Source organism: Lactuca virosa, chromosome 3 (genome assembly GCF_052849685.1).
Source record: "Lactuca virosa cultivar CGN04683 chromosome 3, Lactuca_virosa_CGN04683_v6, whole genome shotgun sequence".
NCBI lineage: Eukaryota > Viridiplantae > Streptophyta > Magnoliopsida > Asterales > Asteraceae > Lactuca > Lactuca virosa.
Window position 1 is genome coordinate 87,761,507 of NC_136428.1, and position 72,089 is coordinate 87,833,595.

Below are 72,089 nucleotides of genomic sequence, written 5' to 3' on the forward strand. Positions count from 1 at the left end.
ATCCAAGGTCATAAGTTCCTTTAAATAGGCTCCAACCCCAGAACTTAGGGTTTTCTCCGCCCAGTACCTACTCGGCGAGTCCATTCTTGGACTCGTCGAGTCCGCTCATTAAATCCCCGTGATCACTCGACGTGACTCGGCGAGTCAGACCTTCGACTTGTCGAGCCCCTCCAAAATCTTCAAAATTGAAACACGAACTATCATACCCGAAATTCCGGATGTTACACAAACTCGTTCGGCTAACGAACCTCCACCATATAAGGGAATGGTAGGTGAGAGTGGACACCTATTCAACAGTCATTTTATAGGTCATTTCCTTATACCCCTCTTAGAGTATGGTTTCGTGAATGAGACCTACTATTGATTTGACTGACTTTTTTCTTATACATGTAGTATTAAACATTTAATATTACATAGTATAAGGTGTATTTTAAAACTTTTTCAAAATACTAGGTCTAAAATTAATTTTTGAAATTAACAATTAATTAGTTAATTTTAACCAAATAATGATTTCCCAATTATCCGTTAATTAACCAATTAATTAATTTAAATCATTAAGGAGTTAAATAGTTATTTTCAATTAAACAATTAATAAAATAATTCAAATTTAAAATATTAGGGATTAAATAATTATCTTCAATTAAACAATTAATAAAATAATTCAAATTTAATCCTACTCCCAAGAACCCTTCTAAATTTCAAAAATAAGGGTTTAGGGTTGCTAGGTTTTTAATTATCCAAATTTTGAGGCATTTAAAATTGTAATTAAGGAAAGTAGAAACCCTAAGGGATACCTATCAATTTACGAAAATAAGGAGTGGACGCTAGGGTTTCAAGAACCCTAGCCTTTTGCGAAAATTCAAGCCATTAGGTTTTAATTTCAATAAACCCTAATTTTGATCCATTCGCTATTATGCTCAATCAAATAGAAAACTAAGGCTCTGATACCACGATTGGGTTTGTTAGGTTATAAAATTACATATGAGCGTAAAAACACTTAAACCCTTAAGTTCAAATGTAACCTAAAAAGGATCTATGTTTTCTCTATTGAAGGCAATAGACTATGAATATCTGGAAATCCTAAGGAAAGCTATGAAAATTGAAATTCACACAAAGATTAGGGTTACATACATTTTGGTTATTATAATAAATAATCACACCAAATCCTCTTGAAGTTCCTTGGAAAAAGCAAGCACCAAAAACTTGAATGCTTCTAATAGCTTGTACCAAAAAAGCATTGTAACTAGAAGACTTGAGGAAAGAGGAGAGTGAGAGTAAATTTCGGCTATTAGCTTGTGCAAGGGAGTAGATGGAAAATAGGTACCCTAGGGGTCCTATTTATAGCTGATAAGGAACCCTTGAAACCCTAATTTAAACAATATAATAATACATTTCAAATTAGTAATTATCCAAGTCATTTCTTATCTAACAGGGTTAATCTAAAAACCCTAAAATGCCTAGCCAAAACCGGTCATGCCTAGTAGGTTCTAGAAATTGTATTTTGTTCAACTATTTCAAATTAATATATTAATCATATAATATATTAATAAATTATTTATTTCAATTTATTAATTACATAATAAATTAACAAATAAGTCTCTCTCTCTCCAAAGGTCATTCTCTTTGGTTACTGGTTATGAGGGCAACCTAAAAGGATTTTACTTTTAACTGAAGAATATATCAATTTAGCTATTGGAATAAATAATATACTAATGTGAAATTCAATCGTCACGATATTTCATTTATACATCAATTTTTTGTTGTTATGTTTTGCTTTTTACACTTAAATGGGAGAGGTTTGTTGGTAATTTGTATTACTAATATGTATTTAAGTGTAATGGATTATATTGATGACCAAATATAAAATTCATAACCATTAAACACGTACGGAAGGTGCGGAGTGTATACTTGTTTGACTTTGTTCAAGATACAAAGTAGATTGTCATTTAGGGGCGAACCCCTGAACGAACGGGGGTCCGGGGGCCGCGCCCCTTGGAGCGGGGTCTAAGAGGCAGAGCCCCTGATCAAGCTGTCTTGTGACAATTTTCAGACAAGAGATGTACTTAACCAAATTTTGGTCAATTTTCTGGTACTTACGAAATTCATAACAATCTTCTAATATGTTCTAGTTTTTCATTTTGAGTCTTATCCGACTCTTGATTTCGGGAGTACCACCGAAACATTTCAATTTGAACGTGTTTCATGATTCTCAAAATTCCAAAGTGCTATTACATCCCGCAAATCTAACAAAAATATCGGTGGCAAAGGACTTGTTGCTGACATGAAAATGGCGAAGGATGTGTAGATGGTTTGATTCATCTGAAGCCCATTCTGCAGTTTACGCAGTAATAGGAATTAGGAACACAACCGATTTTACCTATAGACCACTAGTGACTAGACGACTCAAGCACTTCGTTTTAACAAGATAAGAAAAAGAGTTAACTTCGTAAAATGGTAATCAATAATTAATTTGTTTTTAATTCATTGCAATAGTATAATAAAACATAAAATAAAGTTTATTAGTTTCTTAGACTTGAGTTTGGAGTTTTTGTTGGACAGTAAAAGATATTTGAATTATTAACTATGTGTTAAACCCGTGTATTACATGAGTTGATTAAAAAATATTAAATATTAAAGTGTAATATTAAATATTTTTTAAAATAAAATTTAGAAATAATAAGGAAGGAAGAAACATATTTATTGCAATTTACTGTCACATTTATTACAATAAATATTTTACATATATAAGTATAAGTATTATGTGACTTTTTAATTTTAAAATTTGAAAAAATCAATAAAATGACATGTGGATATTATTTATTTTAAAAATATTACAAAATGACAAGTGTCAAAACTTATAAATGATCGATAAGTGTCAAAAAAAAAAAAAAAAAAAAAAAAAAAAAAAAAAAAAAAAAAAAACATTCAGGATTATTGTTTGGTTTTGTTATATAACGTTCTCTCCAACCTTGATACGATACTAAAGATAATTAAGATGCATGTGATAAATTAAATATTGGGGTATAATCAACTGCTCATTGCCTAGGTATCACTTTTGTAGTAAATGATAAAACATAGCAAATCCGTTAAATAAACACCATTTTTAGAAAAGTTTAACGGCGGGTTTGTGCCCGTTTGTTTTTCATCTTGATGTAAAAACACTTTGATATTATTTTGACTAAAATTTATTGTTTAAAAAAAAAAAAGTAATGACAGAAATTTACTATGCTATCTGTTCAAGGATAGCCCAATTGTTGATTACGTCTCTTATTTGAAAATTAATCCAATTATGAATGGTTTGACAAAACCTACCCATTTCACTCCTATTTAACATCCAAATTTACATGAAAGATAAATTATCGGTAAACAACCCAATATAATTCTCTCATTCTCACCTCCATTGATTCAATCGAAGTTTGTTTGAGCTAGTAGTGGTCAAATATTGACGACAATGCCATCAATTTTATCTCCATATAATTGGCCAAATGTAGAGACAGAGAGTGCTATGGTCTATATATATATGAGTTTATATTCTTTCTTGATAAGTTTATTAGGTTAGAGGGAGTGGTGTCGCGCTTCTTCATGAAACCGCAGTGACACGTAGGCGCCACCTTACCTATTACCACAAAAGTGTGGTCTGATACCACACCCAAGGAGTGGTGCCACACTCCTTTAAATTATTTTTATTTTTAAATAAATAAAATTTTTAGTTTTAAATAAAAACAAAATATTTCATTAATTAAAAATAAAAACCATTACATTACTTAAAAAAAATTCTAGGAAATTAGAAAATAAAAAACTATAAAGCTTAAACTTACAACTTAAAAAAAAAAAAAAAAACACACATCAAATAATTAAAAACATGGAAAACAACTACAAATTAACCACGATTAGCGTAACGTTTTTTCACGTCTTCCTTCATTTGCAAAACGACTTGAAGCGCATCCCCGGTCAAATTCGACGTGTCCATCGATAACACTCTCAGGTCGTTGTGCCTTTGTTTCCGACTCTCTCTATCCGAAGCAAGTTGCAAAAATTTATCTATTCTATCTTTTATGCCTTGCATATTCTCCCCCATTTCTTTCAAGTCATCCGATTCCGACGCTTTGCCATTGCCTTTGTTTTTTGTTTTGTCCCTTCCCATTGGTCGGGAGGGTGGTGGCACTTGAACGGGTTCATCTTCGTTGAGGTCGAAACCAACACGAGCATCCGATGAAGTATGTTCGGATTCGGAAGTTCTTGACCGTTTTGATCCGCTATCGATGTGCTCGTCGCTTGTTTTCAGTTTTTGCCATTTTTTGTTGCTTTTGAGTAGATTCCAAACTTCAAAAAAACTTGAAAGTCTTCTTTTGCTCTTTTTGATAAATGTTAAAAGCTTTCTCCAAAACCACTTCGTCACTTTCGCCGCTTTTCCATTGCCGTTTCATGTTGTTGTATAAATAGTTAAACAACATCACGTCGTTGTTCATCTTTCCCCATTTTGAGTACACCTGATGTTTAGTACGATATGGTTCAAGGTTCATTCCTTTGTGGAATCGAGCTCTAACGCGCATCTAAAAACGATCATGTTTTTGGTTCCCTCCCGTCTTCGCGTCCCCTGAAACCTAAATCCATGATTGTGTGCTAATACTAATTCTTCTTGAGGTGACCACGCTTTAGCTTCCGCCTTCTCTTTTCTTTTATTTCTTGGTTGAGAGAGTTGAGTTTGTGGAACAAATTATGGTTTAGATTCGGAAATGGGTGTTTGTGGTTGTGATTGTATTTGTGGAACAAACTCTGGTTGGGAACCAAAATTAAAAGGATCAAAATCTTGGTCAAATTGTGGCTGTGTTTGTGGAAATGGTTGTGTAGGACGTGGTTGTTGGATAAGTTGTGGAAAATAGGGAATCATACCCCCGTAGTGGTATAAATGAGGTGAATAAACCGGTTGATCGAGTGAAGGTCTTGGAGTTGTGAGTTTTCTAGTGAGTGTTTTTTCGTTGGTTGGATTTTTGGAGGATGACATTTTTTGTGGGTTTGAAAAGAAAGATGGTAAAAAACATAAAATATTGATGAGTTTTTTTGGTTAAGTTGATAAAGTATTTATAGTATTGGTAAAAAAAATATTTTTTTGAAAAATGACAGTTTAAAAACGGTAAACCACGGACCAATAGAAATGAAGAAGGAAACGCTCCCTGGAAGGCCGTGTTGGATATTTTGGGACCACTAATAAATGTATATAAATAATGTTATCATTAATTTTATATTATTATGGAAATTATATAAAATTGTTGATGGACCGATTTTATTAATAAATAAAGATATACACTTACCATGTTTATCTTGTGGGTTGAGTTCCCGGTTTGACTCAAGATCTCCTAAATCCCTAATATCTCTCACATTCGGTTATATCTCCATCTATATAAATACGTGATGAGAAGCAGACTTACAATATACAAAAATACATACAAGAAAATCGGTTTAGGGTTTGCTGTGGGATTTAGAGAGTGTTCTTGAGATCAACCGGAAAACTCTTCCTAGTCTCTAGATCAGAAAATCTCAATGGAACAAGGTATGTAATCATTCTTTCATGTTTAAGTTTTCTTTTAATCAGATTCGAGATTAAAGATCCAAGATTATGTTTCCGCATTTATGTTTTTGGGTATTAAAATAACCAACAATTGGTATCAGAGCCAACTCGAATCTTTTATCAGAAACTTGGATTGGTTTTAGTTCTTTTGATTTTCGAACTAAAACATACCTTTAAGATATATGTTATTTTACTCTTCTCGATCCTGCCGACATTTTCTTTCTTAAAATCAGACGGCATGATATGGTGATTTGTATGTATTTCTTTATGTGTATATATCACGAACATTAGTGATTTAGCAATCATGGGATATAGCTTGACGTATTTTATGTTTTGGTTTTGGCAATATTAGCATGAAAACTTTTCTTTTACTGTGTGTTCTCATAATATGATATATTATTATCATAATAAAATATAATAACACATGGTTTGGAAACAAATAAACTATAGTTTACTTAAGATTATTCATGTGTTGTATTTGTAATTATGATATTGACAAAAGTTACGAAATCAGTAATTTTAGTACCACTAAATTTATGTGTGGAAAAGACTTTTATCATATTCGTTTTATCTCTTAAACAAATCTCTTGCTGTTTTGTAAAGATTGATTTTTTTTTCTTTTTATTATTATATGTGTTAAAAGCCTGGAAGAGATTTGAGAATTGATATATATATATATATATATATATATATATATATATATATATATATATATATATATATATATATATATATATATATATAAGTAGCTATATCTCATGCACTTAAACCCCATTTTTGGCGTTTTATGAGGCTTATTGGAGTAATTTCTCTACATGGTATTTTTTTTTCTTAAAAATAACATTTGAAGAGATAAAATAATTTATCTAAAGAGTTTTGGGGTGTTTAAAGAAATGGCTGGACCTGATCAATTTCTATCAGGTGATAGATTACTTTGGTAATAATATGTGAAAATTAATATACATTAAAATATATGGTTTCATAAAAGGAAACCATATATTTTTATGGAATACTTGAACCTTTTGGCTTATGAACATCATTTTTTTGTTAGTGATTGCAATAATATTGTTACCAAAGTAACCTCTATTATTTTAATCAATTTTGGTTATACGATGTTGCTTATGTGAATTGTGTTCCATTTAAAGGTATACCTTATACACAATGTCACACTTTGACAAATATTTCAGGTTATCAATAAACTAAAATTATGACATGTTTATTTATTTTCAGAGTAAATTGATTGACACAATATATCGCCAAAGTGATCTCTTTTGTGAAAATTAATTTACAAAGAACTTAAATTTTATGGTTTGTGTTTATTAATGCGGATATTAATCGACCCAAAGGTAAATTAATATTTGGCCGGATAAACACGTGTTTGATGATAAATATGCGACAATTTTTAGGTTACATGTCATTAATAAGTCAATCCAAAGAGGGGCTTATTAATTGACATGATATATTGTCAATTCTTATTATAAAAATTTATAGTTTATGTGTTTATTAATGCGGGTATTAGCCTACCCAAAGGTAGACTGATATTTGGCCGAATAAACATATATGTGGTGATAAACATGTGACGATTTTTTGGGTCCATGTGATTAATAAGTCAATCCAAATAGGCGCTTGTTAATTGACATGATTTATTGTCAATGTGTATCTCTAAAACAAGGATATCTCTTGCAAGTTAGTATTACTGTCCAAAGACTTGATATTAATGTTGTGTCGATAACTTGTAAAGATGTCATAAATTGAATTTATTGATTACGGTTTATGGATTAATGAACATAAAAATAGATTTGCTCATGTTTGAATTATAGTATTATATCTGCTAACATTGAATACATTTATGATTCATGTAATCAATGAGATTAACTTTAAGGAATGGAATGAGGGCATCATGTTAGTTCTCAATCGCATGGATATTGACCTTGCATTTTGGATAGAGCAACATTCTTTGAGGGTGTTGAGTTTGGGGGAGAAACAAGGTTAAAACATTGTCCTTAAGAAGGAATCAATCTTGATTCCTATTATTGCTTTTGATAGTATGCAGATTATGAATTAGTGATTGACAATGTTATTCAATCTCCTATTCTGAATACACAAACTCAACAACCTCAACTTTGGATATCCTATGCGTGGTACCACATTTTTCATCAATTTATTATCTCTTTTGGTTTTGAGGAAAATACAGTAGATGGTTTTGTGTACCACAGATTAAGTGGGAGTAAATTTATCTTTTTGGTTTTGGGCAAATATCTACGCAACCCAAGTTTGGATCATAAGAAAGCAACCAAATGGATTTCGAGATATCTATATATAAAAAAAAGGCTATATGCTCAACTATAGGAAATCAGATATTTTGGAGATCATTTTTTATTAAGAATCTGATTTATTAGATGCCAAAATGGTTTCCGATCCATATCGGGATACTTTTACATTTTAGCATGATGAGCCATTTCATGGAATAGACTTCGGTAGCTTCTTCCATAATGGCAACATAATTTGTAGCGTGGAATATGGTTGCAGAAATTTATCACGAGGCTACACATTATTGGTATTGAAAGACCACTAAAGTTGTGATAATAAGTCAACAATGTTATATTCCAACAACAGAAGTTCGATTAAGTCAAATCATATTGACATCAAGTTTTCTTCTGTTAACACAATAGTGCAAAATGGATATATATATATATATATATATATATATATATATATATATATATATAGCACATATGAACAAACTCCATGAAAGCGGATCCGCTCATAAAGGGATTACCTCCCTAGGTCTTTCATGAGCATACTACACACGTTGGTGTGATATTTAGTTTTAGTGGGAGTTTTATGGTGCTATATGTTTTGTTTAAGAACAAGTATGTTTTCTGTACAAAATTAAGAATTTGGTTAACTCCATTATTAGTAGCACTTATTTGAAGTTTGATCTCACTTCAATCTAAAGAGGAACTCGTTTGAAATCTATTTAGATTTTAAAACCACACATCATGTTTAATCTATGTCGTTAGTTATATATGTATATGTGACCATTGATGAGTTTAGTTGCGTAAATTGTAACGAAGACCGCTTTGATCATATACTTGTATGATTAGTAGACAAGATTGCTTAAGGGTACCAATACTATGGTAACATTCATTAAAGCGCTTATACAGTTATATATACATTCATGCATTCGTGGTCCAGTGGGAGATTGTTGGATATTTTGGGACCACTAATAAATGTATATAAATAATGTTATCATTAATTTTATATTATTATGGAAATTATATAAAATTGTTGATGGACCGATTTTATTAATAAATAAAGATATACACTTACCATGTTTATCTTGTGGGTTGAGTTCCCGGTTTGACTCAAGATCTCCTAAATCCCTAATATCTCTCACATTCGGTTATATCTCCATCTATATAAATACGTGATGAGAAGCAGATTTACAATATACGAAAATACATACAAGAAAATCGGTTTAGGGTTTGCTGTGGGATTTAGAGAGTGTTCTTGAGATCAACCGGAAAACTCTTCCTAGTCTCTAGATCAGAAAATCTCAATGGAACAAGGTATGTAATCATTCTTTCATGTTTAAGTTTTCTTTTAATCAGATTCGAGATTAAAGATCCAAGATTATGTTTCCGCGTTTATGTTTTTGGGTATTAAAATAACCAATAGGCCGTAGTGCGGCCTAGACCGCACCTGGACCGCACCTAGGGGGCGGTGTGCTTGATGATGTGGTGGATGGAGTGCGGCCAAGACCGCACCCACTCCGTCCGGTCTTAGGACAAATGCAACGATTGTCTTAGTCATAAGTCTTTGATACATGGCTTGAAACCTTTGAAAACTGATGTCAATTATAAATGTAAAGACTATTTTTTTTAAATAGTTCAAATATAATGATACATATAAAACTAAATCAAAATGTCAAATTAAAAAGAAATTTGACCAACAACTATCTTTGTTAGTTAAAAGGAATATTAATTATATGTAACTAACAATAACAGTAAAATGATGAGAAATGAACAAATTTATTATACGTAACTAGCAATAACTAGTAGTTATTCCCATATTCATTCAAAAGATGATGTACAATTACTTACAAACCCTCATATTCATCTCTTCTTTACAATTCTCCAACACTTTTACACATTTTCAAAGTTCATAACCAGGGAATCTAGCTTCATCAGGATTCATCATATCTAAGAAAAGATACGCCATGCCTCCAACTCCTTCAAACAACGAAAACGGATGATCACCTTTATGCATCTTCTTTTTCCTCATAAGCTTCACTCCTCTACCAAGTAAAAAACACGCAAGCAACTTGGCCCTATTCAACATCTCCTCATTTTTTGTCAACCTATAAAGTGCCAAAAACACATAAACATTCCCACTAATCCCATGACAAAGTCCAACTCTTTTCAATAACCCACGTTTCCACAGCCTCAATAGCTGCATCCACAAACTCCTTATCTCCAAAAACCTAACCAATTTACATCTTTCAAGTTACTAAAAATTACTTCTAGATTAATTTCTTAATAGGTTATGTGAGAAATCACTGAGCATATTCAATTACCTCAGCAGCTTTGACAAGGGTGAGAGCCATTCCAGATGCTCCTTGACACCATTGGACAAAAATATCCTCCCGATTATCTTCTTTAGAAGGATAATTCCCACTAGGGAATCTAGTATTAATCAAGTACTTAAGGCTCTTCTTCACATCCTCTTGTACATCAGGAGTCAAATCAAAATCACTACTACAGAAAGCATTTGTTGATGCGGTTAAAATAATTAATTAGTGCGGTTATAGAACCGCACCAAAAAATATCGCATTAGAAAATACCCTTATTTGATGATGCGGTTACAAAACCGCACCAATAAATAACCAAAATCGCACCAAAAAACAATATTGGAATAATACAAATCGCACCAAAAAACAATAAAAACCGCTCCAAATAAAGAAGCAATACCAAAAAAAAAGCCTCCCACATTCGCACCAAAAATAAGATTTTGTTCGGGTGCATAAACTTCCGATCAATGGTGCTCGTTGCAGGTCCATTTGGATGGTGGGAGGGCAAATCCATCCTCCTTGAAGCTATCAGAACAGGTCCATTTGCAGGTCCATCTAGAAGAGATCAAACACCCACCGAAATCACCATTATTTCCGACACCTGTTCGCTGTCGAGAACACAACAATCACCAAGGCACCATTTTTCCACCATTAACCACCGTACAACATCTTTAAATCGACCACTTTAACAACCGAGCTCACAAACAATAAACCACCACCAGTTCACACCATCACTATCTGCCTTACCTTAGCCGGAAATCACCCCTTACCATCTTCACTTCCTGAAAACAACTCCTACATCTTCACGAGTCTGCTGCACCTTCGGTTCACTATCTCGCTGTTAGGAACCGGACCGGGTACACGCAGCGAAAACACACTATCACACACACACAAACTCACGAGAAAATAAAGCAATAAAGAACACAAGGATTTTACGTGGTTCGGATTCGGTGCAAATCCTACATCCACGGGCTGCAACTAGAGAATTTTATTAAAACTCACAAGATTACAATTGGCTTGACACTCTACACTTGATGTTCTCTCAAGTTTTTGCACACCAAATATGCAAAACATACATGCATATATATAGGTGAATGTTTGCCATGTGAAAACAGAAAGAGTTGTAACCAATTTAAAGTCTACCAACTTCAAGTTTGAACATGTTGAATGCACCACTTATTTTCCAACTTTCAGTTTGAATTTGATTCTTTTATTTCACATGCATAGCCACATGTTTTCAACCTTTCATATTTTACCTAACAATCTCCCACTTGAAAGTTTGAACAACATGGTCCGTCTCTGTCATCCAACTCCAGTAATCTTAAAACAACCAAGTCTTCTAAGCCTCCAGTTCCTAAGAACAAGCTAAACTTAGTCCTATTTCTCTAATTGCAGCCGCCCCTCATCTTCAAGTACTAGAAGGGCCAGTTGAAGCTCCCACTAGCTCCAACTCAGTCGTGGCTAATCCCACCACCGACTCATCCTCTGTCTCAACCGGTTTGGACACTCCACCAGATCCATAGATACACCGAGGACCACTAACACTCTCCAAACTTTGCAAACTTCCAACAAGAGAGAATTTTCCAGTTTTAGTCTTCAAAACCCAACGGCTCTTTGTAACTGTACCCGGAACACACCCCGTGCTCCCACTGTCACAGAATCCCCTGAATGGTTTAGAATTTCCGACTCGTTCAGCTAACATCCCCTTGGCTCCAGAATTCATGTTTGCAAAATGAACTCTCTTAGTCGTAGATTTAGCGAACCAGATTTTGTCTTGTTTAACAGGGACGGTCATACTTCCCTCAGCAGGTACCTCAACCATATACAATGACCCACACTTCATACCACGAGCAATCACCAGATCACCATTGACCACACTCCATTTACCACTACCAAACCTTACTTCCAGTCCTTGTTTATCCAGCTGACCAACAGAAATCAATTTCTTCTTCAGCTCCGGAATCACCTTGACATCCTTCAGGCTCCATGTAGTTCCCAATGAAGTAACCAAATCAATATCTCCCATGCCCGTTACCTGAAGCATCTCGTCATTTGCTAACCGTACCTTTCCAAAATCTCCTTTTTTTAGATTCACCATCGTTTCCCCGTTGTCCATGGCGTGAAACGAAGCCCCTGAATCCATGACCCAAGAGTCCACAGAACTTTCCATATTGAGTATCAGTGCATCATCCTCAGACACACTCTCAGCACCAGCAATGTTTAATTCTTTCTTTGGACATTGACTCTTAACATGTCTCACCTCCTGGCAGTTCCAGCACTTCACATTCTTCTTAGTTCTAGATGAACTTTTTCCCCGACTCCCACTGCTTCCACTATTCCTGCTATTCCCTCTACCTCTTCCGACATTTAATAAATCAGAAGAGGAAGATCCACCTTGATTCTTGCGTCTGATATCCTCGCCTAGAACCAAATCTCTAACCCCTTCAAAAGTCATACCACTGGTCCCCACGGAACTCGTAACAGCAGTAACTGTTCCGGACCAGCTATCAGGTAGAGAAGCTAGTAGCAGTGATGCTTGAGTCTCGTTATCAAATTTAATTCCCACAGATGATAATCTGGACAGAATTGAATTTAGATTATTAATGTGAACCGTAACTGAGCCTTCCTCATTCATCCTTGTAGTGAACAACTCCTTCATCAAGAATACCTTGTTAGCCGCCGATGGTTTCTCATACATATTTGACAGAGCCTCCATCATACCACGCGCCGTGGTTTCATTCATGATGTTGAAAGCAACTCTCTTCGTCAATGACAATGTAATAACCGCCTTGGCTTTCTTGTCCTTTGAGTTCCACGCATCTTCAAAAGCTTTTTCCATTTTCTCCGGTTTGTCTCCGAGTACCATGTCCAAGTCTTTCTGACATAGCAATGCTTCTAATTGCATTTTCCACCAGCTAAAATCAGAACCATTGAACTTCTCGATTACCACCTTGTCTTCAGCCATTATGACAAACAAGATACAAATCAGGTACACTCGTGCGTGATAAAAAAAAACGATCGTACCCTCCAAACCTCGCTAATCTGGCTCTGATACCAGTTGTTAGGAACCGGACCGGGTACACGCAGCGGAAACACACTATCACACACACACACAAACTCACGAGAAAATAAAGCAATAAAGAACACAAGGATTTTACGTGGTTCGGATTCGGTGCAAATCCTACATCCACGGGCTGCAACTAGAGAATTTTATTAAAACTCACAAGATTACAATTGGCTTGACACTCTACACTTGATGTTCTCTCAAGTTTTTGCACACCAAATATGCAAAACATACATGCATATATATAGGTGAATGTTTGCCATGTGAAAACAGAAAGAGTTGTAACCAATTTAAAGTCTACCAACTTCAAGTTTGAACATGTTGAATGCACCACTTATTTTCAACTTTCAGTTTGAATTTGATTCTTTTATTTCACATGCATAGCCACATGTTTTCAACCTTTCATATTTTACCTAACACTCGCCACCTCCGACCACCTACCATCTTCACCACTAACCACCGAGAACACCGCCCGTAGAGCACCTACCTTTTGCCGAGAACCATCCATGCGTCATCGTCTCCTACATACTTCCAATTCACCACCATTATTCCACCTTACACAACCCGATGCCACCAAACATAAATCAGAAAAAGAAAAGGAAGAAGAAAAGAAATTGGTTTATATATATACCTACCATCTCCACCACTAACCACCGAGAACACCGACCACAACCCCTGCCTTTGCCGAGAACCATCCAAGCACCACCATCTCCTACATATTTCTGATCCGCCACCCTTGTTCCTTCTTAAACAACTTGACACCACCGATCGAACGTGAAGCAGAAAAGGAAAAGAAGGAAGAAGAACAGAACTGTTTCGTATGTGTTTTGTTTTATTTGCAAAGGGGGAAAAACACTCACACAATAAGTAGGGTACTGGTGCTTTTATGATGGGATCCCCATTCTTTAATGATGCGTTTATCAGATTGGAGAGTAGGAGGGAAATGAAAATTTTGGTTTGTAAGAAAATCAAAAGTTTGAGGGAAATGAAAAATTAGAATGAAATTTTAGAGGGAAAGATTAAACAAATGGTGCGGTTACCCTATATTTTTTGAGGCGGTTTTTATCTATTAAATGTGTTTAATAGTGCGGATTCAAGCTAACGCATCAAATAATGCATTTTTAATGTCTTTTAATGCGGATATAAGAAAACCGCTCCAACAAATGATTTAAATGATGCGGTTTCTTAGTTTATCAATGCGAAAGTGTTTTAATGGTGCGGTTTTAGGCTCTCACCGCACCAAAAAAGAAAAAGCCATCGCACTATTAAATACGTTCTGTACTAGTGAATGCATCAAAACATGCAAAATCCCAGCTAAACCATCAGCTGCACCCAAATGTTTAGTGCCAAAATATGTATACATCAAAGGGCATCTTGTTCCAGCACCCAATCTTCTTCCATTTTCAATCATCTTATTCACTAATCTATTCTGTTTTAACATAATAAAATGGTTCTTTAATTAGTGTATTGTATGTGTAAATTAAACTCAAAAGAGAAATTAATCCATATGAATTATGAAATGAATCTTACAGTGTAGGATGAAGGAATCACTCCATCACCTAAGTGCTTATTCAAGAACAGACATGCCCATAAGTGTCCAGCTCTCCCGTGTAACATTCCATCTCGCCTATAATCCTTTACTTCAATCTGTTCCATTGTTATATAAATTAATTACGTACCATTATGCATAAGAAAGAAAATCTGTATATGTTACTATATTACCTTTTTGAATCGGGCCAAATAGCGTTCAATCATCTGTGTATTTCCTTGGTACTTTGACACAACAGCACCAAGAGCACAAACTCCAGCAGTTCCACGTAAAAAGGTTATACTCCTATCATTAATATTGATTTGGAGAGCATGTTAAAATATGAATTTATATATCAAGATAATGAGACTGGAGTAATATAGAGGGTACCTATAGATTCCAGAAGCAGAGTCACAAGCTTTGATAATGTCAGCAGAGGTGTTGAGATCATCCCTGTTGCGATTCACTAGAAAATTTTTCAAGAGCAAGAAAGCAGTCCCCGGAGTACCATCATAAAGAGTAGAGTTGACGAATATTCTTCTTTCTCGGGTTCGCCATGTGCCCCTCACAACCTGTTAAACATTTCCACAAACAAATGGTAGGCATGCACACAAATGCACAAAACCAAGAAATTAACATGCAGTTCCCACTAAAGATTCAGTATCTATAACCATGAGAGAGAGAGAGAGAGAGAGAGAGAGAGAGAGAGAGAGAGAGAGAGATTGTACAGATTCTTTCTGATATAGGGCGGATTGTCTGAATTTGCTACGGAGAGGGGAGGCACGAAATTTAAGAAGGTTCAAGATAAAATCTTGAGACTCTTTTGCAATAACCTCGCTTCGTTCACTATCTCCATCTACTGTTGACGTTTCTTCTTCGAAGTCTCGCATGAAATTCTCAAAGTACCGGTCTGTCATTTCTCCGACGATGGCTTACTGCGGCACACACTGAGAGAGAGAGAGAGAGAGAGAGAGAGAGAGAGAAGGGGGTATGAAGAAGAAGATATCTATGGCGAAGAACTTGTTGCTGACATGAAAATGGCGAATATTACGATAGGAGAATTGAAAATGGATTCCCTGAAATCAAAGAAATGGTTACATTATATACACCGGAGAAGAGAAAGTTGCTCACTAACGGATTTACAAACGTAACAAACTTAACTAACTGAAACTTAATTAACTAACTGAACGTAAATTGCATAAAACCGCTTCCGGTGTAATTTACAATTATGCCCTCTAATACTGTGGCATCTGGCATGTGTAGATGACGTGATTCATTTGAAGACCATTGCCTACAAGAAAAAGACCTTGTGCGGACGACCTCTATGCCGACGTCGACAAAAGTCGTCGCTACAAATTAAGCTATGCAGACAACTTGTCGTCGGTATATAGTTGACCAGATTTTTTTGACCTTGGTATCTATACCGACGACTTGTCGTCGCCATAGCTTTGGGGGGAAACGAAAAGGGTTTACGCGGTTTTCTGAAAACTTATCTCGACTACATTTCGTCGGTATTAGGTTACAAAAATATATTTTCTATTTATTTATAATTCATGTTGCAGAAAAAAGAAAACGATGTCGTTTCTTGAAAGCTATCCAGACGACATGTCGTCGGTATAGACTTTTATGTATAATAAGAAACAGATCTGTCTCTCATGCATTTGCAGCACCGCACAACTCCCGATTCTCTTAAGTCACAGGCGATTCCGGCCACCTTTTTCACCGTTGTACCACCCTTTTCACTGCCGATCTTTGGTAAATAGTTTTCTACGGTTTATTTTGTTTTTTGGTGCGGTTTTCTCTGTCGATTTGGTTAAGATTTTTGTTTATATTTTCAATTATAGGTTGCAAAGGAAGAGGGTGAGAAGTGGAAATCTGTGACAGAAGAAGTGAGCAGCAAATTTCATACATTCTTTTTCTTTCTTTTCTAATTAGCTCTTTTGTTGAAACTTATCTAATGAGTTTTTGTTTTCCAAATCTTGATTATGTTTTTTCAGGAGAAGAAAACCTTTTACTACAAGGGTTGTTGAACTTAAAACAGAATACCAAAAGGTTTTGGAGACCCCAAATGATGTTGAAAATGAAAATTATGTAAGTACTTCATGGGGTTTTTGGTTTTGTGTATTCATGATTTTTAGTGATTATAAATGGATAACATGATCTGTACTTTATGATTTATTGTAAGTACTTCATGGGGTTTTTGGTTTTGTGAATTCATGATTTGTAGTGATTACAAATGGATAGTCTGATTTGTACTTTATGATTTACAGAAGCAGAAACACTTGAAGACAATGAGGATGAGAATGAGAATGAGAATGAATCATCTCCAGAGAAAAAGGAAGTGATTGTTGATGATGACTAGAATAGTACATATATTGATTTTGGCTATTAATTGTTTATGAATCTTGTATGATGATGGTTCATATTAATATTAATGAATAGAATAGAATGTGATTTTGGGTATCTTCATGTTAATCCTTGGTTGTTTTTGGTACTAAATCTTTTTTTGTTTTGACCAAATTAGACATAGATAATGGTGTGATAAACCTTCAATTGCTAATCAGATTTTAATTGATACTACTCTTGTCCCGACGACATGTCGTCGGTACAAGTAAATAATAAAACATTATTTTTTTTTCGAAAATCAATCCCGACGAAGCTTTTGCAGACGACATGTCGTCGGTATAGGAGGTAGCTATGCAGACGACATCTATGCCGACGACTTTTTCCACCTATACCGACGGGGCTATTCCGACGACTCTGTACCGACGACATGTCGTCGGTATAAGATATCCCGACGACTATTACTAGACGTGTTAGTGACAAATCTAGTAATTTTGTTTAAACAACTTCCACAAAGCTCGATCGATTTATTATTTTTCTATATTAGCTTCTTAATAAATTATTAACTGAACAACTTTGTGTAACTGAACTGATTTATCCATATTTGGATAAGAGATTTCAAAGAATTTAAATAAATGTGTTGACATGCCTGGACACAAAAATTAAATGGGTAAAATGAATATCGGATGGTAGAAAATCCTTGTTGGGGTTTTTATTGCTCTAACATTATATAATACCCAAAGTTACACATAGGAGTCCCTATACTATACATAAATAATAAAAATAGTATGTGCAATAAGAATTATAACAGTTAGCTAGGGTCTAATTTTTTCAACTCATTTATTGTCACCACATGATACCTAATCCAACACCAACATGTATTAGGCAATCTAACCGAGAGGTTGTGGGCCGGGTGTAACGCCCGTAGATCCGGGCTAGTCAATTTAGAGACGATAAGCATCAAAAATGACTTTTTGATGGAAGATTATTTAGAAGGATTAATCTTAACCAAGTTGAAGTATATGTCTCAAGGTTTCCGGATATATAAAGAATGCCGAAATCCGAATTATAACGAAGAAGTTATGACCTGTCGAAGTTTCGCGACAAACCGGCACGGTGCCGAATGTCGTAAAAAAGTGAGTTTTTGATAAACTACTTTTTAGCCTTAGTGATCTAAACGAAACTCGCAGTGCTCGTTAAACCGAGAGTATGTATAAAAAGAACGCCCAAATCTGACTTCGTATGAGGAAGTTATGATTTTTCGAAGTTTCGGCTTAGCAGTAGACAGCTAAAAACTCGAATTTTAGATCGAGTGATTTTTAGCCGACACGACCTAAACGAGAATCGAAGGTCTCGTCAATAGTAGCACAACGGTAAAAACACAGACGAAAACGGACGTCGGATGAAGAAGTTATGAATTTTTAACGGATTTCCTGTCCCGGTCTGTTAAAAATAATAATATAAAAATTAAAGTCAAAATTAGCCGACGAAGTCTAAATGAAAGTTGTAGAGCGTAATTTTACCTACGCGTGCATATAAATAACGTAAAAAACGGAGCTCGTATGCGAAAGTTATGGATTTTAGAAGTTTTTGCACAAAAATCGAGAAATTTCGCATAGGTGGCTTCGGCCACGTCACCCTCGCCCAAAATGTGCAACGTGTGCGAAATGGCTGAGTCATCCGAGCAGCTGGCAGCCGCGTGTCGCTTCCGGATTCGACCGAAGTCTCGGCCCTCGCACATCCGACGCGTGTGCACCCCCGTGTCCGAGCAGCTTAGTCACCGGTGATGAGGCTCGTCCGAAGCTCGACGCGTGGCCTCGCATGCGAGACGTGTCCGAGCCTCCTGCTGCCTCGTGTCCTCGGTGCTGACTCCCTTCTCTCGGCCGACTTCGGACCTCGCCTATAAATAGAAGGCTTGCGAGCCTTTCCGGGTAATTTTGAGAAATTGCCCCTTTTCACCCCCTTTTTCAATATTTTAGCCATTTCCATTTCTCCAGAAGCCCCAATATCAATTATAACCCCCAGAATACGCCCCGAAGTGCCCGAAGGCCCTATCTTTTCGGTTTCGAAGCCCGACCCTTCGCAGAGCCTGGTTTCTCAATAAAACTCCTGGTTTTATTAGAAACGATCGTTTTAGGAAACGAATTGCTGCCTGATTTTCATTAAATCAGGTGAGTATGTAGTCACTTTCATCTTACACATAGATATGAAGTATTTTATATAAAATACGTGATATGTGTATATATGTTGTTTGTTTATTTGAGATGGATGTTGAATGAATGTTTTATACATGTTTAAAATGATTTAAAATGTATATATATTTTATCTTCAAATATGTTGGGTAAAACATGGGTAGATAAAGTATGAGGGATAGAAGTACAGTATAGATGTACGTTGGTAGCTATGAATTTAGTACAGTATAGATGTACGTTGGTAGCTATGAATTTAGTACAATATAGATGTACGTTGGTAGCTACAGATTTAGTATGTTGGCAGCTATGGACTTAGTGCATGTTGTATAAACCTTGGCAACGATGTGACTTCGTGCCTATTAGATAAACCTTGGCGACGATGTGACTTCGTGCCTATTAGATAAACCCTGGCGACTATGAGACGTAGTGCCTATTAGATAAACTCTGGCGACTATGAGACGTAGTGCCTATTGTATAAACCCTGGCGACTATGTGACGTAGTGCCTGTTGTATAAACCTTGGCGACGATGTGACTTCGTGCCTATTTGACATAAATTGCTGAGGGAAAGCAATGTTGTCACCCCGGTGTTTGTTTTATTTGACATAAATTGCTGAGGAAAAGCAATGTTGTCACCCTTTTGACATAAATTGCTGAGAGAAAAGCAATGTTGTCACCTTGATGTTTGTTTGACATAAATTGCTGAGGAAAGCAATGTTGTCACCATTTTGGTTGTTTATTTGACATAAATTGCTGAAGGAAAGCAATGTTGTCACCTTATTGGTTGTTTTATGTTAGGTTGTTTTGTTTGACATAAATTGCTGAGGGAAAGCAATGTTGTCACCCTGATGTTTGTCATGTTTGACATAATTTGCTGAGGAAAGAAAAGTTGTCACCTTATCGGTTGTCTTGTTTGACATAAATTGTTGAGGAAAACAATGTTGTCACCCCTAATGAAAATCCTTAGGCTAGGTCCCTTGTGATAGTTGTTTTAGGGACGTAAGGTGAGGATAACGGGAACGGGTAATTAGGGTTGTTTTTGATTGATGAAATTAATAAATTATTTGTTGATTGATAAACTTAAAGAGTTTATTATTTATTGTGGGTTGAAAACCCTATATGCTCACCAGGCTTCCAAGCCTGACCCACTCAGCTTTTTATATTACAGGTAGTGGACCCCGAGCATAGTCGGATGATGACAATGAGTGATTTATTGATTATAGGCCAGTAGTTGTAAATAACTGTGTAAGGCTTATAATGTCTTGTTTATGCTTTTGATCTGTATCGGAACATGACATCCCGAGGTTTTGATATAAAAGGAAATTATATATTTCTTAAAGAAAGGTTTTGACAAACTTTTATCATATTTTGTTTTGGGGACCAATTCTGCAACATCTTTTAAAAAGATTTATCTGATTTTATTTTAAAAAGCATAAACGAAATCGGTCTTTTCTGGCCGTGAAATTGGGGATGTCACAGTTGGTATCAGAGCATTAGTTTAAGCGAACTAGGAATTTGTAGGATTTCTAGACTTAAACTTAGAATGCTAAGCGATGATTGTGAGATGAGTGTCTACCATATTTTAGACACAAGCACTAGTTTATTTTAGAAAGGATGCCTAAAATGCTTTTATGTGCTAAATGTTTTGTGTTATAGCTATAATGATGCTATTATTTGTTCGGATCTATGGTCTGTTGCCGACCGGATCTGGAAACCTTATGTGTGTAGGATTCTAAGCGTATGGTTACGAGATTAGAACTAACATGTAAACGTTTCGAAGTGATAAGGAGATTTATACGTTTATCGTAAATAAAGCTTTCCTATCTTAAGTTCTCGCCTGGCACACCGAACGTCTGCTTGGGTGTACAAAACGTTATGGTGAAGACTCATAGAGAACTGAGTAGATGGAGGAAATAAAAAAAAACTTATGATAGTGAATGATACCTATCAGAAGATATCGTAAGAGTGGTATCTTTTCTTAGAATATGTTTGATAAAATAATGAAATGTTTAGAGGAGTATGATACGTCTGAAGTACACCTTCGATTGGCAGGATGATGGAACGATTGGTGTAATTCCTGAAGTTGTCCCATCATTTGGAATTTCCATCACCAACCAAGTTGAAGTAGAATTGATGACTGAAGATACGCATGGAAGAAGTCCTAGTAGAGTCTAGGAAAATTCTATGATTAATTGGACACATTCGTATGTGTTAAATTGTTTTGTGATTTTAGGACTTGGGGACTGCGAGACAGTACTTGGGACGAGTATGAGTAGGTGTGAATAGTAGTAGAGATCTATACTACTGGAAGCACAGGACTCACGCTTGGATCAGGGAAAGTCACAAGGTTACCAAGAAACTAGTGATTGATTCCGTTTTATTCGGATATGTCATTACCCTTGTTTCGGTAATGACTAGTAAGTTGGTTGTTATTCCGACCCTAGTGGTCATATCAAATTGAGTCCGACTACGATGAGTTTGTTACATGGTTCGGAGGACCAAGTTCGATGTAGCATCTGACTAAAGTCAGAAGGTTGAAATTAATGCGATCGATAGCATCGCGCTCGTTGTTAATGAAGCTTGTAGCTGGAAATGCTATACGCTAAAATGTGATTATATCACATTAAGATACGAACGAAGGTATATTCCATTCTGGAATTTGACTAAAAGAGAATTGAGTCTAGACGTTGCATCATCCGATGAAGGTCATTAAACATGACCCGTCGATCTGTTACAATAGATAAAGGGAGGTACTTATCCTAAGAAGAAGAAGGAGTCCTCAATAAGGATTTATTTTGTAGCTTGTAGGTTACGATTGAAAGTCCAACCTAGTACGAAGAGCAGGTGTAATATTGAGCATTATGGTTATTACTTAGGATGGAAAGATAACGAATGGAATCATTATACAAGTCCTATTTTCGTTGATGATTCCGGGACGTAATCATCCTAAGGGGGAGATAATTGTAACGCCCGTAGATTCGGGCTAGTCAATTTAGAGACGATAAGCATCAAAAATACATTTTTCATGGAAGATTATTTAGAAGGATTAATCTTAACCAAGTTGTAGTATATGTCTCAAGGTTTCCGAATATATAAAGAATGCCGAAATCCGAGTTATAACGAAGAAGTTATGACCTGTCGAAGTTTCGCGACAAACCGGCACGGTGCCGAATGTCGTAAAAAAGTGAGTTTTTGATAAAATACTTTTTAGCCTTAGTGATCTAAACGAAACTCGTAGTGCTCGTTAAACCGAGAGTATGTATAAAAAGAACGCCCAAATCTGACTTCGTATGAGGAAGTTATGATTTTTCGAAGTTTCGGCTTAGCAGTAGACAGCTAAAAACTCGAATTTTAGATCGAGTGATTTTTAGCCGACACGACCTAAACGAGAATCGAAGGTCTCGTCAATAGTAGCACAACGGTAAAAAGACAGACGAAAACGGACATCGGATGAAGATGTTATGAATTTTTAACGGATTTCCTGTCCCGGTCTGTTGAAAATAATAATATAAAAAATAAATTCAAAATTAGTCGACGAAGTCTAAACGAAAGTTGTAGAGCGTAATTTTACCTACGCGTACATATAAAGAACGTAAAAAACGGAGCTCGTATGCGAAAGTTATGGATTTTAGAAGTTTTTGCACAAAAATCGAGAAATTTCGCATAGGTGGCTTCGGCCACGTCACCCTCGCCCAAAATGTGCCAAGTGTCCGAAATGGCTGAGTCATCCGAGCAGCTGGCAGCCGCGTGTCGCTTCCGGATTCGACCGAAGTCTCGGCCCTCGCACATCCGACGCGTGTGCACCCCCATGTCCGAGCAGCTTAGTCACCGGTGATGAGGCTCGTCCGAAGCTCGACGCGTGGCCTCGCATGCGAGACGTGTGCGAGCCTCTTGCTGCCATGTGTCCTCGGTGCTGACTCCCTTCTCTCGGCTGACTTCGAACCTCGCCTATAAATAGAAGGCTTGCGAGCCTTTCCGGGTAATTTTGAGAAATTGCCCCTTTTCACCCCCTTTTTCAATATTTTAGCCATTTCCATTTCTCCAGAAGCCCCGATATCATTTATAACCCCCGGAATACGCCCCGAAGTGCCCGAAGGCCCAAAAAATTTATCTTTTCGGTTTCGAAGCCCGACCCTTCGCAGAGCCCGATTTCTCAATAAAACTCCCGGTTTTATTAGAAACAATCGTTTTAGGAAACGAATTGCTGCCCGATTTTCATTAAATCAGGTGAGTATGTAGTCACTTTCATCTTACACATAGATATTAAGTATTTTATATAAAATACGTGATATGTGTATATATGTTGTTTGTTTATTTGAGATGGATGTTGAATGAATGTTTTATACATGTTTAAAATGATTTAAAATGTGTATATATTTTATCTTCAAATATGTTGGGTAAAACATGGGTAGATAAGGTATGAGGGATAGAAGTACAGTATAGATGTACGTTGGTAGCTATGAATTTAGTACATTATAGATGTACGTTGGTAGCTATGAATTTAGTACAGTATAGATGTACGTTGGTAGCTACAGATTTAGTATGTTGGCAGCTATGGACTTAGTGCCTGTTGTATAAACCTTGGCGACGATGTGACTTCGTGCCTATTAGATAAACCTTGGCGACGATGTGACTTCGTGCCTATTAGATAAACCCTGGCGACTATGAGACGTAGTGCCTATTTGATAAACCCTGGCGACTATGAGACGTAGTGCCTATTGTATAAACCCTGGCGACTATGTGACGTAGTGCCTGTTGTATAAACCTTGGCGACGATGTGACTTCGTGCCTATTTGACATAAATTGCTGAGGGAAAGCAATGTTGTCACCCCGGTGTTTGTTTTATTTGACATAAATTGCTGAGGAAAAGCAATGTTGTCACCCGTTTGACATAAATTGCTGAGAGAAAAGCAATGTTGTCACCTCGATGTTTGTTTGACATAAATTGCTGAGGAAAGCAATGTTGTCACCATTTTGGTTGTTTATTTGACATAAATTGCTGAAGGAAAGCAATGTTGTCACCTTATTGGTTGTTTTATGTTAGGTTGTTTTGTTTGACATAAATTGCTGAGGGAAAGCAATGTTGTCACCCTGATGTTTGTCATGTTTGACATAATTTGCTGAGGAAAGCAAAGTTGTCACCTTATTGGTTGTCTTGTTTGGCATAAATTGTTGAGAAAACAATGTTGTCACCCCTAATGAAAATCCTTAGGCTAGGTCCCTTGTGATAGTTGTTTTAGGGACGTAAGGTGAGGATAACGGGAACGGGTAATTAGGGTTGTTTTTGATTGATGAAATTAATAAATTATTTGTTGATTGATAAACTTAAAGAGTTTATTATTTATTGTGGGTTGAAAACCCTATATGCTCACCAGGCTTCCAAGCCTGACCCACTCAGCTTTTTATATTACAGGTAGTGGACCCCGAGCATAGTCGGATGATGACAATGAGTGATTTTTGGAGTATAGGCCAGTAGTTGTAAATAACTGTGTAAGGCTTATAATGTCTTGTTTATGCTTTTGATCTATATCGGAACATGACATCCCGAGGTTTTGATATAAAAGGAAATTATATATTTCTTAAAGAAAGGTTTTGACAAACTTTTATCATATTTTGTTTTGGGGACCAATTCCGCAACATCTTTTAAAAAGATTTATCTGATTTTATTTTAAAAAGCATAAACAAAATCGGTCTTTTCTGGCCGTGAAATTAGGGATGTGACACCGGGGCATTCTAACCGGAAGGTTGTGGGCCAAGCGTAATCCAACCATGAGGTTGTGAACCCAGTATATATTTGGTTATATGTTTGTGTGGTGGTACTTTGGGGGAAATCACTAAGCTTTGGCTTACAGTTTCATTTTATTCTTTCAGGTACTTCAGATGACTGTGGCAAGGCGAAGACGTGATTGTGCACATCCTTCAGATTTTATGATATTGCATTTTGGGATACTCTGATTTATGATTTATACTTTTGGAACAATGCTTTGTAAATAATTATGGTTCTGACTTGGTCTTAAAAATTAAAATTTTACCTTGGATATTTGGGATGTTTTAACTTCTGTGGGTAGACAATAAAATAACACTTCTCAGCTCTGGGTTCAAGTTTGTCGTAAGTCTCTTGTCTTACGAGCACTTTACAACCACAAACCTTGATATATGCGAGCCAGGAAGCTTTCCTTGTCCACATCTCATGAGGTGTTTTGACAACCTTCTTTGTTGGAACAAGATTCACGATATGGGCTACAGTCTCTAAGGCATACCCCAAAAAATGAATAGGAAGAGAAGCTCGACTAATCATCAAACGAACCATATCTAGTAAGGTTCGATTACGCCTCTCAGCCATACCGTTCAATTGTAGTGTTCTGGGAGGAGTCATTTGTGAAACAATTCCACATTCCTTAAGATAGTCATGGAACTCGATACTAATATATTCAACACCTCTGTTAGATCTGAGCATCTTTATCTTCATGCCCAGTTGATTCTCTACTTCGTGCTTAAACTCTTTGAACTTTTCAAAGTTTTATGGTTTATGTTTGATTAAGTAGATATAGCCATATATGCTATAATCATCTGTAAATTTCACGTAATATCGCTTAGCATCCTTTGTGATATATCTGAATGTTCCACACACATATGTATGGATGAGGTCCAACAATCCCTCACCTCTTTCATATGTTCCAATGAAAGGTGATTTTGTCATCTTGCCAACAGACAAGATCCGCATTCATCATCTGTTCTTAGATCAAATGATTCCAAAATTCCATCCTTTTGGAGTTGGGCAATGCGTTTCTTGTTTATGTGCCCAAGACGACAATGCCACAAGCATGCATTGTCTATATCATTAGATGGATCAATATGAAACACACTATCACCTTGGTTATCAACACAAGTCACAGTTTCATACACACCATTACAAGGTAAAGATTTACACATAAAACACCATTATGATAAGCAGAAATAGATCCAATATCGTTATCAAATGAATATTTAAAACATGTTCTGAACAATGCATGAAATGAAATAATTTTACGTGTCATATCTGACGAATAACCACAATTCAACAAATCAACCCTAACACCACTACCGAGCATAAGTTCATAATTCCTAATCTTGGTAACAGGTGAAGATCGCCTATTCCCCATGATTAGGTTCAACCTTCCATGCTCCACTTCCTCACTTTCTTTTAGCCCCTGTAAATTAGAACAAATGTGGAAACCAAATCCTGTGCCAAGGACCCACGAATAAGAAAGTTGTGTGTTATTAACTTGAATAGTGTAAATAACTGAAGAGGACACCTTGATCTTTCCATATTTCAAGTCCTGCAAGTATTTGGGGGCAACTTCTTCTCCAATGAGCCTTTTCTACACAATGGAAACAAGTGGCTTTTTTGGGATCACTGATCATAGGGACATCAAAGTTACGTTTTTTCTTGGATCCACTACTAGACCTTCCAGTATGGGCCTTCCCTTTCCTGTTGGATTAGGAATGAGTCATCCTATTTTCCCTTTTCCAGATCCAATGGGCAGGACAGGGGAACTCGTTGCAGAAGGAGCATGATTTTTCTTCATCCACGAATCCACAATTTTTAACAAGTTGTGTAGCTGGGTCAATGTCATCTCTGTATTGTTCAGATGATAAGTTTGAACAAAATAATCATAACTAAGAGGCAAAGAGTTAAGGCCCATGTCAGTGGCCAATTCCTTGTCAAAAGACACATTGAGCCTTTCCAGTTGCTCCATGTATTTCTGCATTCTCTGTATGTGCGCACAAACAGATTCTGCTTCTTTAAGCTTGCACGCCATAAGAGACTTGACCGCTTCATAGTGTTCATGTCTCGCTTTTTTGTGAAACGTTTCAAGAAGATCAATGCACATTTCAGAAGGCCAATAGTCCTCATAGAACTTTGCCAACTCAGGTGCCATAGTGGCCACCATGATGCAAACGACCTTAGTGACGTCATCAAAGTGTTTGTTGCAGGAAGAAATTTCTTTAGGAGTAGCAGTAGAATGATCGATTTCAAGGAGAGGATTTTTCAGAATGTATTCCTTATTCTCGTACGGTCGTACCTATGATTAATATTCAGGTTACACATCCAGACCTTGTAGTTAGGAGTAGTTAACTTATTCTTTGACAAAATTGAGATAAGAGTGAAGTTCAATTGGGGAGTGGTAGTTTGAGAGTGGCGAGTTCACCAATTCCAAACATCTATAAAGAGATATAGTTTTTAGTTAGTGATATAAGTCCTTAATATTTTAACCCAAACTGAATATTCAAGGCTAGGATCCAAAATACAATTCACAATAATGAAAAAGGATGTCGTAATCTAATTATGAATTTATCAAGGTAGGTAATTCATATTAATTAATTTCAATCTAATATGAAATTCCTAGATCAATTAAGAGTCATTGAATCTTATTATTGGCATGTTTAATCTCAGATTATGCTCTTTAATTTGTGACTAGGATGTCGAGGATCACAAATAAGATGTGAATAACCATGCAAACCCGCTAGACAACCTCAATGTCATTTATCATCTCGAATTGATGTGCTGGTAAACCACACACGCTCCATCAACAATGATATTTTTCGATTTGTCAATCACTCAACTTTATAGCCCCAAATTAGTGTGTTGATAAACCACGCACACTCCATTAACGACTTATATAGAGTGATGTGCATTTTTATGGATTAGCATACACTTACATTTTTTCTAAAGTAATTAGAGTGAGATTTTTAAAGTGGGTTATGTTACTTTATAACATCATACTTTTAGATGTTATGTCCTATCAAACCCATTCGGCTAACGACCCTCCACCATATAAGGGAACGGTAGGTTAGAGTGGACACCTATTATAACACCCATAAAATTCAAGCCAATTTAAAACTTTTAAATCATTTCCAAAACCATTAATCATTACAAAACTTGTTTTCAAAATGTATAATATCAGATTTTTCCTAGAAACATAAACAAAACACGAGGAGCTGTACGATCACGCCTTCGCCTTGCCGCGATCCCCTGATGTACCTGAAACAATAAACTGAAACTGTAAGCCCGAGAGCTTAGTGAGTTCCCCCAAAATACCGATACACTGCACATAACACACACACACACACACACACACACACATATATATATATATATATATATATATATATATATATATATATATATATATATATATAAACAATAGCATGTATTGGGTCTACAGCTTTACAGACTGGATTACCCCCCCCCCCCCTGGGCCTACAATGTGAGTCTGGATTGCCTTACGGGCCCACAACCCACATCTGGCTTGCCATCGAGCCCGCAGTACGAGTCTCCCTTAGGCCGTAACTGGATTGCTCCCGAGCCCACAGTACGAGTCTCCCTTAGCCAGTAACTGGAATGCTCCTAGGGTTTGTTGGCTACCGCACGGAGCGGTACAACCTCTACCCATCCCACATAACATATAACATACAACATCACCACTGAGCATGCAATAATCATATAACATCACAAGTAGTCCTATAGGTCTACCTAACTGGCATAACTACTAGCATGCATCACTAACTCATACTCAACAACTAACACTGCTAGGATAACATATCCAATGGGCCGGCCTTGGTGCCTTAGACCCCTTAGTATAGTGATGATAACTCACCTCGCAACTGTCGTCTGAACTAGAAAGCTCAACTCCCGGATCACCAACACGAACTCTACCACCTATAGTTACCATAAGACCCTTTTTCATAAATTTCCAAATTACCAAAATACCCTCAGAAGTCAACTGGTCAACTCTTGGTCAAGGTCAAAGTCCACAGTCAAAGTCAACAATCCATGTTGACTCGACTCGTCGAGTGTAGTTCACCGACTCGTCGAGTCCTTCCTGAACTCGAGAAGTCATGAAATCCTTGGTTGGCTCGTCGAGTTCCCTACAACTCGCCGAGTCCATACGTGTCCAAAGGTTCGGGAGAAACCCTAGCCGACTCGCCGAGTCATTCGACTGACTCGCCGAGTCGAAGGCATTCTTCATCTGACTCGCCGAGTTGTTCATGCAACTCGTCGAGTACATGACTATCTTCATATGACTCGCCGAGTCAACCTTGCGACTCGCCGAGTCCCTTCAATCCTTCAACCATATAGATGCTTTTTAAGCCATGCAAAGGTTCCATATTACAGATCCAACCTTCCAAGGCCTGCTTATCACGTAAAGTTGCAAACTTTACGTACATGCAAAGCTCTAAGGCCCTTAAATGAAAAAAACTAAGCTTGCAATGAAGTCTCACACTTGAGGGAATGCTCATACTAGGCAAGGCTGATTACTTTAAGGATCTAGGGGTCAAAGGGAATCCAGATCTGAAGTTACAACTGCAGATCTTAGCTCAAACATAAGAAACCTTTCATAAGACCCATCCAAAAGAGGTTAAAAGAGAGATGAGCAAAAGAAGCAGCTTCATACCTTCCACAGAGTGACAGCTGAAGAATCTCTTAGCTCCCCACGAGTTCCTAGCCTTGATTTCCTTGTTTTCCCCAAGTGTTTCCTTCTCCAAAATCCCTCCTCCAAGCTTGAACACACCAAAAGATCACACACTCGACTTAGGGTTTGAGAGGGACAAGAAGTAGTAAAGGGGAGGCTGGGGGAGGCCAATGATCCTTTAAATAGGGTGCAATACCCCGAAATTTAGGGTTTCATCTGCCAGCTCCTACTCATCGAGTCCCTTCTTGGACTCGGTGAGTAGGTCACTAAAACACGCGAACCAACCCGCTGCTACTCGACGAGTAGGGAAACCAACTCGTCGAGTAGACCTTGAAAACAAGAAAGTTCTTATATTAACTAAATACCTGAGAATCGGGGCGTTACACCTATTCAACAGTTATTTTATAGGCCATTTCCTTATACCCCTCTTAGAGTATGACTTCATGAATGAGACCTACTATTGATTTGATTGCCTTTTGTTATATATATATATATATATATATATATATATATATATATATATATAGTATTAAACATTTAATATTACATAGTATATGATGTATTTTAAAAACTTTTCAAAATACTAGGTCTAAAATTAATTTTCGAAATTAACAATTAATTAGTTAATTTTAACCAAATAATGATTTTCCAATTATCCTTTAATTAACCAATTAAATTAATTTAAATCATAAAGGATTTAAATAATTATTTTCAATTAAACAATTAACAAAATAATTCAAATGTAAATTATTAGGGATTATATAATTATCTTCAATTAAACAATTAATAAAATAATTCAAATTTAATCCTAATCCCAAGAACCCTTCTGATTTTCGAAAATAAGGGTTTAGGGTTGCTAGGTTTTTAATTATCCAAATTTTGAGGCATTTAAATTTGTAATTAAGGAAACTAGAAACCCTAAGATATACTTATCGATATACGAAAATAAGGGGTGGAGGTTAGGGTTTTAAGAACCCTAGCCTTTTACGAAAATTCAGGCCATTGGGGTGTAATTTCAATAAACCCTGATTTTGATCCATTCACTATTATGCACAATCAAATAGAAAACTAGGGCTCTGATACTACCCTTGGGTTTTCTAGGTTATAAAATTACATATGAGCGGAAAAACGCTTAAACTCTTAAGTTCACATGTAACCTAAAAAGGATCTATGTTTTCTCTATTGAAGGCAATAGAGTATGAATATTAAGAAACCCTAAGGAGAGCTATGAAAACTGAAATTCACACAAAGATTAGGGTTACATACCTTTTGATTATTATAATAAATAATCACACCAAATCCTCTTGAAGTTCCTTGGAAAGCAAGCACCAAAAACTTGAATGCATCTAATGGCTTGTACCCAAAAGCCGAGTAACTAAAAGACTTGAGGAAAGAAGAGAGGGAGAGTAAATTTTCGGCTATTGGCTTGTGCAAGGGAGTGGACGGAAAATAGCTATCCTAGGGTCCTATTTATAGCTAATAATGAACCCTTGAAACCCTAATTTGAACAATATAATAATACATTTCAAATTAGTAATTATCCAAGTCTTTTATTATCTAATATGATTAATCTAAAAACCCTAAAATGACTAGCCAAAACCGGTCATGCCTAGTAGGTTCTAGAAACTGTATTTTGTTCAACTATTAAACAATTACAACTTAGCCTCCGCATTTCAATTAATTCTAATTAACCCGAATTTAATTCCATTTAATTTTTGATTAAATCTTAATTAATAATTACTACTTCAAATTAATATATTAATCATATAATATATTAATAAATCATTTATTTCAATTTATTAATCACATAATAAATTAACAAATCAGTCTCTCTCTCCAAAGGTCATTCTCTTCGGTTACTAGTTATGAGGGCAACCTAAAAGGATTTTACTTCTAATTCAAGAATATATCAAATTAGTTATTAGAATAAATAATATACTAATGTGAAATTCAATCGTCATGACATTTCGTTTATACATCAATTTGTTGTTGTTGTGTTTTGCTTTTAGGTTAATCAAGATTACACTTAAATGGGAGGGGTTTGTTGCTAATCTGTATTACCAATATGTATTTAAGTGTAATGGATTAATTTGATGACCAAATATAATATTCATAAACATTAAGCACGTAAGGAAGATACAGAGTGCATACTTGTTTGACTTTGTTCAATATACAAAGTAGATTGTCATTTCGGGGCGAAACCCCTGAATGAACGGGGGTCCGGAGGCAGCGCCCCTGGGAGAGGGGTCCAAGGGGCAGAACCCCTGATCGAGCTGTCTTGTGACAATTTTTCAGACAAGAGATGTACTTAACCAATTTTTGGTCAATTTTCTGGTACTTACGAAATTCATAACAATCTTCTCATCTGTTCTAGTTTCTCATTTTGAGTCTTATCCAAGTGTTGATTTTGGGAGTACCACCGAAACACTTCAATTTGAAAGTGTTTCATGATTCTCAAAATTCCAAAGTGCTATTACATCTCAAAAATCTAACAAAAATATCGGTGGCAAATGGCTTGTTGCTGACATGAAAATGGCAAAGGATGTGTAGATGGTTTGATTCATCTGAAGCCCATTATGCAATTTACGCAGGATTTGGAATTGGGAACGCAACCGGTTTTACCTATGGACCACTAGTGACTAGACGACTCGAGCATTTAGTTTTAACAAGATAAGAAAAAGAGTTAACTTCGTAAAATGGTAATCAATAATTAATTTGTTTTTAATTCATTGCAATAGTATAATAAAACATAAAATAAAGTTTATTAGTTTCTTTTGTTTTTGGAAAACAACAAATATATTAAAACAAGCCCACATCAAGATGATCCGGACAGGAAAGTACAACGTAAGAAAAAAATGAGAAACCAAGAAATTACAAACATGGAAACAGACATAGGTTCCAAATTCTCCAATCAATGTTTTTATATGTTTTTATATGGTTTATTAGTTTCTTAGACTTGAGTTTTGGAGTTTTTGTTGGACAGCAAAAGATATTTGAATTATTAATTATTGTTTCGTTTTGTATATAACGTTATCTTCAACCTTGATACGATACCAAAGATAATAAGATGGATGTGATAAATTAAATATTGGGGTATAATCAAGTGCTCATTGCCTGGGTATCACTTTTCTAGTAAACGATAAAACAGAGCAAATCCGTTAAATAAACACCATTTTTAGAAAAGTTTAACAGCGGGTTTGTGCCCGTTTGGTTTTCATCTTGATGTAAAAACAATTTGATATTATTTTGAGTAAAATTTATTGTTTAAAAAAGAAAGGAAAAAGTAATGACAGAAATCTACTATATGCTATCTGTTCAACGATAGCCCAATTGTTGATTACGTCTCTTATTTGAAAATTAATCCAATTATATGGATATTATATATGAATGGTTTGACAAAACCTACCCATTTCACTCCTATTTAACATCCAAATTTACATGAATGATAAATTATCGGTAAACAACCCAATATGATTCTCACCTCCATTTATTCAATCGAAGTTTGTTTGAGCTAGTGGTGGTCAAATATTGACGACAATGCCATCAATTTTATCTCCATGTAATTGGCCAAATATAGAGACATAGAGTTCTATGGTCTATAATATATGAGTTTGTATTCTTTCTTGATAAGTTTATTAGAACAAATGCAACGATTGTCTTAGTCATAAGTCTATTTTTTTTTAAATAGTTCAAATATTTCAAATATAATGATAAATTACAAATTTGACCAACAACTATCTTTGTTAGTTAAAAGGAATATTAGTTATATGTAACTAACAATAACAGTAAAATGGTGAGAATTGAACAAATTTATTATACGTAACTAGCAATAACTAGTAGTTATTCCCGTATTCATTCAAAAGATGATGTACAATTACTTACAAACCCTCATATTCATCTCTTCTTTACAATTCTCCAACACTTTCACATTTTCAAAGTTCATAACCAGGGAATCTAGCTTCATCAGGATTCATCATATCTAAGAAAAGATACGCCATGCCTCCAACTCCTTCAAACAACGAAAGCGGATTCTCACCTGTATCCATCTTCTTTTTCCTCATAAGCTTGACTCCTCTACCAAGTAAAAAACAAGCAAACAACTTGGCCCTTTTCAACATCTCCTCATTTTTTGTCAACCTATAAAGTGCCAAAAAAACATAAACATTCCCACTAATCCCATGACAAAGTCCAACACTTTTCAACAACCCACGTTTCCACACAACTTCTCCAGCCTCCATTGCTGCATCCACAAACTCCTTATCTCCAAAAACCTAACCAATTTACATCTTTCAAGTTACTACTACAAATTAACTATTACAACTAGAATATTTAGTTATTCAATTAATTACCTCAGCAGCTTTGACAAGGGTGAGAGCCATTCCAGATGCTCCTTGACACCATTGGACAAAAATATCCTCTCTATCATCTTCTTTAGAAGGATAGTTCCCACTAGGGAATCTAGTATTAATCAAGTACTTAAGGCTCTTCTTCACATCATCTTGTACATCAGGAGTCAAATCAAAATGCATCAAAACATGCAAAATCCCAGCTAAACCATGAGCAGCACCCAAATGTTTAGTGCCAAAATATGTATACATCAAAGGGCATCTTGTTCCAGCACCCAATCTTCTTCCATTTTCAATCATCTTATTCACTAATCCATTCTGTTTTTATCTAATAAAATGGTTCTTTAATTAGTGTGTAAATTAAACTCAAAAGAGAAATTAGTTAATTAATCCATATGAATTATGAAATGAATTTTACAGTGTAGGATGAAGGAATCACTCCATCACCTAAGTGCTTATTCAAGAACAGACATGCCCATAAGTGTCCAGCTCTCCCGTGTAATATTCCATCTCGCCTATATTCCTTTACTTCATTCTGTTCCATTTTTATATAAATTAATTACGTACCATTATGCTTAAGCAAGAAAATCCATATATATATATATATATATATATATATATATATATATATATATATATATATATATATATATATATATATATATATATATAGGTAACTATATTAATTACCTCTTTGAATCGGGTCAAATATTGTTCAATCATCTGTGTATTTCCTTGGTACTTTGACACAACAGCACCAAGAGCACAAACTCCAGCAGTTCCACGTACAAAGGTTATATCCCTGTCATTTTCGATTTGGAGAACATGTTAAATATGGATTTATGTACGTATCTAGATAATGAAATATATGGAGGGTACCTATAGTATCCAGCAGCAGAGACACAAGCTTTGATGATGTTAGCAGAGGTGTTGAGATCATCCCTGTTGCGATTCACTAGAAAATTTTTCAAGAGCAAGAAAGCAGTTCCCGGAGTATCATCATAAAGAGTAGAGTTGACGTATATTCTTCTTTCTCCGCTCCGCCATGTGCCCGACACAACCTGTTAAACATTTCCACAAACACATGGTAGGCATGCACACAAATTAATGCAGAAAACCAAGAAATTAACACGCAGTTCCATTCCCCCAAAAGATTCAGTATCTATAACCATGAGAGAGAGAGAGAGAGAGAGAGAGAGAAAGAGAGAGAGAGAGATGGTACAGATCCTTTCTGATATAGGGCGGATTTTCTGAATTTGCTACGGAGAGTGGAGGCACGCAAATCAAGTAGGTTCAGGATAAAATCTTGAGACTCTTTTGCAATAACCTCGCCACGTTCATTATCTCCATCTACTGTTGACGTTTCTTCTTCGAAGTCTCGCATGAAATTCTCAAAGTACCAGTCTGTCATTTCTCCGACGACGATGGCTTACTACGGCACATACTGAGAGAGAGAGAGAGAGAGAGAGAGAGAGAGTGAAGGGGGTATGAAGAAGAAGATATCTACGGCGAAGAATTTGTTGCTGACATGAAAATGGCGAATATTACGATAGGAGAATTGAAAATGGATTCCCTGAAATCAAAGAAATGGTGACACTATATACACCGGAGAAGAGAAAGTTGCTCACTAACGGATTTACGAACCTAACAAACTTAACTAACTGAACGTAATTTGCATAAAACCGCTTCCTTTGTAAATTACAATTATGCCCTCTAATACTGTGGTATCTGGCACGTGTAGATGATCTGATTCATTTGAAGCCCATTGCCACCAGACGCGTTGGTGACATATCGAGTAATTTTGTTTAAACAACTTCCACAATGCTCGATCGATTTATTATTTTTCTATATTAGCTTCTTAATAAATTATTAACTGAACAACTTTTTTTAACTGAATTGAATTATCCATATTTGTTAGAGGTGACAATCCTACACAATACAAAATAAATGAATTTGAATAAGAGATTTCAAAACGTATTTAAATAAACGTGTTGACATGCCTGGACACAAAACTTAAATGGGTAAAATTAATATCCGATGATAGAAAATCCTTGTTGGGGTTTTTATTGCCCTAACATTATATAATACCCAAAGTTACATAGGAGTCCCTGTACTATACATAAATAATAAAAATAGTATGTGCAGTAAGCATTAGGTCATATCCAATGCATTAAACCTATAGAGAGTTGAATAGATTGCCCAACTAGGAGAGAGACTATATATATATATTCAATTAAATTCTTAAAAAAACCATCAACTTTTCATTACACATTCTATTCAACTCCACATTCTCTCTCATCTATATTATATTCAAATTTGTTCTATTAAACTCTCATCGTGGATAGCGACAGATGCCTTAAGCCCCCCCCCCCCCCCCCCCTCTTTAGACTTCTAAGTACAGAATGCTTAATGATTATGGTGGAAAGACAATCGATTATAAAGCAGAAAGCAATTTTGTAGATTAGCAGAACGAAGAAAGCATAAAATCTAATAAATCAAACGATTGGTGATATGTTCGTGCTCCCAAGCCTCACGCCACAAATCGTTCATGAGATATCTATTTGTGATTTTTTAGAAAAGATGAATTAGACGGCTGCAATTTGCATCGTTCCCCTTTCTTTAACTCCCGTCTACTACTTCTTGAAGACCCTAAACGCCAAAAAGATGACAATTAGGTATTTGTAGTGAGTTTGCATTATTGATTTGTTGGGCTTATTAAGTGATTCAATTAATGGGCTACTGTATCAGTTTTTTGTTATAATAACATACCGACTTATATTAATTAGGTTTATTTATTTGATTTATATTGTAACAATTTCCATGATTTAATAAGTTATTAAATTGTATTTTTTATGTATTGGTTGCCTCTTTTATCCTAAGGAGTTTGTCAAAAGTTGGTTTATTATTTTTATATTGTTAGCTGTGTTCCTTATAAAAAACAGGAAGTTAATCCCGTAGTGAAAATATAAATAAATATTTTCAAATATTAAAATACACATGTTCTTCCACCATAGAAATAAACCATCATCTTTAAATAAAAATTGGGTCTGTCTGTTGCTCTAAGTTTTAATTGATAAAAGTATATTTTATATTAACTTTCTTTAGATTTTGAGCTTGTTATAATTTAAACCGTATTAAACTTGTTATGTGGTTTCCTTTCGAAGTTTTGGTTTCAGCCCCTTACTTATAGTGTTCATGTTCCACCCCTGGTGGATGGCCTTATAACAGTTAGCTAAGGTCTAATTTTTTCAACTCATTTATTGTCACCACATGACACATATAATACTTAATACAAACATTTCACATAAAAGATGCATATATAAGAAATCATAAATCACAAATCAAGTTTAGGTTTATGTATTATTGAGAGTAACTCACTTCAAAGATCTTCCTTACATGATCTATTAACACCTTATAATGTTAACTGTTAACCTATAAGTGATAATGATCAAATATATGATATATAGAAACTTTACCTAATATATTCCTAAATATTTATGTTGAACATTGTTCGTACAACTATACATTTCAATTGTATAATTGTACACTCCAAGTGTACAATGGTATACTTATTTTGTGCAGCTGTATAAAGCAAGTCAGAGTTCCCGTTCTCAAGGAAACATACAACCATATAAAGTCATGCATAGTTGTACACTTATCTTTCTCCATTACACATAGTAAATGTACAGGCATATGAAATGGCATGTACATTTTTACAAAATGAGCTATGTGAAACTATTCACAAAAAATCAAGGTTGATTAACCTAATTTTAATCTGCAAGCATTCATTATCTTCTAAGGAGGAACAGATCATTCAGGGCATGATAATCCTAATTTATCCATTAATTAAATAAATCATCAATTCCAAAAGCTCCATTAAAACTCACTTTTGATCAAATTGAAAGTTTTAAAGCTATGTTTTAGACATTAAAACAAAATTTCACATCCATCTCATATCATTAATGTAATTCATTTATTAGATTCAAAATCCACAAGATGTGGTGATGGTTTCATGAAGCTAGGGTTTGAAAAACTTCATTAAAGCTGCATGAGCTCAAATTCATCATATGAAGGAGATTACATCACTAGATTAGTGTTCTACACATAGACTATAATACTAGATTCAAATCAATCAGTGGATTAACAATATAAATCATATTTAGAAGAGATTTATAACATTTAGAAGCTTACTGACTAAGAACTTGATGAAACAATTATCTTAAGGTGACTTTTGTTTCGAGTATGTTTATGAAGGAATTGAAATATGTCAAGAATTGTAATCCAATTTCATATTTGTTTACTTGGCATGAAATGAAATTTGAATATAATTTTATATTCTATTTGGTTGTCAGAAAATGAAATTGAAATAATATAAAATGACATAATTATCATCCCTTAAATAACAACTGATTTTTGCTAAATAGTCCCATGAAAGGGTAATTTGGGTTTAACATAGTTAACATGGTATATTTTCTAATATGTCAAGTTTAGTTCCTGATCAAACTCAAATTTTTCTCCTTAACCATCTTCCAATCCTATTGAACATTTTAAACTAATAATTAATTAATTATTTCATTTATTTTTAATATTTTTTATTTATTTGTATTTTATTCTAATTATTTTTGCTTTATTTAATTTCCTAATTTTTTTTTTACCAACAAAGACAAATTCTAGCCCTAAAAGTGGGTGTTACCGGAGGTACTATCCCCATAGAATATTTTAGATCCCTATCTTTTTCTTTGGTACATCATGTTGACTTGAATATCATTATGATAACTAAATACATTTCACATTAAGTGTATGTATGAGGACACCTAGTTTCTTTTCATCACTTTAATCACACATCAGGAATGTTATGCATAATGTTATAATAACAGAAAACTTTCCATAGTTGAAAGTTGAAACATTTCATAATTTCCTTAACAATTTCATTCATATTCTCATAATATAGTTTACTGAATTAAAGAGTTAGTTTATTTATTTTCATAACATACTTTATAAAAGAGTTCATTTACTTTTATAACATAGTTATAAAAGAAAGTTCATTGATTTTCAAAAGATACAATTCATTTGCTTTCATAATATACATTAAACAAAAACACACACACACACTTGATATAATAACTAATAAAAGCAATGAGTTTGCTTGAGCCCGATCCTATAATTAATTGATTCATGAGCCTTCATTAATTAATTTTCGTGAAAATCTAGTGATAAACCCATTTCGAAAATATTAAATTGAACTAAAGTATTGATGATAAATAAAACATACAACATAGGCGCAAAATTGGTCGATACATACATTTGAAATAAAAACAACCACATTCAATCCAAACAACCAAAACAAGTCCAAAACAAGTAAGAACAACAAATGCACTTAATTAGATCCTATGTAACGATTTTAATGATTTTAATTATGTTATGCATGTGATTAATAACAACAATAATACTTTACAAGAAAGTAACATTACATAAATCATTTGTTGGGGATTGGATGATTCAACTACACTAATACAAAACACAACCTCATCAAAATCGCAATTCCATCCTTGTTGTTTTTGTTTTTATTTTTATTATTAATTTTTTTTCTAAATCAACGGCGAATGGCATTGATACTTACGTGAAAACAAGCCTTGAGCAAGCTATATTTACAGACTTCAAAAACATATTACAGCCATATTAGTAAGAGGCTATTCACAAATATCATACAAATCAATCATATGCAACTCCATTCCCAGCATTCTATGTAGAAAAAGAATCAATGAATAATAACAAAGACATGAGTAAAAGATGTGTCAACATCTTCTCATTGTTGAATGCAATCACGGGTTTACTCCAAGTTTCCTCTGCTCCTTTTCACAAAAAGGTATAAAAGTCTGCATATTTCTCCAATTCAGGCTTTTACCGAGTCAGGTTTTTTTTTTTTTTTTTTTTTTTTTCAGATTTACTCATGCCTCAAAACTCCCGATAATGCTGCTTTGTAAAGGCCTCATATTCACATGCTTTGAATAATGTTTCAAGAATGGAACCCCTTCTTGAGTACACTCATTGTCACTCTCATAGCCTTTTTGATGTGGCCCAAGAGCTATGAGAATGATTGCCAAAAACATACACAATCCCTGGGATTTAAGTAAGAAAAGCTTCAGTCGAATTGAAGATAATTGATCAAATTAGATCTATCAAGAATATATAATGACATTTTTAGTATGTTAACCTCAACACAGAGAATAGATAAGCCAACCCATTTGCAAAAATGAATGTTTTCCTTGATAAAATCCCCCAACTCAATTAGATTTCCACTTGGGTCTTTTGGGAAGTCCTGATTTGATTGAAACGATTCATCAAAAATGGAAGCTATCAAGTGAAAGATTAGCAAAAAGTGAGAAAAATCATATAATGTACCTTTTCCCAGTTCGGATTCAAGATTACATCCATGGTGATTGCACCTTCCAGGATTAAAATCAAGAAGATGAAGATAAGGTACTTCATTCATGTAAGGACAACAAGGATTTCAAAGTTCCTACATAATCAGACCCAAAAAAGGTGGAAAATGGGTCTCTATCTCTAGTCTAATATGAGAGGATACACAATAGAGACACCAAATATTTGCCATTTCTGTAGCAATATAACCCCATAGTGTTATCGCACACAGAATTGCACCAAATCCAAGCATGGAATACATGAACCTGCAGTTTGTTGAAAATAACCTCATTCAAAACCGCATAACGAACTTTAGCTCCCCGATTAACATTACGTTTCATCAAATTCACTCTTAGGGTTATTTCATATACAAATTTACAGAAGGAAGATGAAGAATGTGAAAAGTGTAATACCAAGGAGCAAGGGGATAGGAGTCGTCTACTTGATGATGCCGAATCTTAATCATCCATACTGCGTAGAAAATCGTGGCGATTCCATACATTCCCATGACAGAATTAACAAGTTTCAGCAACAATTGCATGCAAATCCTCACCAGCGTCGTCATTTTCTAGAATGAATCGATCACTCACACCCGTAACAAGAAATTTCGTCTAGAAATTCGACCTCGTAGTGTAATGAGCAACGGTAAAACCGAAATCCCAAACCCTAAGATCAGAATTAGGGTTAGGATTCAGGCTAAGAATTGTGGAGGGAAGAGGAGGTGATCTACGATAATCACGAGTCAAGAGCTACATAAGAATTTCAGACTGTATTCTTCCTAGCTTTCACGAGAAAAAGCATTAATGTCTTAATCTGTTTTAAAAAATTCTAATTATTTAATGTGATATTAATAAAATAAATTAAAAAAAAAAAAAAAAAAAAAAACACCAAGTTACTGTGGTGTAGTGGTTATCAAGTTAGTCTTACACACCAAAGGTCTACGGTTCACATTCAAGTCCTTTGAGGGAAAATGATTTATTTGGTGAGAAAATGACTTTTCTATTAAGTGTGGATTAGATTTTATGGTGTAAGTTATTTTAAAAAAAAAAATACTTTTCTTAATTTATATATATTTTAAGATAAATTTTTTTTACAACCCAAAGTTAAAGAAAGGTTTCGAAACATAATAATTCTTAACTTATTGAAAACTTTTTTTTGAAGGATTAAGGATAAATTATTTTTATTATTTTTTAATTAATTATTATTTTTTTAAATATTACAAACATTTTTTTTTTACTTATTGATTTTGAAAAAAACCAATAAATCTTAATTTTAAATGAAATGTCAAACACCATCTTAACCTACATCCATAATTAAATGATGATTACATCGATTTAGAAACCCATTGAGATTTCATGTTAGTAGGAGAAAATACTTTCGAGGTGAGTCTCATGGTTACTTTTGATAAACTTATTATTATTTTACATGTTTAGTACGTTTATATACATATAAAACATGTGATTCGCATTTATTGTTGGTGCATGTATATAATGTAGGTGGGTCATTGGGTGCTTTAGCTTTTGTAATTAGGATGATAGTTTTGCGGGCATATATCTGATATGCCTTAGCTTTGTGTCAAGACAAGGTGAAGTTTTTAACCCCATGATTAGCGGTTCAACTTTATTGAGAAAGGTAACAAAAAATTGGATAAAAAATGTATCGAAGAAATAATTGGATTAGAATTTTAAGCCAATCAACCCGGCTTAAGCTTCTTTTTGGACCTTTATTAGACAAGGTCTATCTTATTATCTACACACATAGTTGCAATTAATGAATTGTGTAGATAGTTGTGCACCATTGTTAGAGATGTATTTTGAGATATGATCGTATTGTGTTATGAACCAACTTGGGTTCTCATGTGTTTATCCTTGCTATCAAGATTTAGCATAAACGTCATATGTTTAAACTAAAGTTGACCCATCTATGAATCTCACATGCTTCAAATTTGAAGTGACATGTCATTAAAAAATGCCGTAGGTTGAGTTATATTATGATTGATTATACAAGATCAATCTGACATGGAGTATTTAGTTTAAATAAATAAATATAGAAAAATATCATAAATGGTCCTTTTTTTTTTCTTCAGATCTGAGGTTTAGTCCCCACGGTTTAAAATTTTCATAAATGATCTCTGTACTTTCAAAACTTTTGACGATCGGTCCTTATTGCTAACTCCATTAACTGAAGGGCATTTTCGTTATTTCACTACCACACACGGACCATTTATGATGTTTTCTTTAACTGAATGACATTTTCGTTATTTCACTACCACACAGACCATTTATGATGTTTTCTTTTATTTTTTTTAAAAGAAAAAATTAAATATAAATATTTAATATATAAAAGGTCTCTCTCCCTCTCTCTCTATCTCTCTCACTCTCTCTTACTTTTTTTTTTCTCTCTCTACCACACGGACCATTTATGAGGTTTTCTTTTATTTTTTTTAAAAAGAAAATTAAATATAAATATTTAATATATAAAAGGTCTCTCTCTCTCTCCCCACCATATACCCCCACCTTTACACCTGTGTACACTTTCTCTCACTACAACAAAAAAAGCATCGATTTTTTCTTATTCTTTTTTCTTTTCTCTTATTCGAAGAGGAGCATGGTATAGATACACGATTCTGCAAACAGGGGCAAATTAATCCCCCAAATAAGAGAAAACAAAAAGAAAATTTTGAATTACTTGAAGAAATAGACACCTCAGATTTGTATGTAAGAGCTAGCCAGGGCCGGCCCTAAAGGGAGGGCAAGTTGGGCGACCGCCTCGGGCCTCGCCAAATCTCGGGGCCCCCACGAGCTACGGTTAATATTTTTACATATAGGTTTAGAATATATAAAATTACTATGTAGCAAAAATATCCAAGACATATTTAGTTGAGATGGTTGAGGCACGCGTAACTTTGGTGTGGAAGACCTTAGTTCGAACCTTACTTTTTGCAAGGTTTTACTGACTTCTCAGTTTTGAAGGTTACAAGGTTTTAGTGACTTCTCAGTTTTCAAGATTCTCAAATAGACTTCTCACGAGTTATGTTTGTACATATTCACGAGTTCTTTTTTTTAATACACCGTCGATCCTTTGTTGATACGTCATCCTTCATGAATCACGCTTCAACGAGTTTAATCAAAGTCCTCAAATCTTCAATTAACCTTCCATCTTGTTCATCCTTCCTTCAGCGATGATATTGATGGTATGTTAGTTTTTTATTATGTAAACCTGGTTTTGATTTTTGTTTGCTTAAGATGGATTTGTTTACAAAGAGTTGTAGTCCATAGGTTCTATTTGGTTTAACTGTTAAAGCTCTCTTTTGTTTGTGTGCTTTTCTTTGTTCATCTGGTTGTATAGAACTTGATTATCAATACTTAATATGAAGTTAATTTTCAGGTATTGAAAACTGTATAGAGGTAGAGGTACTCGGATAGGCTAAATGAGAGATAAATAACCGCCCTGGAGGAAAGATAGAATGACATCTTGAAGCTTGTTATGTGAATTAGTGTACATGTTTTCCCTTTAATGGGTATGGCCGCCGAATGTTTGATAAAATGCCTAGGAGACTTATACAACTTAGAGTTAAGCTTTTGGTTGTTTGTTTGATGTTTTTATAATAATTCTAGTAGAGTGATTTCTTAAATTGTAGTTATGGCTCAAAATTTGGATCCTACTAATGATGGAGTTTAAGAACAGTTTTCTATCTCACCTTGTTTCTTGTTCAGGAGCTCAAAGCACAATAAATTGCTACACTGAACTTGTAAGTGTAAGGCAATAGGCGGTGTGTTTAGGATTTGCACATGTGCAATTAAGGCTATTTTTGCTTAAATTGTTCTTTTCAATACCTTGATGATTGGATTTTATAGCCTAAAGTTTATTGACATCCGAAGATATTTGATGTTTTCTCAAATATTTAACCTACACTGTACATAAAACATTCTCATTTTATTGTCTTTTTATTTCATAGGTATATGATAGCCTTTTAATATATAAAATATTTTGATGTTCATATAAATACTAATTTTAAAATTTTAGAGGGCCTCGTTTTTTTATTTGTCCCGGGCCCCAAATTGGCTTGGACCGGCCCTGGAGCTAGCTAGCAATTCTACACTTAAGTCTATTCAAATCAAGGGTTTGACAACTGCCATAAAAAAATCTTGTCACCAAAAAGAAAAAGAATAACAAATTGGTTGTTAACCAGTGAAAGCCTATTGATTTCAATTATGACAGTGAAGATGGAGATGGAGATGAAGATGTTGAACCTGAGAACCTTTTGGATGATGATGAAGACAAACTTTTAAGAAATGTAGGTATAATCGCAGGGAATGTTCAATGAAAGGAAAGAGAAAACAATGAAAACTTTTGCAGAAAAGCTATCAAAATTGTCAGGCCCATCTGATCGTAGAAAATTTTTACTTTCAACTCCTTAATTTTGTATTCTTATCTCTATACATCTTCATCTATTTGTTGACTTGTATGTCAGGGAAAGAAAATTAGAATCATATGCTTGCAATGGTGATAATTCCAAATAAATAAATCAGAAAAGGAAGAAGGAGAACAATGCACTTCGTGTTCTTGATGAAACACCTCAAAGAATTTTTTTTCACATATTGCAACATATGAAAGAAAAGTACCTTCACTGAGGTTATGGAAATGAAATACTTTCAAAATACAAACACATATCAAACTAGAGAAGTGAAGGAACCTGAATGAGTTCATTTTTCAGCGTGTTGGGTTAATCCATGAGTAACATGATTTGTTTCAGAAGTGCATGTTTCTATTTTCATTTGACTCAATCAAGGCCTTGATAGCCATCGTTCCTTTATTTTAGCTTAATGGATAGTTGTTCCTTATTTCCAGTATTTAGATTAGATAAATATGAGTCTTTGTAATCGTTATTAGTTGAGAATAAATACAAAGAAAATTGCCCCATATCCTCTCTATTTTACTCGATTTTACTATGTGAAACTGGGCCTGAACCAACACAACGAAGAAAACATCAAACCCAAGTAGCTCACAAGTTACATGTGTAAAAGAAGGCTCACAAAATGGGGTGGAGTAATTTGTGTGTGTGTATGTGTGTGTTTTAGGAAGAGAGAGAGAGAGAGAGAGAGAGAGAGAGAGAGAGAGAGAGAGAGAGAGAGAGAGAGAGAGAGAGAGAGAGAGACCTTTTATATATTAAATAATTATATTTAATTTTTTCTTTTTAAAAAAACATCATAAATGGTCCATGTGGTAGTGAAATGACGAAAATGTCATTCGGTTAAGGAACAAAGCTTGACGAAGTTAGCAATAAAGACCAATCGTCAAAAGTTTTGCAAACGCAGAGATCATCTATGAAATTTTTAAACCCTATGGACTAAACTTCAGATTTAGGAAAACCACAAGAACCATTTATGATGTTTTTTCATAAATATATTTATGCAACCACATTTTATCATTTTAAAATTTATTTTATAAAATGATTCATGACATGAATTTTGCAACCGTATTTTTTGCTTCTTGCTAAAATTTTACCGGCATACGTAGTTGGAAAATGAAACAATATTGTATCAATTGTTATAAAAGAAATGTGATTTCATAAATATGCATTTAACCCTATTTGTGCACAAATACGCAATTTACTACAACTATTTATTTGTAACATGATTTACTATGACTATTTATTTGTATATCTTAGTTTGGATGGGATCCAAATTATTCGTTAAAAGAAAAAAAAATTTATAAAGATATTAGGTGAATATTTACGGATTGTACAAATTAAAATCATATAGTTAAACTTTTGGCAATCATTTATTATTGAAAATATTTATGTTATTTATCTTAAACTATAAGATAATAATTACTATATCTAGCTCATGTGAAATTATAATTAATTTAAACAATAGAAAAAATAATATTTATTGAAATCAAATCATTTAATGATATCTACTCACGTTTTAAGTGTGTATAAAATTAGTTATATTTTTCAACTATTTTAATTAATTACTGTTATGATTTTTTAATTTGTTAAATTTTTTGATGATGTTTTAGTTTTATCATGATGATTATTTAAATTATCAACCACTGTTTGTAATGTAACACAATTTAATTTATAGTTTTATGTTATTTTTAATTATTATTATTATTATTATTGTTAATTTAAAAAGAACCGAAATGAATTGTTGTTATTATACAAGATATTTTTTAGAAATCTTTTAGTTAATTCGATTTTTAGATTTAGGTTCTTTTACATTTATCATATTTTTTTTAACAACAAATACAATATATTCATAAACTACTTCTAAATTCACCTATGTCTCATACGAGACTTGAACCCTCAACCTCAAAGAGGGATGACAACACTTGATACCGTTGGACTAGAATCTTTTTGATACTTTTATAATTTTCTTTTAAATATATTAAAAGTATATGTTGATTTTTTTAAACTTTATTTGATACTTTACTTTATGAGTTTAATTTTACACAATATTTTAAGCTTATTTGATATATTAACTTAGGTTATGTATTTAACACAATATTGAAGTCAACAAATTGAGTATATCATATTGATAATTTAACAAGTCTTTCATTTATGACAATGTCTTATTTAACAATATATTTAACTTAATAAATTAAGTATATATTATATGAAAATATGAAGAGGAAAGTTTGAAACGGATGTTTGAAAAAAAAAATTAATTTAATAGAAGGTTTTATTCTTCATTTAAGTAATTTATTGGATATTATTTTACATGTTGTATCATGTCGGGTATAACTTGACTCTAATTCACATATTAATATCGACATTTCTTTTTAGGAATGATCGGTGTCATTTACTCCTTTTGGTGAAGATCTCAATAGTCTTGATACGTCGATGCACTTTACTTCTAGGCGTACCACTTAGAAACAAACATTTCATTCTTAGCTATAAGTATTCAATCATTCTTAATCACTAAAGTTTGAAGCAAAAATGAAATGCATGGTAACATTACAAAACAAATTTTTAGATAATGACAACAATATAACTTATTTCTTTAAATTTTTATGACATTTTAGTCAGAGAGTTGGTTGAAACAAATTTTAGGCCAACGTAAAAACAAAACATGGCCCCTTAAAAGACATGTAACATTTCGATTATATTAAAATACTTAATCACAATACCTTTATAAATGTATACACCAACACAATACTTAAATACCATATAATGTCCACTGACTTATGAGAAAATTACTTCTTCGAGCTTTTCAAGATGCAGCATGAGTAAGAATCAATATGGTCCAACTTGTTCACCTCCATACATAAATTTGGCAAACTATTCAACTTTTTTTATGTTAAATGATATTAAATGATTATTTTATGAATTTCAACTTAAAACCTTTTTGTACATAGACCACAATAATAGTCAACAAGAGTTTATATGCATCGAAACAATTTAGATAACAATTTGTAGTTGTAACAAGAATATGCTATATTAGTAACACTAAGGTCAAGGGTCCCTAATAAATAAATAAATAAATAGTAAGGGGAAGCTGTTGTTAAATCAAACTAATAGACACGCAAGGAAACCGACAAACAATATTGAGAATTATGTATCGATTAGTTGTGAATAATAGATCCAATTATTATTATATTATTTACCAAGTTTCGTCCAAAATCAGATCAATCTTTCACGATTAGATCTGATTATAAGAAAGGAAGAAGAAGACTGTCCTGTTGTTAGACGAAAGTAAATGCAAGACAGAAAAGTAAAACCGACTTGTTGATGGTTGATCTTGAACTTCAAATAACTGCACGGACCGGACTCCTGTCCTTAAAGGTTTATACTTCGCTTTTACTGGCTGTAAGCAACAGAGTAAAACCCCAGGATTTAATGCAGATCTATCGATCTTCCAACAGCACTGGAAATCGACAAACACAAAGTGAATACTCGGAAACCAGAAGAAAACCGCAGAGAGTGAGAGAGAGCTTTTGATTTTCGTGAGAGTGTCAAATGGCTCCTAGGGAGCAGTATTTATAGGTATCGAAACCCTAGAAGGCATAAAACGGGCCCCCATAGGTCGGCCCCAGAAACCCTAGGGCGACGACTTGCTCTCCAAGCAAGCCGTTTCCTGATCCTTCTAGAATGCCCCGATGACTTATCATCCACGAAGTCAACGCTGGTCAACCATTTGACCGGATCGGTCAAACCGGCTTGACCCGAACTCGTCAAAAATAAAAACTCCTCAGCTCCCAGCGACCGATGCGTCGTGCGAAGTGCCAAGTGCGCCTAAATCGCGCCATTTCGCGCACTCGTGGCGTCGGCTAGTGCTAGGCTAAGCTAGGCGTGCGCGTGGGCTTGGCCCGTTCCTTTGATCCACTAAAGCCTTTGAAGGCCTATCAAGGGAATAAGCTTATAAACCCACAAAGGTTTCTTCCCCCCACCAATGTGGGATACAAAGGAAATTGCCAACTTGCAAATCCTTTATATACATAAAGTTCCAACAATCCCCCACCAAGTTGGAAAGTTTCCTTTCACTCAGACAGATGATGTTACTTGGGTGTCACGAAGATTAAACCCTAGTTTAATGAGAACAAACAAGAAGAGACCGATTCAATGGTATCCTTATAGGTTTAAACCATGAACCTTAATGACCTCTCCGGTTTACCCCCACATAGCACAAGTCATCTTTGTGTTCTCCCTGAGCGCTAATATGGCCATGCGTTATAAACCCTTTTCATGATCCTTTAGAAGATAAACCACTAATCTTCACTTGAGGCGGCACCACCTCTAGATCATATAGGCAAATTTTTACAACATCTTCGTTGCTTAGATGTCTCCAAAGCTTTGTTAAGGGTAGTAACTCAACCTCTTTCTCGGCAACGACGTACTATCCTACCTCACATGGATCTATCATTAATGATAGTACCTTCTACCGTTAGTGACTTCGTTGTTACCCTTTAAACTTGAGAATTAGGAGCACTAATGTCAAGTTGGGTTTCCATCACTAAGCGATTCTATTATGGTTTTAGACCCATGACTCTCGTGGTAGATGTAACCAAATCTCTCGTCAGAGGTTTGGTAAACGGATCTGCCAAGTTCCTACTTGTCTTGACATAGACAACCTTGATGGTACCACTTTCAATTAGTTGTCTCACAAAATTGTGTCGCAGACCTACATGTCTCAACTTTCCATTATATACCGCATTATATACTTTAGACAGTGTGGCCTCACTGTCACAGTACATGGGTATTGAAGGCATTGGAATATCCCACAAACGAATATCCATAAGTAAGTCTCGAATCCACTCTGCCTCTTTGCCTGATGCTGCTAAGGCAATTAGCTCCGCTTTCATCGTTGAATGAGCTATGCACGTCTGTTTCTTGCTCGCCCAAGAAATAGCACCACCAGCTAGAGTATAAATCCAACCACTTGTGGATTTTGAATCACTAGTGTGATCAATCCAACTGGCATCAGAATAACCTTCAAGTATTCCATTAGATGACGAATATGTCAACTCAAAAGTACTTGTCCTTTTCAGGTATCCTAGTACTCTACCCACTGCCTTCCAGTGCTCCGTCCCTGGATTAACAGTATACTGACTCAGTTTGCTTACAGTGAATGCGATGTCAGGTCGAGTGCAGTGAGTAGCATACATCATGCTTCCAACTGCACTAGCATATTCTAGTTGAGCCACTGCTCGACCAGAATTCACCTTTAGTTTCACACTTGAATCAAAAGGAGTGTTGAATTCTTTAATGTTCAAATGTTGAAACTTTGTCAGAATTTTCTCTATGTAATGAGATTGACTCAGAGAAATCTGACCATCTGTCCTTTTCACCTTGATACCAAGAATTGTATCAACTTCTCCAAGATCTTTCATCTTAAAGTTCGAGGATAGGTAATTCTTCGTCTCAAGAATACCTTCTAGGTGAGTGCCAATGATCAACATATCATCAACATAAATACATATAACATCTGTCAGCACTATTGTGCTGAAAACCAAAGGCAGTCATAGTGGTGTCAAATCTCTCATGCCACTGTTTAGGAGCTTGCTTCAACCCGTACAAGGATTTAACAAGTCTACACACTTTGTTTTCTTGTCCATGTATCACGAAACCTTCAGGTTGCTCCAAGTAAATCTCCTCCTTGAGATAACCATTTAGAAAGGCCGTTTTCACATCCATTTGATGAATGTACAATCCTTTCAAAGCTGATATTGCTATGAGAGTTCTAATAGAACTAATCCTAGCAACTGGGGCATAGGTATCAAAATAATCAATACCTTCTCGCTGCCTATAGCCCTTAGCAACTAATCTTGCTTTATAGGCAGATATGGATCCATCTGGATGATACTTTCTCTTGAATATCCACTTGGATCCTATAGGTTTTCTCCCCTTGGGTAGATCAGCTAACTCCCAAGTTCCATTACCCATGATTGAATCCATTTCGTCATTGATGGCTTCCTTCCACAAAGGCGTATATCGAGACGTCATGGCTTCGGTAAAGGTCTTAAGATCATCATCCAAATTAATGGCAAAGATGACCTCTCTTGTCACTTTCTTTTGTGTTCCTTCGACCAACAAAGAATAGAAATCGTCTCCAAAACTTTTCTCTATTCTAGCCCTAGTACTTCTCCTTGGTTCCTCCACAATAAGAGGAGGTGGGAGTATTTCTCGAGAAGTACTTGTAGGTGTTGTATGACTGGAGTTTTCTTCATCCCTAGAAAACTTGTCCTCAAAGAATTCCACATCTCTGGATTCCACAACAACACCTGATTCAATATCTAATAACCGGTAAGCCTTGCTATTGTGAGCATATCCAATAAATATACTCTTATTAGTTCGTGCTCCCAATCTAGTTCGCTTAGGATCGGGAGTCCGATAATAAGCAACACACCCCCACACTTTCAAATAGTCTAGGTTAGGCTTTCTACCTTTTCATAACTCATAAGGGCTTGTAGGAATCACACGACTAGTGATCCTATTATGAACATAGCAAGCAGTCAATAGTGCTTCCCCCCACAGATTGTTTGGTTGACCCGATTGGTTCAACATACAGTTGACCATCTCACAAAGGGTTCGGTTCTTTCTTTCAGCCAAACCATTCTGTTGGGGAGTATATGGTGAAGTTCTCTCATGTTTGATTCCATTCTCTTTACAGAATGAGTCAAACTCTTGGTTGAAATATTCCCCGCCTCTATCCGAGCGAAGAATTTTGATGTGTCTTTCAAGTTGATTTTCGACCTCAGCCTTATATCGTTTAAATGCATCAAAGCTTCATCTTTTGATCTCAGCAAATAAACATGTAGATATCGACTGAAGTCATCACAGAATGTGATGAAATACCTTTTTCTTCCTCGAGTAAGGACTCCATTTAATTCACATATATCAGAATGAATCAACTCAAGCAATGATGTATTTCTCTTAACTGATGGAAATGGTTTCTTAGTGAACTTTGATTTCACACATGTTTCACATTTTTCAAAATCTTTTGTGTCATATTTTAACATTCCTTTAGTTTGCATTTTTTTCAATATTTTTAACATTAGTGTGAGCTAAACGTTTATGCCATAAAGAAATTGAACAAACAAAATAACCAGAAAAGTTCACTTCATTCACATTAGCAACCAATCCACCAATTACATCATCATCAACACTTGACACACTAGCAACACTAGAACTACCACTCATAACACTAGGACCACTCACACTACCCTCATCACTAAGGCACAAACGATACATCCCTGAACAATTGTTCGCCCTCCCAACATATCTTCTGCCTTTAGTGATCACAATTTTGCCTCTCTCAAGCACCATCTTGAACCCTCCCTTGTCAAACTTTTCCGCAGAAACCAACCCTTTCGAGATAGTGGGAACATGAAGAACATCTCGAAGAGTTACCCATTCACAACGTGTGAACTTCAACCGAACATCACCTATTCCTTGAACTTCAGCTCTGTGTCCATCAGCACAGACGACGACCGTCCCATGTGGCATTGGGCGGTAAGTGCAGAAGCTCTCTCGTTGCCCACAAACATGCACAGTGGCTCCAGTGTCCACGAACCATCCTCGAGCACTGATTTCCCGGGTAAGGGAGGAGATCATAAAAATATCTCCAAGGTTCACACTTGCCACCATGTCAGTCACCTGCTCGATTGCATGTGCTACCGGTCCCGATTTGCGATCCTTGCATTCTCTCGCATAGTGCCCAATCTCTCCGCACACATGGCAAGGTCCGACCCTCTTTGGCTTTGAGTTAGGATTCTGATGTCCCGATTTCTTGAAGCTTTGTTTCTTGGGTCCGAAGTTCTTCTTGTTCTGTCCCCCAGACTTGCCTTTGTGACTAGAACCCCCAGCTGCCACGTGATGCACACTCGATCCGACTTTACCACGCTTGTCCCTGATGCGTGTTTCCTCCTCAATGCGGAGGTGTTTCATCAGATCATCCAAGGAGTAGTCCTCAGATTTATGCATCATTCTCTTAGAGAAATCTTTCCACAAGGGTGGCAGTTTTGCGATGATCGCACCAACCTGAAAGAGTTCTGGAATAGAGATGGAAAGTGCGTTCAACTTGTTGACCATGACTTGGAGCTCATGCACTTGCTCCATGATTGATTTGTCATCATCCATTTGAAACTCTAGGTACTTAGACACAAGGTACTTGTTAGTACCTTCCTCATGTGCCTTGTACTTAAGTTCCAACGCATTCCATAGCTCTCTTGGATCTTTGACCGGCGCGTAAAGATCATAGAGCCGATCAGATAGGGAGTTCTTCATGTGACCCACACACAGTTCCTCAGACTCTCTACGCAGAGTCCTTTGCTTTTCCAGTTCTGTGATGACTGTTGGGTCTACAGTTTTCCCCGCCTCGGGAATTGGATTAGCAGGAATTGGTGCCAGTTTTGGGTCCAACACAAAGGAGAGCTTCAAAACATGAAGCATGAACTTGACCTTATCTGCCCAACGGGTGTAGTTCTGACCATCGAATTGGTCAAGTTTGGCAAACTCTTGGTTCATGAAGTGGAGGCTAGCAGTAGTGTCCATTAGTCTGTTGATTTATCACAAAATATAAACCTTTAAGAATGTTGTTAAATCAAACTAATAGACACGCAAGGAAACCGACAAATAATATTGAGAATTATGTATCGATTAGTTGCGAATAATAGATCCAATTATTATTATTATATTTACCAAGTTTCGTCCAAAATCAGATCAATCCTTCACGATTAGATCTGATTATAAGAAAGGAAGAAGAAGACTGTCATGTTGTTGGACGAAAGTAAATGCAAGACAGAAAAGTAAAACCGACCTGTTGATGGTTGATCTTGAACTTCAAATAACTGCACGGATCGGACTCCTGTCCTTAAAGGTTTATACTTCGCTTCTACTGGCTGTAAGCAACAGAGTAAAACCCTAGGATTTAATGCAGATCTATCGATCTTCCAACAACACTGGAAATCGACAAACACAAAGTGAATACTCGGAAACCAGAAGAAAACCGCAGAGAGTGAGAGAGAGCTTTTGATTTTCGTGAGAGTGTCAAATGGCTCCTAGGGAGCAGTATTTATAGGTATCGAAACCCTAGAAGGCATAAAACGGGCCCCCATAGGTCGGCCCCAGAAACCCTAGGGCGACGACTTGCTCTCCAAGCAATCCGTTTCCTGATCCTTCTAGAATGCCCCGAAGACTTATCCTCCACGAAGTCAACGCCGGTCAACCATTTGACCGGATCGGTCAAACCGGCTTGACCCGAACTCATCAAAAATAAAAACTCCTCAGCTCCCAGCGACCGATGCATCGTGCGAAGTGCCAAGTGCGCCTAAATCGCGCCATTTCGCGCACTCGTGGCGTCGGCTAGTGCGAGGCTAGGCTAGGCGCGCGCGTGGGCTTGGCCCATTCCTTTGATCCACTAAAGCCTTTGAAGGCCTATCAAGGGAATAAGCTTATAAACCCACAAAGGTTTCTTCCCCCCACCAATGTGGGATACAAAGGAAATTGCCAACTTGCAAATCCTTTATATACATAAAGTTCCAACAGAAGCGAGTCATCATGGAGCATCCTTCATACCGCATTGCCATCCCGGAGCATCCATCTCACTTCTCTGTTTTTTACCTAGAGGTTGGGGCAGTGTTCCATCCATTACCACCTTGCCTTCTTACTGACACCGCATCGACACATATACCTTCATGCTGGTATACTGAATCCACTCTTCCCTCCCCAATGTTAGGGCTATAACAATCTTCCCTCCACCCTAAGGTTAAAGGCAATGACAATCTTCCTTTTTTTGTTTGTTTTTTACAAGTTTCCTTGAAGAACAATATTCTTTTTATGGCTTTATCCTATGCATAAGGACACAAAACGTGAAATAAATTTGGTTAATCTAATTACTAAACTATAAAAGCATAAGAAATCGTCATAATAAAATTCAAAAAAATATAACAAAAGCTTTAGAATTAACAATAACAAGTAGTTAATTAGTTTTTAAACTTAAAAAACAAGAAATAGACAATGGCCTACCTTTTTACTTATATTGGTAAATGTGAGAACATTCGCATAAGATGTGAAATCACCCGATTTTCACAACCAATTAAAACTTTTTTTATTTACGCTTTATTAAATTGAGAGGCAGAAACTCCTAGTTAATTAAAACATATTGAGATAACAAAAGTTATTTCGTTATATTAAATTTCGTGGATGTCATCGTTCATATTGAAACATACATTACACCATAAATATATAAAAGGTCCTAAAATACTGTAATAGGCACATCTCTTATTTCATTCGGAAAGCTAACTAAGATTTAGCAGCCTTACATCCACTACATGTGACACACATAAAATGAGTGCGTAGGGTTTGGAAAACCTGATGAGATTCATAGGGTTATCAAGCCCATAATAATGTAATGATAATAAATCATAATATCATTGCTGCAAAACCATCATTGACATATAATGTAGGTATTTAAAATCTGACATAAATATCCTTAAAGACATTCTACCAAGCCCAACTGATTCTCACAAATCCTAAGTCAACAACTATCTGGAGAAATCACCTTACCTAATAAGCCGTTTGAGTATCTGGTTGACTACACAGCTAGGAGAGTCCATGGCCAGTGTAATTCATATAAAGGCAACCAATGTTCAGATTTATTAATAAATATCTTATCTACGTCTGTGGGTTATAAGTCTATACTAGCAACATAATTCACTAGACCTCCTAGAATAGTCAAGTGTTGTGATCTACTATGGTCGATGACACAAACATACTTGCCGGTTGTTTGATCCGGAACCACCATTTCTAGTCATCAAAGAAAGAGGAGGACTACTAAACTCCACTTTAATCTCACACTCTACCCCAAAATGAGACCTAAATGATGTCCAACGTATTGGGAACGAAACACCTTATGCAAGTCTTATTATAATTAGTTCAAACTTATACTAAAGGTGTAATGCCTCAAATTTTACACTAATTTTTTTCAAACTTTAAAACCTCTAAAAACAGAGTTTTACAACCAGATCAGTTACAAAATCATTCAAAACATAAGTGTCCTAGTTATCAGAGTACAAAAGACCATGTCCGAATAATAAATTCCCAGTGCGCGTGTACAATCAGACATTTGCATTCTTGCGGTCCTACGAAGTACCTGCCACAAACAAATCAATAATTGTAAGCACAAAACTTAGTGAGTTCCCCAAGATACCACATACAGCACAACATAAAATACACAACTATGGTTTATCAGCAACCCTGAGACTATCAGCAGTCCTGGTGAGCTAACAGCATGCTCAGGAGGTTATCTGTAACCCACAGTTGGCTAACAAAAGCCCCAGTTACAAAAAATATCTTATCAGCACATAACATAGCATAACAGAACATAAAAATTAGACCCAACTGGTCATAATATTACAACTATCCTACCACACAGGTAAGAGTAAGTGAGGAGACTCACCTGATACTGATGACACGAAAAACTAGCACCCGAACAGCTGAATCTAGACTCCGCCTAGTTAACAAAATAATTAAACTTAATTAAAATTAAGGTCCAAACCACTCATGAGTCCAAGGTCCACGGTTAATCCTTTTAGGGAAAAAAGGACCATTTTCCCCCTCTTTAGGTCCAAAACCCTAAACTTTGACCAAAAGTCAAAGTCAACAAAAGTCAATAGAAAGTTAACACCCAGCGAGTATGCTGGGCGTACAACCACTAACGTTGGGCGTACCATCAAGCTAAGCATTCGGCGGGGATCCTCCAGACTACGCTGCGCGTAGTTGTGAGTACGCACGACGTACTCCACAGACTTCCATTTCCTCACTTTTGGGGTCTTAATCCGATAAGACGACCATTCAGTCCATAAATCTGACTAATTTAAGACCTTTTAATCCATAAAGTCTTGGGCTTTAAGCCTTTTCATGGCTAGGAGAGGCTAAAACACCATTTTACCCATTCTAAAGTACTTTACTCATGCATGAGGTAAAAATAAAGATCAAGCAAGCATTTTTATCAACCTAGGTGCCTTAAGATACATGAAAGGATAATTTAAACTCTATAGAGAGTCTCAATACTCAAAAGGTCCAAACTTGGGGACTTAAACTCATGTATCTTACACTAAAGAGATCTAGAAGAACACTAGCCAAGGTATAAGCTTTATACCTGAAAATGATGCATAAAGGTGGGTAGTTTCTGGATCTCTAAGTTGGATGACACCTTCTTCTTCTTCTTCTATAACCATATTCTTCTTCTACAAGAGTCAAAAAGGGCTCAAAATCTTGAAAAAACACACACTCAAGCTACACACACGAAATTAGGGTTGTAGAGACGGTTGGAGGCTAATAAGGGTGGCTAGAAATGAGACCATAATGTTCTTTATATAGGGACCAAAGAAAATATTAGGGTTTTGCACCTCAGCCTAGTACGCCTAGCATACCCTTTGGTGACCTTCGCAATTTGCATGGTGCATGAGTACGCTGCGCATACTTATGCGTACGCCCCTCGTACTGACTCGCCAACTTATCATATTAAGGGACTGATTTTGACATAAAAAGGAAAGATTCAAGAATGATAATTGTACCTCATCTCAGGATGTTACAATTCTCCCCCATTAGAATCAGACTTCGCCCTCGAAGTCATCCTCTGGAAACAGCTCTGGATACTGCTCACGCATCTCGGACTCTAGTTCCAATGTACACTTGGACCCTCTACGGTGTTGCCACCGAACTTTGACCATGTTCACTACCTTGTTCCACAAGGTTTTCAGTTTAAGATCCAAGATGGCCACATGCTTCTCCACATAATTCAGGCGATTATCGACCTGAATGTCCTCTAAGGGAACCACAGCCGCCTTCTCGACTATACACTTCCACAGCTGGGACACATGGAAGGTATCATGGATCTGACTCAACTCCTCCATTAGCCCCAACTGGTAAGCCACCTTGCCCATACGGGCCAACACTCGAAAAGGACCATTGAAATTGGGGCCCAACTTGCCCCACTTGCTGAAGCGGATAACACCCTTCCGGGTGACACCTTTAGGAGTAAAAAACCCCCCCACCTAAAACTTTAACTCAAAGCGCCTCCGATCCGCATAATTCTTTTGACGGCTTTACACAGTCAAAAGCCTTTGCATAACTTGATGTATAAGCTCTGTCATCTTGAGCATGACTTCCATGCTCCCTATAACCCTCTGCCCCACTTCACCGCAACAAATAGGATTTCGGCACCTCCGACCGTAAAAGAGCTCGAACGGGGGCGTACCGATACTGGCATAATGGTTGTCATTATAAGAGAACTCAGCCAAAGGAAGATAGGAGTCCCCACTCCCACCAAAATCAATAACGCATGCGCGCAGCATATCCTCGAGTGTCTGAATCATCCACTCGCTCTGCCCGTCCGTCTGCGGATGGTACGCGGTGCTAAAATGTAGTCAGGTACCCAACTCCTCATAGAAACTCTTCTAGAATCTGGATGTTAAATGCACATCCCGGTCAGACACGCTACATGTCGGAACCCCATACCGAGCCACCACCTCATGACCATAAATCTTGGCCAACTCTCCGCAGAAGAGTTCTCACTTATAGCTAAGAAGTGATCACTCTTTGTCAAATGATCCACTATCACCCAGATAGTGTGAACACCCCTCGCAGTCCTTGGTAACTTAGTAATGAAATCCATCATAACCTGTTCCCACTTCCATAGGGGAACCTCCAGAGGCTGCAATTTGCCACGAGGGCGTTGGTGCTTCGCCTTGACCTTTTGTCATGTCAAACATCTCTACACAAACCATGCCATATCTCCCTTCATACATGGACACCAATAACTATGCTTCATATCAAGATACATCTTGGTGTCCCCCAGCATGTCAAACATCTCTCTGCCGGGCCTCACCCGCATACGGCACCCATACCTGCCTATGGAGAGTCAAAATCCCTCTACTGTCCATATTGAATGCTGAAACCTGATCGATCACCTACTCACTCTTACAGTTTTCTTCTTTTATGGACTCAGATTGTGCTTCCTTGATGATCACCAAAACTGGAGTCATCACCGTCATCCTCATACATATATCTCACATCTGGGTACTCGCGGCCCTTTGGCTCAAGGTATCGGCCACCACATTGGCCTTTCCTGGATGGTACAATATCTCACAATCGTAGTCCTTCACAATATCCAACCTCCTCCCCTGTCTCATATTCAAATTAGGCTGATCCATAAGGTATCTTAGGCTCTTATGGCCTGTGTAGATGGCACACCGAACACCATAAAGATAGTGGTTCCAAATCTTGTGGAAAAAAACCACTGCCCCTAACTCCAAATCATGAGTGGGGTACCTTGTATCGTGAGGCTTCATCTGACTTGAAGCGTTGGTTGTCACATGCCCTCTCTGCATCAACACAGCACCTAGACCTGCAATGTATGCATCACAATAGACTACAAAATCCTCAATTATCTCCGAGAGGGCAAGCACTGGGGCCTCACACAACCTCTGACGTAGAGTCTCAAATGATGCCTGCTGCTCAGGCCCCCAGCTAAAGGCAACGTCCTTCCTGGTCAACTTGGTGAGGGGAACAACAATCTTGGAAAATCTCTGATGAACTTGCGATAATAGACTGCCAAACCTAGGAAACTCTGAATCTCGGATGGAGATCTTGGCACCTCCCACTGCATCACCACCTCAATTTTGGCTGGGTCGACCAAAATACCTATCTGATTGATGAGGTGCCCTAAAAACTGGACCTCTCTCAACCAAAAATCACACTTGGAGAATTTAGTATAAAGCCTCTCCATCCTCAAAACCCCAAGAATCTCTTGCAAGTGCTCCTCATGATGTTCCCTAGGCTTCGAATATACCAGAATGTCATCGATAAAAACGATCACTGATCGATTCAGCATGAACCTACACACCCGGTTAATGAGGTTCATGAACGCTACCGGTGCGTTAGTGAGCGCAAAAGGAAACACCCCAAACTTGTAATGCCCATAACGAGTTCAAAAGGTCGTCTTCTAAATATCCTCCTCCCGTACCCTCATCTGATGATAGTCGGGCCTCAAATCAACCTTGGAAAACCAAGACGCCCCCTGCAGCTGGTCAAAAAGATCATCTATCTTCGGTAAAGGGTACGGTTTTTCACCGTCAGCTTGTTCAGTTCTCGATAATCAATGCACATACGGTGTGAATCGTCCTTATTCCTGACGAAAAGGATCGGAACTCCCCACGGAGAATTGCTCAGTCTAATGAACCCTTTCCCCAATAGCTCCTGCAACTGAGTGGATAATTCCTGCATCTCGGGAGGTGCAAGACGGTGCAGTGCCTTGGCGATCGGCACCGCACCCGAAATCAGATCAATCTAGAACACCACCTGCCTCTCAGGAGGTACACCTGGTAACTCCTCAGTAAAAACATCAGGAAAATCGCATACCACGGTAACATCAGAAACATAAGTCGACCCCTTCTCATCAACCCGAGTATCCACCACATATGCCAGAAAACCCATACACCCATGTTGCAGACTCTGCCTTGCCCTGGCGATAGAAAAGAAGGTTGATCCCGACCTAGTACCCTCGCCATAGATAGTCAGCACTCCCCCACTAGGATCCCGGACTGTCACTATGTAACACCGTATTTATTTAATAAATTAAATAAATAAATTAATGAATAACTCGTAGCCTAAAATCAATAATTATATAGAGAGGTGTGATTTCGAGGGGCTAATCATCATAATTTTGAAGTTGGGGGTTAAAAGTGTAAGTTCTGGATTTAATTTGAGAAGGGTTCAGACGTCAGGGTGCGTTTGGTAATTTAAGGATCTATTATGGAAGAAATTTATGGGATCAGGGTTTAAATAGTAGATATCAGCCTTTTTCTGAAAGAAAATGTCATGGGGAGGGACTGTTTCTGCCATTATGGCAACAAGTTTGGAGTGGTTATGGGTATAAAACCATCCATGTAACCCTAACCCTAGAGATATGTAGCAGCCGCCACCTCCATGAGTCCAACCGCCTCCTTCCCTATTGAAGTCGGAGCTCCCCGCCGTCGACCACCGCTGCTGGAGTCGGCAACCCACCACCACTCAAGTGCCGCTACCATCGTCCCTCCGTGCCTTATTTTTCTTCTTCGGCCTTCTGCCGCCATCTATGGATACTTCACGACAGTCGTCGGAGGTGCCCCCCCATCCACTGTGAGCTATGAGCTGTTGCCTATCTCCAGGACCGCCGCATGCCACCAAGAAGGATGATTGTGTTCAAGTTTTTCGCTATCGGGTGTGTTTGTGGATGTTGAAGACGTAAACCACCATCCGTCACCGTCGTGGGTGCTGCTGACGAGACTAGGGTGCTAAAGACGACGTCGTGGCTGTGTGCTGCCACTTTTGAACGCGTTTTCCTCTGTCCCTTCTGCCTAGCTGTCGCCAACGTCGCCGCTGCAGCTGTTCGTTGATCTTTTTAGTCGCGCCGCCATTTGCTACCACCTTGGGTCGCCACCAGCCACCGTGGAAGGTGGCTGTGTGTGTGTTTTGCCTTGTGTAGGTGTGTTAATGCATTGCGTTGTATGTTTTGTTTGGCCGGGTTTTGCTGGAAAGCCACCGCCGCCACCGTGATGTGGTCGCTGCCACCATGTACCACCATGGGTGGATGTATTTTAGTGTGTGTATGCGTGTCCATTTAGTATTGTTCATTGTAAAACTGTAACCGGAGTTGGAATAATGAAAAGAAAATTGAGAACCACCACCGTAGGGTGGTGGCTGCCGCCTCCTGCCGCCACCAGCCACCGCGTTAGGTGGCGGTGTACTTATTTGTGTTTGGATGTCGTTTGGGATGCTTGGACTCGTTTGGGCCTAGCAAGACCCTAATTGACCTAAGCAAACCCTAATGGGCTAAATGACCTAGCTATTGGCCCTATTGGGCTAATATGGGTTGGAAACCCTAATTAGGGTTTGGAAGACCCTAACGCCATGAAACCCTAATTTGGGACTTATCGGGTGTAACGTCCGTAGATCCCGGCTAGTCAATTTAGAGATAATAAGCGTCAAAAATGACTTTTTGATGGAAGATTATTTCGAAGGAATAATCTTAACCAAGTTGTAGAATATGTGTCAAGGGTTCCGTACATATAAAGAACGCCGAAATCCGAGTTATAACGAAGAAGTTATGGCCCGTCGAAGTTTTACGGCAAAATCGGCACTACACCGGGAAGCGTAAATAGTGAATTTATGATAGAGCGACTTTTATCCTTAGTGATCTAAACAAAAGTTGTAGAATACGTTAAACCAAGAACATACAAAAAAGAACGCCCAAATCTAACTTCGTATGAGGAAGTTATGAGTTTTCTAAGATTTGGCTTCGCACTACACAACCCGAAACTCGAATTTTAGATCGAGCAGTTTTTGGTCTACGCGACCTAAATGAGAGTTGAAGATCTCATTAATAGGAACTCAACGGTAAAAAGACAGACGAAAACGGAGACCGTATGTAGAAGTTATGAATTTTACGCGGACATTTAACAGTATAATCTCCTCGTACTGTTAAATTTAATATCAGTCGAAAACTAGCCGACGGAGTCCAAATGAAAGTTGTAGATATTCTTTTTACCTACGCGTGGATATAAAGAACGTCGAAAACGGAGCTCGTATGCGAAAGTTATGAATTTTTGAAAATCGGTTGATTTCCACCCTGTGTGCGATGCCACGTGTCAGCACCAGACGAAGCCTTGGAGCCTACGCAGGTACCACGACGTGGTGGGAGGCACCACGATGTGGTGATGCTCCAGGAAGCCTATAAATAGAGGTGTCGGGGCATCCTCATTCCTTACACCTTTACCCACTTCTTTCTCTCGCTAGAACCTTTCTCTAACCCCCTAAACCCCCCAAAAAGCCTAGGGAAGCTCCCTAGCACGAGGCGGAAGCCCGGGAGCGCCCAACGGATCCGAAAAGAAGAGCCTTCGGCTCAGAAACTCTACTTCAGCGGAGCCCGGTTTTGAGAAAAACCCGCTGTAAGTGAGCTACGCCTACCCTATCTTTAGTATAACTTATGTTTCAATATAGTAATGTTATTAGGACCTTATGATAATTATTTGAGCTATTATTATGGGTTATATAAGTGTATTTATAATATCTTTTTAACTACTCGCGGTACGGGGAATCTGGTTTAAAGGGCCGCATAGGGTTGTTGGATTTCAGAAGTGTTATATGCCAAAATGGTCCTGCCCTCCGGTGTTTTATGTCTGGCCCCTGTCTGTACATAGTAGGTGAAGAGTATTGTTTAACGCTTATATAATAGTAATAATAGATAGACTATTAATTAATCTCGTCAAACCTTAGACTAAACTCTAGTGGTAATGATACTAGGTTTTGTCGAAAGAAGCTGTTTTAAGTAAACGAAGCGATGTCCGAGTACCGAGTCACCACCTTATCAGGTGAGTGCATAGTTACTTTCATCTTACACATAGATATGAATTATTTAATATAAATTACGTGTTATGTGGGAAAATTATCTGTATACTTGCTATCTATGCTGGATGAACAATTGTATACATGTTTTAAATGATTTAAACTGTATATATATTTTATATCTACATAATATGTTGGGTAAAACATGGGTAGATGAAATATGAGTTGGATGATGAGTTAAGAGGTGATATAGACCACGAGGTAAGGGTGAGAGGTGGACGATGTGAGAAGCCTTGTTCCCAAATGTTGGCCCCGTCATCTAGTAGAGTATGGATGACAACCACGGACTATTCTAGACAGTCCAGTGGAACACTAGCAGGCTCGCAACCTGTAGGTGTTGTGAACGATGTGTTCACCGGTGTACTCTAAAAACCCATTGACATGTATTGCGAGTGAACTCTCAAAAACGATACTTTCAATAAACGAGATAACCCTCGGCGACTATGGAGTTAGCGCCTGTTGAGTAAACCCCGGCTACTATGGAGTTAGCGCCTGTTGAGCAAACCTTGGTAACTATGGATTTAGTGCCCGTTGAGAAAACCCTGTCAACGATGGATTTCGTGCCGATTCCTTAGGATAATCCTTAGAAAAGAATGAACGAGGAATAGCTAATTCTTAGGGTAAATCCTTAAGAGTAAAGAAGATAACAGGGATGGGTAATTGGGTTAATTGTTTGATGATTAAACATAATAATTATATTATTGTTGGTTGAAAACCCTATGTACTCACCAGGTTTCCCAACCTGACCCACTCAAGCTTATTTGTATCACAGATGTCGATATGAAGCTACTTTACACTGTGAGATTTAAAAGAGATGTAGATCACTAGTGTAAATGAATGAAAGATATGTTTATGCTTATGTTTCTGTATTGACGATGACATCCCAAATGTTTTAAAAATGAATAAAAATACATTTCTTCGGAAATGCTTTGATAATGTATTTATCATGTTTTTCTGGGAATAAATTTCGCAACATTTTTGTTAAAAGAGATACTCTGATTTTTATAAAGCATAAACAAAATTGGTCTTTTTTGGCCGTGAAAATAGGGATGTCACAGTTGGTATCAGAGCATTAGTTTAGGCGAACTAGGAATATGGATTTATTTCTAGACTTAAACTTAGAATGCTAAGCGATGATCGTGAGGAGTGTGTCTAATATATTTTAGGAAGTACACCTAAATAGATACAAGCACTAGCTTAATTAGGGAAGATGCCTAAAATGATTTTATGTGCTAAATGACTTGTGTTGAGTTATGTTATCGTTTGATCGGATCTATGGTCTGTTGCCGACCGGATCTGGAAACTTTATGTGTTCAGATTTCTAAATGTTTAACTACGGTATTAGAACTGGCATGTAACTTTCAGAGTAAGAAGGAGGATTACGCGTCTAAATCTTCTCTATCTATATTCTCGCCTCGATGCAATGAATGCATGCTTCCGTGAAAATAACGTCATGGTGAAAGACTCATAGAGAATTGAGTAAATAGAGGAAATAAAAAGGCTTATGATAGTGAATGACACCTATCAGAAGATATCGTAAGAGTGGTATCTTGCCTTTAGAATATGTTAGACAGTACGTTTAGAGGAGTACGGTACGTCCGAAGTACACGTTCGATTGGCGGGATGATGGAACGATTGGTGTAATTCCTGAAGTTGTCCCATCGCATGGCATTTCCACCACCAACCGAGTTGAATCAGAATGTATGATTGAAGATACGCATGGAAGAAGTCCTAGTAGAGTCGAGGGAAAATTATATGATTGTTTGGACACATTTGTATGTGTTACAATTGTTTTTGGGATAATGACGTGGAGAACTGCGAGACAATACTTGGGACGAGTATGAGTAGGTGTGAATGGTAGTAGAGGCCTATACTACCGGAATCACATGACTCACACTTGGATCAGGGAAAGTCACAAGGTTACCAAGAAGCTAGTAATTGATACCATTTTATTCAAGTATGTCGTTACCGTTGTTTTGGTAATGACTAAGAAGATTGTTGTTATTCCGAACCTAGTGGTCATATCGAATTGAGTCCGACTAAGACGAGTATGTTACATGGTTCAGAGAACCAAGTCCGATGTAACACCTAACTTAAGCCGGAAGAATTAATCAAAGCGATCAGTAGAGGTATCACGACAGTTGCTTGTACCTAGAAATGCTACCTTTTAAGATGGGATTAGAACATGAAAGAAAGTATAGTCTGTTCTGGAAGACTCTAAGAGACATGAGTCTAAGCATTGCAACATACGATGATAGGTCATTAGAATATGACACATCATTCCATTGTAGTAATAAAAGAACTTATCTTAAGTTCGTATCTAGTGAGGATCGAGATTGTGACTTCAAGGTCATAATTTGGAGTCTAACGTGAGATAGGGAGCAAGTGCAAGATCGAGCACAACCTACAGTCAAGGAGTCCAAGAGTTAGATACTCATTCGAAGGAACATAGAAGTTACAATTATTACCTAGGATAAAGAGATAATGTACATATTCATTATACAGCCTTGTTTCGTTGATGATTCCGGGATGTAATCATCCTAAGGGGGAGATAATTGTAACGCCCGTAGATCCGGGCTAGTAAATTTAGAGACAATGAGCGTCAAAAATGACTTTTTAATGGAAGATTATTTTGAAGGAATAATCTTAACCAGGTTGTAGAATATGTATCAAGGGTTCCCTACATATAAAGAACGCCGAAATCCGAGTTATAACGAAGAAGTTATGGCCCGTCGAAGTTTTACGGCAAAACTGGCACGACACCAGGAAGCGTAAATAATGAATTTATGATAGAGCGACTTTTAGCCTTAATGATCTAAACAAATGTTGTAGAATACGTTAAACCAAGAACAATAAAAAAAAAGAACGCCCAAATCTAACTTCGTATGAGGAAGTTATGAATTTTCTAAGATTTAGCTTAGCAATGCACAACCCGAAACTCGAATTTTAGATCGAGCAGTTTTTGGCCTACACGACCTAAATGAGAGTTGAAGATCTCATTAATAAGAACTCAATGGTAAAAAGACAGACGAAAACGGAGACCGTATGCAGAAGTTATGAATTTTACGCGGACATTTAACAGTATAATCTCCTCGTACTGTTAAATTTAAGATCGGCCGAGAATTAGCAGATAGAGTCCAAATGAAAGTTGTAGATCTTATTTTTACCTACGTGTGGATATAAAGAACGTCGAAAACGGAGCTCGTATGCAAAAGTTATGAATTTTTGAAAATCGGCTGATTTCCACCCTGTGTGCGATGCCACGTGTCAGCACCAGGCGAAGCCCTGGAGCCTACGCAGGTACCACGACGTGGTGGGAGGCACCACGATATGGTGACGCTCCAGGCAGCCTATAAATAGAGGTGTCGGGGCATCCTCATTCCTCACACCTTTACCCACTTCTTTCTCTCGCTAGAACCTCTCTCTAACCCCCCAAAACCCCCCAAAAAGCCTAGGGAACCTCCCTAGCATGAGGCGGAAGCCCGGAGCGCCCGACGGCTCCAAAAAGAATAGCCTTCGGCTCAAAAACTCTACTTCGGTGGAGCCCGATTTTGAGGAAAACCCGCTGTAAGTGAGCTACGCCTACCCTATCTTTAGTATAACTTATGTTTCAATATAGTAATGTTATTAGGACCTTATAATAATTATTTGAGCTATTGTTATGGGTTATATAAGTGTAGTTATAATATCTTTTTAACTACTCGCGGTACGGGGAATCTGGTTTAAAGGGCCGCATAGGATTGTTGGATTTCAGAAGTGCTATATGTCAAAATGGTCCTGCCCTTCGGTGTTTTATGTCTGGCCCCTGTCTGTACATAGTAGGTGAAGAGTATTGTTTAACGCTTATATAATAGTAATAATAGCTAGACTATTAATTAGTCTCGTCGAACCTTAGACTAAACTCTAGTGGTAATGATACTAGGTTTTGTCGAAAGAAGCTGTTTTAAGTAAAAACGAAACGCTGTCCGAGTACCGAGTCACCACCTTATCAGGTGAGTGCATAGTTACTTTCATCTTACACATAGATATGAATTATTTAATATAAATTACGTGCTATGTGGGAAAATTATCTGTATACTTGCTATCTATGCTGGATGAACAATTTTATACATGTTTTAAATGATTTAAACTGTATATATATTTTATATCTACATAATATGTTGGGTAAAACATGGGTAGATGAAATATGAGTTGGATGATGAGTTAAGAGGTGATATAGACCATGAGGTAAGGGTGAGAGGTGGACGATGTGAGAAGCCTTGTTCCCAAATGTTGGCCCTTCATTTAGCAGAGTATGGATGACAACCACGGACTATTCTAGACAGTCCAGTGGAATACTAGCAGGCCCCAACCTATAGGTGTTGTGAACGATGTGTTCACCGGTGTACTCTAAAAACCCATTGACATGTATTGTGAGTGGACTCTCGAAAACGATACTTTCAATAAACGAGATAACCCTCGGCGACTATGGAGTTAGCGCCTGTTGAGTAAACCCTGGCTACTATGGAGTTAGCGCCTGTTGAGCAAACCTTGGTAACTATGGATTTAGGGCCCGTTGAGAAAACCCTGGAAGCGATGGATTTCGTGCCGATCCCTTAGGATAATCCTTAGGAAAGAATGAACGAGGAATAGCTAATTCTTAGGGTAAATCCTTAAGAGTAAAGAAGATAACAGGGATGGGTAATTGGGTTAATTGTTTGATGATTAAACATAATAATTATATTCTTTTTGGTTGAAAACTCTATGTACTCACCAGGTTTCCCAACCTGACCCTATCAAGCTTATGTACTCACCAGGTTTTCCAACCTGACCTACTTTAAAAGAGATGTAGATCACTAGTGTAAATGAATGAAACTTATGTGTATGCTTATGTTTCTGTATTGACGATGACATCCCAAATGTTTTAAAAATTATTAAAAATACATTTCTTTGGAAATGCTATATATCATGTTTTTCTGGGAACAAATTTCGCAACATTTTTATTAAAAGAGATACTCTGATTTTTATAAAGCATAAACAAAATCGGTCTTTTCTGGCCATGAAAATGGGGATGTCACATCGGGACCGCATCAGAATTATTTAATGAACTTAAAATATTAATTAATAATCATTGCAAATTAACCTAAGGCCATGTGGGACTTAATGGATTAAGTCCTTAATGGGTCAAGTGAGAAACACTTAACCCTAATTGTCATTTTATGTGAAACCCTAATCTCACTCGGGCCTTAAGTTGGGCCTTTCTATTGGTCTTTGATGATTGAGATAATAATGGGCCGTCCAAGAACAAGCAATTGAGCTAGAATAATTTAATGGGCGTAGGGTAAGGCCCATGTAAGGGGTTTGTGCCCAATTTGGAAAATTGGGCCATAGTTTAGGCCTTAATGATTATATTATATTAGACCATTAGAATGTTGAATGTTTGGACTGGACTAAATGGTTGGGCCTTTGAATGAGACTATGTAAAGGTTTGGGCCCAATTTGGAAAATTGGGCCATATGTTGGGCTTTGGCCCATTATATGAATATTGGTCCTTTGGGGTGTGTGTTGGACCATGGGCTTGGAACCCAATTATTAACTGGGTATTGTTTGATGTTGGCAGTTCGGGAATCTGTCAACCAGCAGCTGGGGTTGCATCCGCGGGACTTCAGCAGTGTCAGGTGAGTCTCCTCACCATACCAATGGGTCTAAGGCACCAAGGCCGGCCCATTCAGTTAGTTATAGTGTTTATTGTAGATTCACTACTAATATGCCGAGTATGCAAGTATATTTATTATGCTAGTGGTTATGTGATATGCTATTTTTTTTAGAAAGGGAACTTCCCTAACGAGGGTTTCCGGGCCAACTTTCGCGCACCGACTAATCCCCCGCTGCAAACATGAGGCTTTGCCTCATGCCCTGGAGTCACTGCAGGCGAACCTCCATGGCCACAAGGACTGAGTGGTGCCAGGATTTGAACATGGTTCAATAGGTTATCCACCATATTTTCCACATGCCTTACCAAGTCACCACAACCCAAGTGGTTGTGATATGCTATTAAATATGTGGTATGTGGTATGCTAGTTGTCTTTGTGATACTTGCATGGAAGACCATGGGGGAGCCCATGACACCTGGATGTAAGACCGTGTGGAGAGCACATGGCTTTCTTATTAAAGACCATGGGAGAGCCCATGACACTTAGGTGTAAGACCATGTGGGGAGCCCATGTGTAAGGTCCTTGATGGAAGGATCTATACCAATGATCAATCAAGCATAAGAAAATAAAGAAGAAATGGAGTAGAAAATGAAATGAAATTGAGCTTGCATATGATTAACACTTGGAACCGTCTGATACAACTCAATGGACCGAAAACAAGTAGAGAAGAACTGCTGATCAACTATGTACTACTGACAACCTGACAGCCTATATATACCCATGAGGACCGAAAACAGGTTTCGGTCAGTAGACCGAAAGCCTGTTTTCGGTCACTTCCAACCGAGAACAATGACCTAGACCGAAATCATCAACTACACACAAAAGACTCCAAAATACAATGACAAATGCCCTAACTCATCTATACATTGTTGCCTAGCCCAAACCAAATATATTGGCCCTTCAATATCCCCCTTGGTTTGGTGTTAGCATGAATTCAGTCTTTGTCAACCACCAGCACGTCTGACTTTCCCATAGCTCCATTCCACATCTCCTTTTGAATAATATCAGCAACCATCGAAGTGTACTCCTTAGCAGCAGACTCAAAAAGGTCTTCAGCCACCTTGATCTGATGATGAGAAAGCTCATGTATATCCCACTTTCTAACCTGTAGCAAATCCCTCTTGTCATACAAACAAATACATCCATGTTCAAGTTTGATGACAACGGAAGCTGTAGTTTCATCAAACACCCAGTATTGCATGGATTTTAGACATCCATCTGGATGGTTCTGAAGGATAGGAATCTGCTTTACTTGATTAGTAGTGGGCCACGTCACAGCCCGAAGAGGCTGATTAGTTTTGGGATCAATGACACTCGGGTATATCTTGATGATAGACTCTGCAGTCTTCATTGAGGGAAATCCCTTTGCCACTTGATTTTCCAAAAATAACTTGAACTGTGTCGCCTTGGGTTCATTTGATGGATTTGCAAAAGGAGCTTTAGATAACTCAGTGAGATCAACCCTGGTCCAAGAGTTGAAATCGTGAGTATCTTTATACAATTCGGTATTGCCAATCTTCCTTCATACGATCCACATTTTCAGAGGGTCATGGAATCCCCATGAGATGATCCCAGACCTATCACCATAAACGTCTCTGAAGCGATTTTCTCCAAGATCCGTAAATGTGATGTTTGGTTGATCCCCGAGAGCATTCTGATCCGAGATCCTCTTGAACAAAAATTGACCCTTCTCAGCAAACTTGGCTAGTTTAGCACGTTTTAACGCCACGACATTTGGAGCCTGCGCTGGTTCTTTGCAAAACGATCGACAACTGTGGTTGTTCTTGTAGGAGGTGGAACTACGGGAGCGTCTTGATTGGGAAGATAGACCCTTGGCTCATCGACATATGATTTGAATTTTTCACCAAATTCTTCTTCCATCTTCTTCTTCAAATCATAATAGCTGGCGGTCAACAAACCAAAATGCGTCTGAAGATCGGTGATTTGCTTTGTCTTCAGAGCTTTATCTTCAAGAAGATCGGCAACTTGAATATTGAGCTTGGCGTTCTCAGTTTGAAGGTCTGCAACCTTGATATCAAGCTCGATATTTTTTTGGTTCAGCACACCAATCTCCTTTCTCAACTCAGGCACTGAGGCATCATCATCTCCAGATATACCTTCCTCAAAGGATATTCCTTTTCCGCGTGAGGAGTGAGTTGGACTTGAAAGCTGGGCCAGATGAATGGCTAGTCTCTCAGAGACAGCATCGTGATAAGGTCTTGGAGGAGACGATCTCAGGCCAGCTGATGAACCACCAGCTTCATGGGTTGAGCTAGGGCCTTCTTGAATGGGCATAGATGAGGAAGGGGCAACTGTTGTAGATGAAGGAGTCTCTGTGGTTTGAGTTTGATCAGGAAAAATTATTCTCACCCTTGGATCAATTCTGCGTCTTTTCATCGGGGGCTGGGAGGTCAAGACTGTCTGGGTATCACTTGAAATTGGTTCGGATGTAGGAACCACATTATCAAGGGGAGGAATCTGATGGGTTTTTGAGCATTCTGACACTTCCTAAGTGTACATGCAACCCTAATAACCTTGAATCTAGGTTTTCTCTATATACATGCAAATTTCTTTTTCAAGGTTTTTTCCTAACTTGCATGGTATGGGGATTACATAGAACATAAAACTAGTAGAAATACATACCTTCTTGTTGCTTGGATTCCTTCAAGACTTTGTGAGCCTAGCACCCCAAATGTTGTGCCTCAAATGCTTCACACAACACCACAAGACTTGGAATAACTTGAGAGAATACTTCTAGCACTCAAAATCGGTTATGCCCTCTCTAGTAACACTAGGTCTTGATTTTGCTAGCCATAGGTTTCCTTTTATAGTGTTGTCACAATTAGGGTTTACACATGAATGCCCTTAATTGTCATGACTCTTGATTTCTCATGACCCATGGGTTTGTAACTCCCATGGACTATCCATGGAGCTCCATATGGTTATAACCAAACCCATAAACCATGGATCATTAATCCACCATAAAAGAATTGATGATTGTCATAATCAACCCTA

At 36.9% G+C, this 72,089-nt stretch overlaps 3 protein-coding genes and 1 pseudogene across 4 annotated transcripts; all 4 read right to left on the minus strand.

Moving 5' to 3' along the window:
• Positions 1-9,727: 9,727 nt before the first annotated feature.
• LOC145162460 (lanC-like protein GCL2) lies at positions 9,728-15,670 on the minus strand (annotated as a pseudogene). The gene is made up of 7 exons (XR_013739118.1): positions 15,463-15,670; positions 15,125-15,306; positions 14,929-15,040; positions 14,737-14,853; positions 14,493-14,635; positions 10,149-10,320; positions 9,728-10,055 (listed from the first exon to the last, which is right to left on the minus strand). The product of XR_013739118.1 is annotated as a lanC-like protein GCL2 (transcript).
• Positions 15,671-26,757: 11,087 nt separating this feature from the next.
• On the minus strand, positions 26,758-27,189 carry LOC145163772 (uncharacterized). Its single transcript, XM_079082550.1, has one exon. It carries the CDS (start codon positions 27,187-27,189, stop codon positions 26,758-26,760), a length of 432 nt encoding a protein of 143 aa, XP_078938676.1.
• Positions 27,190-33,533: 6,344 nt separating this feature from the next.
• Positions 33,534-35,731, minus strand: LOC145162461 (lanC-like protein GCL2). The gene is made up of 6 exons (XM_079081604.1): positions 35,293-35,731; positions 34,950-35,131; positions 34,761-34,872; positions 34,489-34,605; positions 34,074-34,388; positions 33,534-33,995 (listed from the first exon to the last, which is right to left on the minus strand). The coding sequence occupies exons 1-6, from the start codon at positions 35,479-35,481 to the stop codon at positions 33,657-33,659; spliced, it is 1,254 nt and encodes a 417-aa protein (XP_078937730.1). The 5' UTR covers positions 35,482-35,731; the 3' UTR covers positions 33,534-33,656.
• Positions 35,732-39,596: 3,865 nt separating this feature from the next.
• LOC145162462 (tetraspanin-19-like) lies at positions 39,597-41,311 on the minus strand. Its single transcript, XM_079081605.1, has 5 exons — positions 40,904-41,311; positions 40,657-40,756; positions 40,473-40,553; positions 40,285-40,389; positions 39,597-40,189 (listed from the first exon to the last, which is right to left on the minus strand). Exons 1-5 carry the CDS (start codon positions 41,053-41,055, stop codon positions 40,019-40,021), a joined length of 609 nt encoding a protein of 202 aa, XP_078937731.1. The 5' UTR covers positions 41,056-41,311; the 3' UTR covers positions 39,597-40,018.
• Positions 41,312-72,089: the final 30,778 nt, after the last annotated feature.

Coding starts and splice junctions, on each gene's coding strand:
- LOC145163772 (XM_079082550.1), bottom strand. CDS start 27,189: ATGGCACCTGAGTTGGCAAAGTTCTATGAGGACTATTGGCCTTCTGAA.
- LOC145162462 (XM_079081605.1), bottom strand. CDS start 41,055: ATGACGACGCTGGTGAGGATTTGCATGCAATTGTTGCTGAAACTTGTT. Junction 40,757..40,903: donor TCCTATCCCCTTGCTCCTTG/GTATTACACTTT, acceptor AACAAACTGCAG/GTTCATGTATTCCATGCTTG. Junction 40,190..40,284: donor TATCTATTCTCTGTGTTGAG/GTTAACATACTA, acceptor CTTAAATCCCAG/GGATTGTGTATGTTTTTGGC.
- LOC145162461 (XM_079081604.1), bottom strand. CDS start 35,481: ATGACAGACTGGTACTTTGAGAATTTCATGCGAGACTTCGAAGAAGAA. Junction 34,606..34,760: donor ATTTGACCCGATTCAAAGAG/GTAATTAATATA, acceptor AAAATGGAACAG/AATGAAGTAAAGGAATATAG. Junction 33,996..34,073: donor CCCTTGTCAAAGCTGCTGAG/GTAATTAATTGA, acceptor TAAATTGGTTAG/GTTTTTGGAGATAAGGAGTT.